Raw genomic sequence first — 72,089 nt, forward strand, 5'->3', positions numbered from 1 at the left:
ACAAAGTCACTTAACTTCTATTTGCCTAATCATCTCAAGAAGGATGTGGCAAATAATTCCAGTATCTTTGCCAAGAAAACCCCATATTGAATAACTAAGAATTTAACATGACAGTAATTGTATCTTAGTTCAGTTGTACAAAAGGAGCTAGAACGCTCAACTGGCATCCAGCCTTCCCCAGCCTTCAGTCTGCCTAAATGCTTCTAGATTATAAATTCAATGAAAACAAGCCATTCTTCTCTAAACTTTGCATCTCCCCAGTGCTCTACACACAGTAAATTCTTTATGAATGTTTGTTCCATTCGGTCAGGACCATAAATCTGAAGCTGAAAAAGTCCTCAGAAGCTACTACTCTGATCCCCTTATTTTATAGAACAAGATAACAGGGCTCAATGATTTATCCAAAGCTACACAAGAGTAGAAGTCAGAGGCAGAATTTGAACCCAAGTTCCCTGGTTTCAGAGTCATTCTTATTTCTCCCATACCTCAAGATACTCCTACTTTCATTATGAATCATTTAAGGCCACGTCTTCAGTCTATCCCTACCCCCATGATCATACTTTCCCCTTTCCAATGAAGCCTAAAATGTTGCTTTTCTTCTAGAAAGAATTTATCCAATATTGAGTGACAGGAACATTTCTTTCTTTTTTTCTAACTTTGTTGTAGGTTTTATATGAGTATAGCAATAAATTCGGCCTGATCTTCTCTGTTGCTCCAGGAATATAGTCATTTGCTTCTTGTTTTGTTGTTTAGTCATTTCAATTGTGTATGACTTTTGGTGATTCCTTTTGTGGTTTTCTTTTTTTATTTTCAAAACATATGCATGGATAATATTTCAATATTAATCCTTGCAAAACCTTGTATTCCAAATTTCCTCCCCTTTTTCCACCCCCTCCCCTAGATGGCAAGTAATCCAATTTATGTTAACATGTTAATATAATATATATTTATGTATGTTAAAACAAAATAATTGTATAAATATGCATGTCTATATTTGATTTACATATATTTTACCATGCTTAACATTTTAAAATATTATTCTTGCTGATGGTTTGAATAAATGCTGCTGATCATTTTAAGGAAAACTACCAAAAATATGTGTTAAATCTAATATACGCATACATATTTATACAATTATCTTGCTGCACAAAAAAAATCAAATCAAACAGGAAAAAATGACAAAGAAAACAAAATTGAAGCAAACAACAACAAAAAGAATGAAAATATTATGTTGTGGTCTACTCTCAGTTCCCATAGTCCTCTCTCTGAGTGCAGATGGCTCTCTTCATCACTGAACGACTGGAACTGGTTTGAATCATCTCATTGTTGAAGAGAGCCAAGTCTATTAGAATTGATCACTGTATATAATCTTCTTGTGGCTGTATATAATGATCTCCTGGTTCTGCTCATTTCACTCAGCATCAGTTCATGTAAGTCTCTCCAGGCCTCTCTGTATTCCTCCTGCTGGTCATTTCTTACAGAACAATAATATTCCATAACATTCATATACCACAATTTACTCAGCCATTCTCCAATTGATGAGCATCCACTCAGTTTCCAGTTCCTTGCCATTATAAACAGGGCTCCCACAAACATTTGTGCACATGTGGGAGGGGCATTTATTTCAAAGAGGGAATGCAAACTCACAAATTTAAGATCTTATATAAGAAGAGCCTTTGAGTCCGTACCAATAGGCAGTGTCAATACCAGGGCAAGTATCCCTTTTAAAAAAATGACCCTTCTCTGACTAATGGTGGGCGGAGCTTCGCTAATGTTCCTTCTGACAAGGGGACCCCAGAAACTAGTGGAAAGCACCAAGGGCAGCAGTTTTGAAACTCAGAGTTGAGAATTTAGGCTTAATTGAGACCAGAGTACAAACAAGATAAATTTGCTTAGGGAATGGGGAAGGAAGAGGATGCCCCCAAGCCACCTGATTGGTCCAGAGCCAAATTTAAGGTTTGTAGGAGCAGGACTAATTAGTTTAGGAAGCATGTGCCTGCTTTCATGACTAAATTGGGAGCATCTAAAGATAAGATGTCTCTGCTTTATAATTTATCAGGTCTCTGAAGTAAAGAAAAATCCCATGACTCTGAATCAGAATACATAGGCTTGGAATTAACTATTTTTTTTTATGTTGGACTGTTTGTTTCAATGCTCTAAACATCAGTTTCCCTATCTGCCAAAAAGAGAAAACAATCCACATTCTAATCCTAATCCAGGGTCATTGTTCCATCTTCCCTCTTTTTCCTCCATGCCTGGAATACACTCACCTTGGTTTCTTAGACCAAAAAAAAGACCAAAGAGGTCTTTTCTTTCCCCACCAACTGAGGGTGCCTCCCATTCCACATCCCCATTGCTTTGTATATATTTTGTTACTTTACTTTGTCTACACTTTATATATAATTAGAAAGCTTCTAATTATTACTTTGTACATATTTTGTATATAATTAGAAGGTTTCTCAGGTATGTTGGGAAATGTTTAACAACTGACTTTCTTAAAGAAAAAATATACGGCGAGCACTTTTAAGTTTAATTGCATTATTAATTTTCTCCATCACTTTCTTAAGTCTAGACAATTGGCAAAACAATAAGTTGAGCCCCAATTTTTTTGTTTTGGTTTTTTTTAAAAACATGTTGAAAATATATGTAAAGCCAATATAGGCATACATATTTATAAAGTATCTTGCTGCATAAGAAAAATCAGATCAAAAAGGGAAAAAATTAGAAAGAAAATAAAATTCAAGCAAACAATAACAAAAGAAGTGAAAATGCTGTTGTGATCCACAGTGAGTTCCCACAGACCATTCTCTGGGTACAGATGTCTCCCATCATTGGAACTGGCCTGAATCACCTCATTGTTGAAAAGAGCCACTTCCATCAGAATTGATTGTTGTATAATCTTTCTGTTGCCAAGTACAATGATCTCCTGGTTCTGCTCATTTCACTCAGCATCAGTTCACGTAAGTCTCTACAGGCCTCTGAAATCATCCTGCTGGTCATTTCTTACAGAAAAATAATATTCCATAACATTCATAAACCATAACTTATTCAGCCATTCTCCAGCTGAGGGGCATTCACTCAGTTTCCAGTTTCTTGCCACTACAAAAAGGGCTGCCACAAACTTGCATATGTGGAGCCCCAATTTTTAATGTTTGCCAATTTCTGAGGTAAAAATGTTCACACTGAAAACTGAACAACCCACTCTTTCTAGATAGACTATCTGGCTCCAAAACTCTGCTTGATATATTGAGGGAAAGAACTGTTTCCTTTTTTAAACTTAGCATCCCTAGGGCTTAGCACATTACCTGATGCAGTCAGATGATGCAAATTTATGCAATCATAAATGCTTGGCAATTGAGAAAAATGCTCTGGGAAGTTTAATATGTTACAGAAATGTGAGCCATTAAGTGATTTTATTTTTACTTCCCCCAAAGTCTTGATAAAATTTTTGTCTCTGGTATGAGAAGAAGAAAAAAGAGAAGGTATTTACTCTAGGATTATATCTGGGAAATCATAAAACTCTTCAAATCAGTTTCATTTTTTGTTTTTTTATTATCTAGACTCAATGGAATGATGGAGAAAATGTTAGTGATAAAAATTAAATTTCTAAGTGTATCTGAATGTGTTTGGTGGAAGGGGGATGGGGATAAAGCAAATTGTTAAATTTATCAGCACAGCCTTGGTATCCACCATTATGACATGATAATCACTAGGAAATTATTTACTCAGAAACCCCAGCAAGAGCTGTGGCAATATGAATAGGCAGCTCAAGTGGGTATGAAATCAGAGAAACTGAGCTCATATATTCTTTTCACTACCAACCAGCTGTATGATCTCAAGTAAAACACTTCCCTTCTCTGAGATACAATCTCCTCCTCTGTAAAATAAGTAGGTTGGACTTTAACGACTCCTAAGACCTAGCTACTCCTTTAAATCTCACAGTAGAACTCCAGAGAGGGTCATGGCCTCAGAAGCTTTGCATGGCAGCCAAGTCGATGTGAAGCAAAGCAAAGAGTTGACAAGGAAGCAAGTTCTAGGTGAGGTTGGGTTTAGCCAGTCCCCTTCCATCCTGGGGACATCACTTTTCTCACACTGAAAGAGCAAAAGAACCAGTGGGTAAATCAAGGTTTTCATTTATTTACCACAGAGGTAAACACACACCTAAATGCAGTTTGACTAGTCAGTCAGCTAAATGCCTATTATATACATACATACATGCATACATATATGCATACATATATGTATGCATATATGTATATATGTGTGTGTATATATATAGTTAGAAGTGGCTCCTCCCCTTTCTTGTTTGATCCCATGGATTTTAAATAAAAAGGTGCAAATTGTTTAATTCTGGGCTCACAAAGAAAGATTAAAGATAATCTTTTCAAGGATCTCATGAGACACAACATGCAAACAACTATATACAAGCAAGAGTAAATTAGAGATAATCAACATAGGGGAAGACCAAGAATTAAAGGAGATTAGGAAAAGTGGGGTTTTAGCTGGGACTTGAAGGAAGCCAAGGACACCAGTAGTAGATAAGAAGGAAGATCATTCCAGTACGGAGGACAGACAGAGAAAATGCTGTAGTAGGAAATTAAGGACAGGTCTTGTGAAAGAACTGCAAGGAGGCCATTATCATTGAATGGGACCTTAGGCAAATGAAGTATCCTATTTGGGTTTTTGTATTTGTCGATTTTTTGTCATTTGGGGACAATGATAATATTTACCTTACTGGAATGGGGATTAAATAAAATAATGGAAGTAAAAAAGCTTTGTCAAGACTAAACATATTCTACAAATGTGAAGGATTAGTGTAATTCTGTAGGGGGAAGAAACTAGCTTTGAGATCTGCCCTGAAGGGAGTTGAGGGACAGTAGAACAGTCCATCTGCACCCCATTGTCTCTTCCCTCAGTGCTAGGCCTTTGTACCCACCCAAACAGCTGCTCTTCTTTTTTCTGCAACCCACGGGTGGGCAAAGGACATCTGAACACAGCTGGAGACCTCCTGTTTCTCTAGTGGGTGGCAAAGCCCACCCTGGTTGTAGAAATGGAAATCACTGGAGTGGCCCAGCCCTGCCTTCCATCTCATGGGCCTTGGGTTGGGTGACTGTCCCTGTAAACATTCCATCTCTGCTCCTGTCTCTGCACATTTCCCCTCAATATCCCTATTGATGGAGGCCCGCAGAACCAAGAGGCTAGGAAGCATTCACAAGTCCAGTAGAATGATCAGAACCAAGGTGATTTCTTATTGCAAGTTAATGTGTTAACAATTACAGTGATGGCCTCTTTCAGAGGCACAGAAAGACATAAAACCCATCCAAGGCCTCCAGGAGCTGGCCCCTAGGGAGATCACTGTGAAATTAGTCCCAAAAGCCTTTCCTTAGTCAATTCCCTATTTCTCAATGCCAATCTTGGAAAAGGAGAGTCTGGTGGGATCAGAACTCCCACATTAGATCCCCAAAGGTAGAGAAAGACAATAGAAAGCTATTCCAGGCTCAGTGGATTTGTATGGTTTTGGGGGGGTGGAGGGAAGGGAGACAACACATTTCCTGCGTCCTTATTGTCACTAGCTCCTCTGAACAATGGTGCCCACCACTAGGGAGAACCTTGAGGAACCGGCCTGGACTGAGAAAGCTTGGGACCTTCCTGCCGTTGATCAGGAAATGAACGGGGGGTGATATTGTGTATTGTTCCCTCTCCTTCAGAATCCTCCATATCCCTGCCCCCTATACACACATACAAGGAACATAGTCATGAACCCAGGAGTTTTTGTCTGGCTTTATATAATATCCCAAGATCGGTCAGAGAGTGGCCTAAAACTCAGGTCTGAGCCACCCTCACCTCAGGGCAGTATTTCTCCATATTAGATATGTCTAATTATGCTTTTGGCCCAGGGATTCTTAATTTTTTGTGTTATGTAGCCCTTTAGAAATCTGGTGAAGCTGAAGGACCCTTTCTCAGAATGTTTTCAAATGCATAAAATAAAATGTAAAGGAAGTCAATTCTATTAAGATAGTTATCACAATTATTTTAAAAACAAATTCATGAACCCCATGTTCACCTCTTTTTGTATCCCCAGTGCTTAGCACAGTGCCTGGCACATAATAAGTGCTAAATAAGTTTGTTGACTGATTTATTGTTAGAAGTGGTTCCTCCCCTTTCTTGTTTGATCCTATGGATTCTTAAATAAAAAGGTGCAAATTGTTTCTGTGATGGAATAATTCTGGGGAATATGGAACAGAGAGGAGGAAGAAGCAGATAAAATTATTGGGATGTTCAGGACTCTGTTTCTTGTAGAAGTCAAACAAAGAAGAAGAATAGGAGTGTTTGAACACTCTCCTCCTTCTATATAGAATCCCTGGTATCCTTCAAGACTCAGCTCAAAAGCTACCTTCTTCAGAAAGATTTTCTCAGTCTCCTTCCACCACCCCAGCTGCTGGGACCTTCCTTTCCAAGATTATCTTCCATGTATAAGGTGGGGCAGCAGATAGATCACTGATCTTGGAGTATGGCTCTGATCCATCGATATATCAATGAATAAATATTTATTAAGTGCCAGTCACTATGAGATATGTGCTAGAGATATAAAAGACAAGCTCTCAAGTTTACAATCTAATACTAAAAATCAATGAGTATTATTTATGGTGGTATAATTAACACTGGGCTTAGAACCACAAAGACACATCTTCATGAGTTCAAAACTAACCTTAGATACTTACTAGGTGTGTGGGTAAGTCACCCAACTCTGTTTGTCTCTGTTTCTTCATCTGTAAGATTAGCTTTAGAAGGAAATGGCAAACTATTCCAATATCTCTGCCAAGGAAAATCCCAAGGCTCTGTGAAAGCACTGGAAAATGGAAAGAAAGGTAAAACAATAATTACTGTTTTCAGGAAACTCATAATCTTAATCGAGGAGATAACATGCAATGATATTTGCAAACAAGATACATACAGGTGTTGAAACTGAGGCTCAGAAACACCAAGTAGTTATCCAGAATTTTATAGACAGTTATTAGCCTTCTGGTTTGCTTCTCCCTACTCCCAAATCTAAGAGGTGGTAGATAATACTACCAATCCTTTGCATTTGTGGCAAAGCATTCCGAGCTCATACTGGTCTGATCAGCCACACTCGGATACACTAAGTTGACTCTAACATAGTGATATCATATTGGTTTTTTTGGAGAACAAAGACAACAATCAACCAACTCTTTATCATCATTTTTTTTTATCCATAATTAGTTTCATTTGACCCTTGAATCCTTCCTGTGAAGTAAATGAGGCAGAAATTATTATTGTCATTTTACAGCTGAGGAAACTGAGGCAGAAGGAGAAGGAAAATGGCATCTGAGATCACACAGAGCTCAGACTAGAATTGGAATCCCCCATCAGCTCCAAACACTCATCGAAAATCTTCATGGGGAAGGGATAGGGTCTTTCTCAGGGAAGCAGCGCTTTTCAGTCTCCTTCCGCCCAGGGGATGGATCTGACTTCAGCCCAGTGAAGTTGTCTTGATTAGCTGCTGTCCAGGGACTGGGGCTTTTGAGATCCTGAGATTCAGCCAGAGGTTATGGGATATGGCTACAGCTGAGAAGAGGAGGAGGGGAGCGTGGGAGGGGTCAGCCTCGGAAACGAAGAAAAATTAGGTAGCGCCCCTCTTTGAGGGAGAAGCCTGTGTCTCACACAGACACGCACCCCAGAAGGGAACCAAGTAGCAGTAAAGCTCCTAAGCCATTGGGGCAGTCTCCCTGTTACACTGATTAGTGGCTGTCCCCACTGGCTGGAGCCGAGGTCTGGGTGACTTCTCAGAAGATGTGGCAGTCTCTTGCCCCGTTCCCAGAGTCCCCAGCCTCCCCCTCATTTTCAGCTCTGTTTCTAATTCCCAATTAAATTAAAAACTGTGGTGGGCTCCAGTCCCAAACTCCAAACTTCAACGGAGCAATTAGCCCGGCTGAATGGGAAACAATGCGGGCTTCTCTCTGGAATGTGGGCATTGTTCCTCTGATTGTATATTTCTTCGTGGCCTCAGGGGATGGGAGGAGAAAGCATGGAGGAGAGATTTGGGGCAAAAGAGTCTAGGGGCCCGGTCTCAGAGGAGGGACAGACATTTGCGGGGGTCAGGAATGCATTTTTGTGCTCTGAGTCTGAAAGGATGTTTAGAGATAACAATTCTCTAGCACGGCCCCTCCTCCCGAAGCTAAAATCATCCTCCCCCACCTTCTCTTGTCTCCATATTCCCAACAAGATTGAGAATCCTAGAGTGCTAAAGTTAAAATCATTTTCCATGGGAGGAAACTGAGGACCAGAGAAGGGTGTTAGTTGCCCACGCTCACAAAGCTCATAACTGGCAAAGCCCGGACTAAAACAAAGCTATCCTGACTCCCATTTCCCCTATCCCCTAGGGCAGTGTTCCTCCCACAGCATCACGTTTCTCTCTCTGCTGCAAGGTTCTATTATTCACTTCCCAGAAACTCTTTTCAATAAATTTGAAGCTATAAAGGACCCTAGAGATCCTCTAGGACAGAGGTTCTTAACCTCTTTTTGTGTGTCATAGACTGCTTTGGAAGTCTGATAAAGTCTTCTCAGAATAAAGTGTCTTCTTAAAAAAAAAAAATCATTGTTTGAAAAAAAGATGCTAAATTTCCTTTCCAGTTAGTTAATGAAAATAAAGATTATTTCCCCATCCAAATTCACCTAAAATCTGTTCATGGATATCTTGTAACTCCATTCAAGAACTGTTTTATTTCAAAATCTTTATTTTACATACAAGGAATTTGAGGCTGATAAGAATAACTATCAAAATAGTGGAAATATGTATAGAAGAACTGCACGTGTTTAACATATATTGGATTACTTGCCTTCTAGGGGAGGGGTGGGGGAAGGGAGGGAAAAATTTTACAACACAAGGTTTTGTAAGGATGAATGCTGAAAATTATCTAGGCATATGTTTTGAAAATAAAAAGCCTTAATTAAAAAAAAAAAAGAATCACTATCAAAAATATAGTAAGAGGCTGAAAGATTTGAATTTGGATCCTTTTATATCAAATCCTGGGCACCTTACCTTTTACAACACTTCTTCCATGAAAATTCCCACTAACACACACTATTGCTGTCCTTCCCTCAGAGTATAATGGATAATTTAAGTGCCTAGATTTAACCCCCAGTACCCTTTCACCAATACCATCATTCCCAAATACTCACCCCCCCACAAACCTATACCCAATTATGTGGGGAGAAATTCATTCATTCATTATTTAATATAGTCAATAAGTAAACAAGTATTTATTGAGCACCTACTATGTGCTGTGGAACATGCTAAATCCTTCTGTACAAAAAAAAAAAGTGAGGACCATGATTTCTGTCCTCAAGGAGATAACCTTGCAATGGGGAAGACAAAATGCAAATACTGATGTACATACAAAATCATATACAATGAAAATGGGGAAAAAATATATATGCTTATAGTATCACTCATTATGTTTAAATCATGAACCATTTCAACCTTATCTTGGTATAGGGTGTTAGGTGTGGGATAATACCTATAATACCTACTTTCTGCCATACTAATTTCCAATTTTCCCAGAAATTTTTGTCAAATAGTAAGCTCTTATCCCAGAAGCTGGAATCTTTGGGTTTAATCAAACACTAGATTATTATAATCATTGACTATTGTGTCTTCTGAACCTAACCTATTCCATTTATCTACTATTCTATTTCTTAACCAGTACCACATGGTTTTGCTGATCATTGCTTTATAAAGTAGTTTTAGGTCTGGTACAGCTAGGCCACCTTCATTTGCATTTTTCATTAATTTCCTTGAAATTCTTGACCTTTTGTTCTTCCAGATGAACTTTATTATTATTTTTTCTAGTGTCTGTAAAATAATTTTTGGGAGTTTGATTGGCATGGCACTGAATAAGTAGATTAATTTAGGTAGAATTGCCATTTTTGTTATATTAGCTCAAGCTACTCATGAGCACTTGATATTCTTCTAATTGATCAAATCTGACTTTATTTGTGTGTAAAGTGTTTTGTAATTGTATCCTGACTGTCTTGACAAGCAGACTCCCAAACATTTTGTATAATCTACAGTTATTTTAAATGGAATTTATTTTTGTATACCTTGCTTCTGGACTTTTATGTGGATTTATTTTGTATCCTACAACTTTGCTAAAGTTGTGAATTGTTTCTAGCAGTTTTTTAGTTGATTCTCTCGGATTCTCTAAGTGTACCATCACATCATCTGCAAAGAGCGATAATTTGGTTTCCTCATTACCTACTCCAATTCCTTTAATTTCTTTTTCTTATTGTTAAAACTAACATTTCTAATATAATATTAAATAATAATGGTGATAGCGTGTCACCTTATTTCACCTCTGATCTTATTGGGAATGATTCTAGTTTATCCCAATTACATATCATGCTTGCTGATGGTTTTAAATAGATGCTGCTGATCATTTTAAATAAAACTTTATTATTCTTATGCTCTCTAGTGTTTTTGATAGAAATGGGTGTTGAGTTTTGTCAAATGCTGGAAACAGTTTTTTTAAAAAAATTGTATACAGTAAGAGCAATATTACACAATGATTGATTTTGATAAACTTAGCTCTTCTCCACAATACAATGATCCAGAACAATTCCAAAACACTCATGATCGAAAATGCTATCCACATCCAGAGAAAAAACTATGGAGTCTAAATGCAAATCAAACCATACTATTTTCACTTTTTTTTCTTATGTTTTTTTTTTCCGTTTGTTCTGATTCTTTTTTTCACAACATGACTAATGTGGAAATATGTTTAATATGATTGCACATGAATAACCTTTATCAGATTGATATCTGAGTTGGGGAGAAGAAAGTGGAGGGAAGGAGAAAGAAAAAAATAGAACAAAATTTTATAATAAATGAATGTTGCAAACTCTCTTTACATGTAATTGTAAAAACAAAACACTATTAAGTGAGGGGGAAGATAAATTGAAACAAATAAACAAGCATTTGTTAAATACCTACCGTGTAAATAGTAGGGTGGTAGAGAGAGGGAGGATACACAAAGACAAAAAGTAAAGTCACCATATCTATAGTGTTGGTGACCTGGTTTAGAAAAACTAGTGTGGTATATTTTAAACGGAAAATGAGATGGGAGTCTGAAGAGACTTGGATTAAAATCACAACCCTGACTTTTACTAGCTGTGTGAGATTCATCTCTGTAAGCCTCAGTTTCCCATATAAAAGAGTGGGGAATAATAATATTTATAATACCTTCTCAGATGAGTTCTTATGAGGGAAATACTTTTTCAAATCTCTTCTGTTGTATAGACATTTTTTTCAGTCATGTTTGATTCTTTGTGACCCTATTTGAGATTTTCTGGAGAAGTCTGCCTTTCCTTCTCTAGCTCATTTGACAGATAAGGAAACTGAGGCAAGCAGAGTTAGATGACTTGCCCAGAATCACACAGCTAAATATAAGTTATTAGAAATAAAAAGGAACCTAAGAGATCATTTAGTCCAACCCTGTTTCCTCCTTATTTTACAGGTAAGGAGGTCCAACAAGAAGTCATTTGTTCAAGAATATATAGGCTATAGCAGAGCCAGTATTTGAATCCAGGTCATCTCATTCCAAATCCAGGGATGTTCCTCTGAACCCCAATGCCCTCCTTTTAAGACAACCGGTGCTAAAGAGTTCAAGGTCAAGGGTTCTATCTGTGTGTGGTCCAACTGACTTTGTCCCATGGCAACAAATCATAACCCTCATCCTATCCAACCATTTTATAAATATATGTCTAGCCTGATTCCACCACTAATTTGCTTTGTGCCTTTAGGCTAATCAGCTTCTCCAGAACTATATTTCCTGGGGAACCAGCATGAGTGGCTCACTGTAACTTTCCCTCACCATTGAAAAAACAACTCAAAAACAGTCCTCCTCCCTACCAAGGTCACTGAGTATCTTGGTAAACGGAGGCTGGGTTGTTAGCCTTGAAATTATTTTTATGGATGGACTTTACAATCCTTTCAAGGCTTATAAGCTCCTTTCTTTTGGCTTAAAGATGTTTCCTCATTGATTCACAAGTGTAGTTTGGACTCCAGTAGCCCTGCTTGCCAGATCACATCAGACCATCTATTCCAAGTAGATTGCTAAGAAAATTCTCCCATAGGGATATGTAGGACAGAGGCAAAAAAAGGTCACCTAATATAATCATATGATCTGAGGGGACACAACCACACCATACTAGCCCCCAAATTCTTCTACCGTCCTGTCTGTTATGCCCTTCCATGGGATTTACACTGTCTTCCAAAGAACCTGTTAAAATGTAATATCTGAAACATATGCATGTATATAAACATCTAGCTGTGTATATGCACAATACTATACACACATATATACATACATGTATTATGTACACACTGTACAGACATACAAACATATCCATACCTATATATCTATATGCATATATGTGTGTGTACATACAAATACAATATATAAATAACATAACCGTATACACATATATCTTTATTTGTGGGTACACACAATACTATATATTATTACACATATAGACATATATGTATTTGTGTGTACATACACATGATATATATATACACATATACCTATATATATGCATATGCACATAAAACTATACATACATATATTTACATATATTTTTATATATGCCTATTTACCTCTCTCTTTCTTTATACATATATATATATACATACATACATACACCTTTATATGTATACATACACATACCTATATGCCTATATATAACATGTATGTGTACACACATATACCATAATACCCATGGTACACACATGTCAATATACACGTAATTATATCTATATTTGTGTACAATAGTGTACACGTATCCCCTCATATGTGTACATACATGTATATGTGTATATACCCATACATAGGGTTTTTATGTGTATGCATATATGTTTATATATATGCACATATATACACTTTAAATGTGTGTATATACTATTCATTTAGTCAAAATTATTGAATGAGTTTGTACCTGTGGATTGACTCATCTTATAAATACCATTCATTACAAATAATGAATCATTACCCTGGGGGAATGTCAGAGGGTAGCTGAGCTCTGGAGGAAAAAAGGTAATCATGTATTTCCACACATACTATGCATTTTGCTAGGGAACTCAAAAACACTAAAACATAATCTCCATTTTCAAGAAGCTTACATTCTATAATGAACAATAGCTCTAAGGAATATATGAGTTTCTCCCTTATCCTAAATGTAGATACAGGCAGGCAAACCATCATTGCTGGCCTTACTTTATATTCTCCTGCTCCCTTTTCCTGCCCTAGATCTCACTCTTCAGAACCAGGCTACATTTCCCAAGGGAACAGTTGGATAATTTGATTTACTATTCTACAATCTATTGACTGAAAGCAAAAAAAAAGCGTTCCTTAGAATCTTCCCTTTAGGTCTTGGGTTTTTTTAGCATTCATTTTTTTAAATAAAATATTGAATTTCGTATTTTCTTTCTCTTCCCCTCCTCTTCCTCTTCCTTAAGAGAAAAAGCAATTTGATATAGGTTACATATGTGCAATCATGAAAAACATAATTCCATATTAGTCATATTATATAAGAAGAAATAGAATAAAAGGAAAAAACAAAATTAAAATAGATGCTTCAATCTGCATTTAAAATCCATCAGTTCTTTCTCTGGAAGTGGACCGCATTTTCCATCTTGAGTCTTGGGTCTTTGTACTGCAGAGAAGATTTAAGTCAGTCACGGTTGATCATTATACAATGTGGCTGTTATTGTATACAATGTTCTATTTTTGCTCACTTCACTTTGCATCAGTTCATATAGTCTTTCCAGTTTTTCTGAAATTTGCCTGTTTGTCAGTTGTTATAGCATGATAGTATTCCGCTACATTCATGAATCACAACTTGTTCAAATGTTCCTCAATTAATGGGCATCCCCTCAATTTTCATTTCTTTGCAGTAGTTATCTTCTGCATAAAGCAATGTAGGAATTGCTGAGGACTGCAAATGAAGTATGGCCTGCATGATTGGAAAACCCAATAACTTCCAAGCTGGCTACTCTTGAAATACTCATCTCAGGAACTCTATTCTATCACTTATGATTAGAAAAAGAAACACAAAACAAGTAGCCAGACAGTTGACTTGCCAAGACTTTGCTGTAGCTGCCACATAAGAGTAATGGTCATTTTTGCTACCCAGTCCTCCAAGAAGAGACTTAAAGCATCCTAACTTACTGGATGGATGGGAGGGGTGAAGAAGGAGGAAGGAAATCTGTCTGACCACCCAGAGTTTGCTCCATCATTCCAAACCACCAATTACTTTAGCATTGAGACAGTTATCCCCATAAATGCTATGGGAACTCTGCAGACTTCCATTAGATGATTATTGCATTTTCAGTTCCAAATATATAGGCCACTCTCCAATATAACCCCTACTACCTCTAAATATCAGGAGAAGTAAAGTAATAGAAGGTTCCCAACATGTTGAGTGCTTCCTTGAGGCAAACTAATGGGAGGACACAGACAAGAATCTATGGGAAGGACGGGCATGGATGAGTTGTAAGCAGCATCATTGGAAGGAATACACATCTCAGTGAGATCACAGATCCAGCAGAGTTTAATGAATAGCAGTTCTCAAAAAATGTTCTAAGTATATGACAAATTTCTCTGCTCCTTTAAGAATATTACGGGTAGGGAAAGAACCAGATAATGGAGCATTACTGAGAAGGTTGTTGGGGAAGATGGAGAGGGAAGCGGTTACCATGGTAACAAGGGGTATTTGAAGATGAGAAAGACTAAAAATATTTACTTTACCATTTTTTTTGCAAACTTCTGTCCCACTTAACCATAGATTCAATACCTGTCTTTGCAGATGCATGAAGAGGATTAATTGGTTAGTAATGGCAAAACAGCTGTTTCAGAGGAAACGATGCTACCCTAGAGATGGAGAGACAAGGTTTGCCATCTAATTCTGACACTAATTCTGTGTATGATTTGAATAGGTTGCTTCCAGTCTGTGAGTCTCAGTTTCCTCATCTATGAATTGGAGAAGTTGGTTTCTAAGGTTCCCTTTGGAAGCTTGCCCACCCAATTGGGTGATTCTTTATTTAGCAGGAGCCATCCCCAGACCCCTCCCCATCACTTCCCTCTCCTCCTTTCCCTTCCTCTGGGCACACTAAATCCAGACCTCAGAACAATGAACTGGAGCAGCCCCAAAACTTGTCCTGGACAAACAGTTTTGGTTCTGAAACTCCCTTTCTTTTTTCTCTCTGTCTCTGCCTGTCTGTATCTATTTCTGTGTCTCTCTGTCTCTGTCTCTCAAATCTGTCTATGCTTTTCTCTGTCTCTCTCTGTCTCTCTGTCTCTCTATGTGTATGTCTCTGTCTCTATGTCTATTTCCCTGTCTCTGTCTCTATCTGTGTGTGTCTGTATTTGACTTTCTGTCTCTCGATCTCTATCTTTTTGTTTCTGTCTCTCTTGTGTGTCTCTCTTTCTCTATGTGTGTCTTTCTGTCTCTCTCTGTCTTTAATTGTCTCTGTCTGTCTGTCTCTCTGTAGGAAACATTCCTAGCCTTATCTCACACACTGCTCCTCATCAGCAAAAATACAAAAAGAAAACAAAAATAAAAACAGAGATGGACATAAAGATCTATATGTACACATATACACCCTAAAAGATACACTTATACAAATAGACATACATATATAGACATAGAGATACAGTTATGGGAATTTGCTTTTACAAACACAAAAATACAGAAACATACATGTATACATAGAAGGATATCCTTCCTACCCGCCCACCCCACATAGACACTCATATGCACACAAGGAGGGGAGTAAGAATTAGAGGATTTTGGCATCCTTGGGAGCAAGTCATAATAATTAGTGTTTATGTACTGCCTTAAAGGTTTATAAAGTACTTTCCCCACAATTCTGTAAGATATAAATACTAACTATTAGCAACCTATTTTGAAGATGAGGAAAATAAGGAATAAGAGAAATAAGGAGCTCATCAACGATCACGAAGCTTTCTGTGTTGCCTCTGCTCCCAGCCTAGATCTTTTTTTTTAACCATTTTGAATAATAGAAACACTTTCCCCTCTCCTTTATACCCCCCCACAAAGATTTCTAGGCTTCTTTTCTGGGCTGAATCAGAGGTCCAATCTCAACCCTGATCCCACACCACAGCCCTTAGGAATGAGGAAAGGGGGGAAGGAAGAGAAGAGGGGAAGCTGCTATCTCACCATCAGCTTGGCATTTCCTGCTGTCTCTTGTGGAGAAGCAGCTCACCAGCACACAGCACCAGAGACATAGAGATGACCTCTCATCCCAGACCTGCTGAGGCTAAAGTGCTGAGGTTTATCCCCTATAAGGAAGATTTATCCTGTCCTTTGCCTTCCAATCTCAGCCTTTCCCCATGGGACTTGTTCTTGATTCCCTGACCTTGAATCCGAGGTTATTTCCCTTCTGACAAGACTGGGCATCCACCTGGGCATTCTGAGGCTACTTATTTTTCAGGCTTAGGAGTTCTGGGAGGGGGATTAGGGCAGGGAATGGTTTTATTGCATCATCAACTCCTAACCTATTCTCCTATTTAAGTAGCATGGATGTCATCTGAGCTATATACATAGTCAGAGACACTGGAATCAATCCCAAATTTGCAGTTTACAATTCTCCATTCTGCTGCTCAGACAAGTCAGTTTTCTTCTCTGGACTACAGTATCCTCTTCCTTAAAAAAAAAAAACAAACCTAGATGCCTTCTAGTTTTAGCACATTTTTCACAGTGATTTAAGATTTGCAATGGCCACTTCTCAGCAACCTGTGAGATAGCGCAAAGTACAATTATAAATAATAAATAATAATTGTTGGACTGACTTTGACTTAGGAACAAAGGATTTTTCCCATCCTACCATGTGTCTACTCCTCCCAGCCCTGATCTTCTTGCAATTCACTGCTCACCTTTGAACCTCACTTTTCCCTTTCCACAAAAGGAGCGAGTTAGATTAGATCAAAGATCTAACCTTTTCTTGTCATGGATGCCTTATCAGAAGAATGTTTTTTAAATATACAAAATAAAATACAGATGATTACAAAGATAACCAAAGGTCAGTAAAAATGAAGATATATTTTCCCCCACATGTGCACAGGCCCCAAATTAAGAATCCTTAAGTCTATGAGCTCCCTGAAGTCCCCTCCAACTCTAATATTAGAATTTTGAACTACTTAAGAAAAATAGTCTCATAAATGGGCATCTGGGAGCCATGAGAAAATAGAACTGCCCACATTTGATTAACCTCTTGGCTTTTCTTCCCATTTTTTCACTTATTCACTAAATTCTTACACTCCAACCTCCTGCTCTCATCTTCTGTCAGCACTCCTTCCTGACAGCCCTCATTCCTCATCCTTCTCTTCCCATCAGGCTAATCTGTAGCCCTCTACAATGGAATGTCAGAACTGGAAAAGGTGCTGGAGATCATCTAGCTCCCTGCTCCACCTTCCATTTTGCAGAAGATAAAACTGAGGCTCAGAGAAGAAATGACTAGCCCAAAGTCATACAGATACCAAGCAGTAGAATGGGAATTTCCAGCTACAGATCCAGGACTCTGATGGTATCAAGTAGCTATACATAGTTAAAAATCCTGACAGATACTATCTGGGATATAGTAGAATCAGTCCCAAATTTGCAGTTTACACTTCTCCATTCTGTTGCTCAGACAAGTCAATTTTCTTTTCTGGGCTACAGTATCCTCTTCCTCAAAACAACTAGATCTTCTAGTTTGGGTACATTTTTTACAGTGATTTAAGATTTGCAGTGACAAATAAAAGATAAAAATAAAACTGAGGCTCAGAGAAGAAATGACTAGCCCAAAGTCACACAGATAGCAAGCAATAAAGGGAATTTCCAACTCCAGATCCAGGATTCCTATGGTATCAAATAGCAATGTCTGTCGGGAACTGAGCTTATAGTGAGGGTGGGGGAGGAAGTGGAGATGTGGCATCTGAATGCCCGGGGTCTGGGGATATGACCAGCCCTTATTCTCTACCTCCCACTCACCTCCCCCCTCCTTTTAAAATTCTTAGACCTCAAGGAGTCACCACGGAATTCCATTCTCCTGACAGCAAAGAAATCAAATCGTTCTCGCCAGAACCCAATTTCCCCACAAGAATGTTTGGTTGGCCTTTGTCATTGCAGAAGGAGCTGGGCTGATCCATTAATGGGTTTAACTCATTTGTTGTCAGGACCCTGCCCTTCCCCACCGCCCACCATCCTCCCAGACTCTGCTGCTGCCACTCAAGCTGTCTCACCCCCTCTCCCATCCCTCCCACTTCCCAAATCTTCACTTCTAAGCCTCCTTGGCCATGGCCTTTTCTAACACACACTCCTCCACTGCTTCTCCAGAGGCAGCTGAGTTTGGAAAGACCGTGGGAGAGAAGAGACCCAGGTTTTACTGATGATAGATCTCTCTGTGGAACCAACCTCTCTGAACCTCAGTCTCTCCATTATGAAAAATGGAGGATAGTCATACATCTTCCAAACAGCCACAAAGGACTGTTTCTGGAAGTTAGTCTTAAAAAGATGTTATGATAACACAGTTACAGAGAGATCTCTACAAAGTACCTTAAAACAACACTGGGGTAATACATTTTTCCCCACAAGAGAGAGTGAACTCAGTTAACATCAGATCATGGTACTGTTGGGTTGGAAGGAATTTTAAGAGCCCATCTAGTCCAGCCTTTTTATATCATGAACGCTTCCTCTTATTAGTCGGTTCCTCTGTTTTAAAGAAAATGATCAGTCTATTAATATTCTCTCCTTTATTTCTTTCTGAGCTCTGCATTTAAGTCTCCAGCACTCTCTCTCCAACTGGTCCACAAAGGTACATTTTCCCCATCTCACTCTTTGACATTCAGCTCCCTTTATAAGTTGTCATCTCCCACTAGAATGTATGCTTCTAAACAGGGTCTGTCTTAGTGCTTGTATAATGTCCTGACACATAAGAAGCATTTAATAAATGCTCGTTAACTGCATGCAGTAGTTGCTTAATAAAAGGTTTGTTGATGGATTGACTAGAGAGACATTATTCTTTTCTTTATTAGCACATCATAACATGGGTCAAAAGAAAGAACACTTTGTGGGAACCTGGCTTCTAATAGAATTCTGTCACTAACTTCCTGTTGAGAACTTCAGCAAGTCATTTCATTCTTTTCCACAGTTTCCTTTCTTATAAGACAAAGATATTAATAATACTTGTAGTTCTCAAGGTCATTATGAGGAAAGTACTTTGTAAATGCTTGAAGCAGCTAACAAACATGAGTTATTATTGTCAACTGCCTAGCTTCAAAAGACCTTGGATATGTCACTTTATTTCTGGCCTCTATTTCTTCATCTGTGAAATGGGAAAAATAAATAATAATAATAATATCTTCCCTGCTGTCTCTCAGGGTAAGGATCTGACATAATGGATTCATTCACTCAGCAAGCACTTATTAAATACTTATTATACTAGTGCTGAAGGGAAAACAAAATTTAGGCAAAACACAATTCATGCCTTCATGAAGACTGTAGACTGATATAAGAGGGATATGACATAAAATATAAATAATTATAATGTACATCTTTTGTTATGATTGTTTAGTTGCTTTTTCAGCTGTGTCTGACTCTTTTGTGACCCCATTAGGAGTTTTCTTGGCAAAGATACCTGGGTAGTTTGCTATTTCCTTCTCCAGTTCATTTTCCAGAGAAGGAAACTGAGGTAAACAGGATCACACAGCTAATATGTGTCTTGAGGTCATATTTGACCTGGCACTCTATCCACTGTTCTATCTACCTCTTAAGTATATTAGATTGGTATAAATAAAGTGAGGAGTATTCCTGACTAGGAGTATAAGGGAAGGCTTCATGAAGGAGGAAATATTGTGACTTGGGCTTCAAAGGACAACAGGTGAAGAGAGAGAAGAATGACATCCTTGGCAGAGGGAATGCCATGAACACAGGCATGGAGGTGGGAAGGCTCATATTTGAAGGGTAAAAAGTACCATTTGTTGGAGTATATGGAGGACAGCAGCATGAACAAAGTCTTCATGTCTGGAAAAGAAAGGCAGGGCCATGCTGTGGAGGACATTTTGTGGACATATCATTTGTGGACTTTAATTAGGAGTAATAGGGATCCATGGAATACTTTTGAGCAGAGGAACAACATAACCAAGTCCCATAAATAGAAAAGAATATTCTAAGTGACAACTTGAAAAATGATCTCAAAGAGGAAGAAAGTAGAGACTTGTTAGGGAGCTATTATAATAATAGCTAGCATTTACATATATTTGCTATGTGCCACGCATGTGCTGAGTGCTTTACTTTTATTATTTGATTATCTTATTTGATCCTCATATCAACCCTGAGAGGAAGATGTTATTATTATCCCTACTTTACACAGAAGGAAACTGAGGTTAAAGGACAAGTCCAAATTTACTCAGTTAAGTATCTGAGGCAAAATTTGAACTTTGGTCTTCCTGTCTAGATCTAAAACTTTATTTACTGAGCTGGCTAATTGCTATTAAGTCCTAAATAGTGGCAGTGGTGTTTGTGAGGAACTGTTAGCTTTAGTGTCATACAATGGACAAAATATTTCATTTGTCCTGGACTTTGGTTTCCTGGCTGCCATCAGTAAAATGATGGGGTTAGTCTCTGAGGTTGATTTCAGCTCTAGATTCTGTGACAGCAGTGGCTCTGAACTTGAAATTTGCCAGATGTGAGTCTTGGGTCTATTAGTACGAGGGTGAGGATGTTGGCTGGGGTGGAGGGGGTGATACTGCAAAATCAACACCTAGCTTGTTCCCAGGATGGCTTTTCCTCTCCCCACTCCTCCTTACTTCTTCTCATCTCTGCTGCCTGCCTCTGATTTCTTCTTCTGTGCCTGCAGGTTGCTGGGAGTTGAGTTCAGAAAGAAATAGGAACACAACATCAGTAAGGTCTTGTCCCTTTTATCAGCAGTCTTCCGATGAATTTTGAGGGTGGTTGACATATCTGGTTCCAGTGTGGCTGGGAAATTAGCTATGGTTTTGAGTTACTCAGACTGCTCCAAGTCTGCCTATAATGGGGACGATACTGAAAGAAGCCAGCCCCAGTAAAGAAAAGTGGAGGCGGATTTATTGCAGGAGGTGAGGTCATGAGAGATTTCTCACTTTGGTTCTGAGGATAGGACCATATGCTCTGTGATCCTCCTGCCTGGTGCTGGGGAGACCCCTTGCCTGCAATTAACTCTCAGTAATCCACATGCAATTATCTACTGCAGGAGAGGAGCCAAGGAATGGCCTTTAAAAAAAAACATTTAAGTGATCTCTATACTTTATATCCTCTTTTCCCAGAGAGTGAATTGACTACCCAGCTGATCCAAGGTCCAAAGTCTGATCTAAGGAATAGTTAGCTTCTTATAGAATTCAGGTTTGCAAAGTATTTTACATCATTTGATCCTCAAAACAGTCCAGTCCAGTGCCATTTCCATATGACAGATGAGGAAACTTAGGCTGAAGGCATTAAGTTACTTGCCCAGGGTCTCAATAAATTACTGAGGCAGGTTTGGAACTCTGGCTCCAAATTCTATATTCTCTCCACTTCACCAAAACCTTGACTATTTAAGCAAAAGGAATTAACTTCCTATCATTAAGCTGATTCTCACTATTGAGCAGCCCTCTCTTCTCCTCTTCAGGACTGTTATACTTTTTTGGCTGTGGGGTAAGCATAGGCTTAAGTGAATTCTTTTCCCAGACTAAACCAGCCTAGCCCATCCTGCTGTCCTGGGAAACCCCCAAATACCTACTCATTATTTCTGATGCTTCTCCTTATAGAAAGCACCTGGGGCTGAGAGTTTTTTCCCTTCACAAAGTTCTGAGTAAAAAGATAAGAACTTTTAGAAGTGAAACCTCTAATTCACATACACACACACCTGTGGGAAGGGTCAGTCACCAGCCCTGGGGCCTTGACCCCTCATCTGCTCACAAGTCTCTGGGCGTTGCTGAGTAGACAACTTGACTTGTTTCCTCTGATGCAGTGTGATGGGAAGCTGAACAAGTCTTTTTTTCTCCACTAGTCTCTTCTGGGACTCAGGAGGAAATGGCCTCAGATGCACCCTCTATTGGTATCTCCCTTCTGCCCATAAAGTTTCACTTTCCTCCTATGCTAGCATCTGAAAGAGATAGAGGAAATATGGGAATCTTTTAGATGAATTACTTCACTCATTTTCTCTAAGACACTGTGCTGAGCACCAGACAGGCAGACAGGATGATCTGGTGCTGGCAAACTGGTATCATAGGGAATTCTAGAATACGTTGCCCTCCCCTTCAGAGAATTTCTGGTCAATATATAAATATAAATATAAACCAAGCATACATGGAAACATGAAAAATGCTTAGAAAATATTATTTAACCAAATACAATTAAATATAATTGTTTTTTTCAATCACTAAGCATTATGTTTTTCTCCTACCTTTCCCCTATTCCCAGGAAGAGAAAAGGAGGAGGAGGAGGAGGAGGAGATAGGAAGAAGCAGAGGGGAAAGAAGGAGAGAGACAGAGAGGGAGAAACAAATGAAATTCAGGAAGCATGTATTAAATGTTTATTTGGTACCAAACATTATGCTAAGCATTGGGAATATGAATATAAACAAAAAGAAAGTCAGTCCCTGCCCTCAATATGCTTATATTCTAATTGAGGAAGATACACATGATAAAAAGAAACTGAGCAGGGAAGTGGGCAAGGAGAAGGTGACTTCATAGCATTATGATGAAAAGAAGTTCACCGAGGCGGACAAAGACCAGAGAAATAAAGGAGTGAATGTGGTCTTGGGTCTGTTCCAATAAAGAGGAAGAGTCCCAAAGAGAAAGAAGGCAAGTAACTTAGGGTGGCTTTGGCATTTTGCCTTTAAGGAGAAAGAAAAATAAAAATTTTAAAACAAATATTTATGGCCAAGCAAAGCAAATCCCCCTATTTGCTATGTCTCATTCAATGCAATTAAATATAAAGCCAACCAGATCCATGAGTATGAGTAATTGAGGGATCAAAAACAGGTGGGAGTAGATCTGGGAAAAACTTCCTGGAGTTTAAGGCCAGATTTTATAATAAGGCAAGTGGCCAAATGATGTCAGAAAAATGATTAAACTTAAGTGAGGAGACCTGGTTTTGAATCCTGGCTCTGATCAAGGACTTTGAAATCAAGGACAAATTTTTAATTTCTCATTTTCCTCTGTTAGAAGATTGGATAATGAGGTTTAGAAACTCTATCTCTCGGCGTTATTGGCAAGTGCTTTGTAAACATTCAGTGCTACCACATATATGTGAAGTTATTATTCTAGGTAGGGAGAACCATGGATTTGGTGACCAAAAAGAGGGCATCCAAAATCTGTACAGTTGATAAGAAGCGCCTACTCCTACCTAGTTCAACTCTCAGGGCCACTTAATCTCTCTGAGTGATTTCATGCTTTGCTGCCTCCCTGAATTCCCTGGATTCAGTATGATTCTATTCTGAATCATAGAATTACTGAGCTGGAAAGTACCCAAGAGCTCTCTCCTCCAATCTCCGAATTTTTCAGGTGAGGAAACTGAAGCCTGAATAGGGGAAGTGACTTTAGGAGACTGCATGAACTTGGAGTTACAACCACTGAATTAAAATCCACAGTGTGATGCTTAACCATTTTTGTTGTCTTGGATAACAATGTCTGTGAGTCTCTGTTTCCTTATCTGTAAAACGAAGATACTATTTGTAGGACTTAACACAGGGTTACTATAAAGAAATTATACATGTATGTTATAGGATCATGGAATGGACCTTAAAAGCCAACCCCATCATTTTAGAGAGGAGGGAAATGAATCCCAAGAGCCACTGACTGGGCAGAGAGATTAGCTGGAAAGTACCCAAAAGCTCTCTCCTCCAACCCCGCATTTTGATTAGCTTAGCTGAAGTCACCCCAGAAGAGCAACAGGATTCAGCAGTACAAGGTAAATCAAACAATTACCACCACTTTAATTACCTATCAATAGCACAGAATCTTGAACTCAAGAGCCCCAGGAATAGCAGCCCATTCCTGTACATTCATGGATCAAGGGAGCAATTACTGGGGAGTCACAACCAAGCAACTTCCTCCGTAGGTGCTACAGCAGCACTCCCCTCTCCATCCCTTTAGCAGCCATAGTTACCAAGGACATGGAAAATAATCCCATCTGCAGCTATACTTTGTAAATGACTTGCACTGAAATATGTGTGTCCTCCTCCCTTAGAACATGAGTTTTTGTTTGTACCCCCATTACTGCCCAGAGTACTCAATAAATTCATTCAAATTATAAGATCACAGATCTATAGCTGGAAGAAACCTCAGAGACCATCTCTTTCAAACTACCTCATTTTACAGATGAGAAAACTGAGACTTGGACAGATTCAAGTGAATAGTAGACAACATATCAGGAATTTTAAGTCCACATTCAGCTTACTTTTCCATTCTTAGAGGAGCTCCTCCTTCCCCAACCCACTGCTGTATCCACTAAATGAAGCACACTTTTTCTCTCCCATAAATTCCTGTCATAAAATCTTCACTATAAAATCTGACACTTCTTCCTATATAGTGCCTTCTGTTCTTCTCTAATTATTACCTCTGCATTATTCCTTTCCAAATGTACTATAAAATTTTAAAGGGCAGTGGTTGTCTTTTGTTTGCCTTGTTCTTCCCATAATTCTATTATAGTGTTCGGTATACTGCCATGAGGACTTAGTTGTCAAGGAAGGCTTCATGAAGGAGGAAGGACTTCAGCTGCACTGGGAAGGATGGGGAGATATTCCCAATGGCACCAGCTGAGTGGTCTAGGCTTATGGAGTTCTGTCTTGCACACAGCTATCTTCTTGTTCTCAGAATCCATCCATTCATCATGTCCCAGACCTTCAAGAAACAGAACTTTAGAACTTGAGAGCTGGTTTCCTGGGCTGGTGAGTTCTGGGCTAGAAATTTGCTTGCCCCTTTAATACATATTATGGACTCCACAGGACACACACTTGCCACATCATTGCTTCAGGTCTTGGCACAGGGAAGAGAATGCTAGGTGGACGAAACCTGGCCCCGTCAGCCACCCAGCACAACCCACTACTCCTCTCCATCTATCTACCTCTCAATTATTTTCAAGACTTAGTGAGAATATAGGCAATGGAGGGCCATACTATCCACAAGCAAAATCTGTGGGCTCTTCTTGCAAAGGGGCTCTCTCTTCTTGAACACATTGAAAGGCAGGCTGAGAGAAGGAAAAAAAAAGAAAGAAAGAAGGCACTGCTGATGGACTCTGGCAGGAGAGTGGAGAAACCCCAAGAGGCAAATGTCCCCTCCATCCTTGGGCCATTTGGGGGCAGCCTGAGTAGTTTTACTCAGTTTGGTTTCAATAAGGCCCCTTTTGTTTCCCACCCTCTGAGCAGACAGCAAACCCTAAATGCCTGCCCTTGCTCTCCCCCATCCAGCTGTTTTCCACACATTCCTATCAGAGGCACACTCTCAGAGCTAGCCTGTCAGACTTCTCACCCAAGCTTACCCTGGCCAGCCCCCTCCTCAGTCCCAGCACCTTTGGGGCCCTATATCAAAGCTCCATTTTGCCTGCCCTGGCCCCATCTAGGACAAATGTCCCCCACACCAAGAAGTGGGAAAGGGAAAATGGGAGGTGGGGCACACTTCACAGCAGGGGGAATTCATTCTGTGTTCTGACACCAAGTTGAGAGGAGGGGCTGAGGATTACTGTTCCTCAGCATCTGGCCCCACAGCTGCCACACATCAGGAAGAAAAAGAGCAAAGCTAATGGGGGGAGGAGAGAAGGGTCATTTAACGTGAGAGCCACTAATATTACTGTATTATCATTACTAATACTATTGATTATTGTCATAACAATGATAATGATAGCATAGGATACAAATGTCTTCTGTCTGATAGAATAAGTAGGTCCCAAGGATTTCAAGAACTTAAAAGTGTCTTATTGTCAGCATTCCATTATTTAGTGGAAAGAGTCTAAATCTTCACTCCAGTCCTGATCTACCAATGACTAACTGGGTGATTTTAAGAAAACAGTCAACTAATCAATCAACAAGAATTTACTGAGTTAGGTGCAAGGGAAAGGAGAAGGAGGAGGAGGAGAAGAAGGAGGAGGAAAAGGAGGAGGAGGAGAAAAAAAGAAAAAAAAAGCTGAAGGAAGCTAGAAATTCTAAGACGCAAAGGGGAAGAAAGATTACATTACAGAAATAGGAGAGAGTCTGTGCAGACATGGAAATAGAAGAGGGTCTAATTTGGTTGGAAAATAGAGTTCATGAAGATAATATTATACAATGAATCTAGGCAGGTAGATTGGAGTCAGATTGTGAAGGGCTTTAAACATCAAATAGAAAAGTTTGTATTTGATCCTAGAGACAATAATGAGGCAGAAACTATGGAATAAAAGCTCTAGCAACAGCAGCATTCCTGAATGCAGCCCCAAACTAGATTAAAATGTAATTGGGAAATATTTGACAAAAAATAAAAATACAGTAAAACATAAAGTCAATATGTGGTAGGAGGATGAGATTGACACTACTGCTCTAGAGGACCCCAGAATCCCTTAATTTTGCACGAGAAAACTGAGGCCCAAGAAAATAAAGCTACTTGTTTAAGATCAAATGAGCAAGAGAGAAGCAAGAGTGACACAGGTGAATCTATGCTTTAGGAATTTCGCTTGGGCAGTTGTGTAGAGCATGGGTCGGAGAGATGAGAACCAATTTTTTTTTCCTCTGGATGTCAATTTTTTCATCTGTTAAATGAGAGTGATAATCCTTTCTTGCCAACTACAAATAATAGTTATGAGGAAAGAGATATATAGATGTGTGTTGTGATTATTACTGATATTTTAACTTAGGTGGGAAAGGTTAGGAAATTAGCAAAGGTTCTGTGCTTTCTAACTACTCAGCTCTCTTAGGTCTAAAGCAATTATATTTTGCAAATCAGGCCACATGACCAAAAAAAAAAAAAAAAAAAGCAAATACATTTTCCTGTTGCAAAGCCCCGTTAAAAGTACAAGCATGGAATTGTGAGTCTAGATTTTAGCCGAGGTGAAAAGATGAAATCTGAAGAATACTTCTCTAGTCACCTGAAGAGGAAGGAGAGAGAGCTCAACTTTAAGAGCTCTCCGAAGAACAGGACTGGAAAAGGAGCTGGAAAATTCACCAGAATAGTAAGACCGGAGGCTGGAGTTGTATTGTGTAGCTGTTCTGCTCAACCACTTCCCCTATGGCATTCTATTCTTCCTTGTGTCTCTATATTTCCTATCTACTTTATGTACATATGTTGTTTTCCCCATAGAATCTAGTCTCCCTGAAAGCAAAGAGTATTTCTAATTTTTGTTGTCTTGGAAAGCCAACGCCAGCGCAGGCTAGTGTACGCACCTAGTAAGCACGAAGAAGGAAGGGCTCCTTCGTTAATTCGCAAAATGGATTGGAGAAGTGTCTCTGCTAGAGCTCGAGAAGTCAGCCAACCTAAGGTACTTTTCGCCTGTAAAGGTCGCCTCCTCCTCCCTCAGTCCTTGCCCGCGACCCAGCAGCTTGGGGCAGCTGTGAGGGTAAGAGTACCACAGTTAAAGTCAGAAGCCCCGGCTTCCACGTCCTGCCTCTTCTTTCCAACTGTGTTACCTTTTTGAGCCACAATTTCGTCCTCTGTGAGGTGATGACACTAATATTTCTGGTATCGTGTCATCTCTCACATGGGGATCACATAAGATCAGTGTGGAATGCCAGCGCTTTATGAATGCGGATTCTTGTCCCATTTCCCCATCTAATCTGAGAACCTCCGGAGTGGAAGGGATTCCAGACCGGGTTGTTTTGCCCAGTCTGCGCCGGATCTCCTCTACACCCCTAGGGACGTAAATGGGGGCAGAAAGGAGAAGCTTAGCGTGCGCTCCAGCTAGGGAAAGGGCGATGGCGCAGAAAACCCAGTCTGTCCACTTCCCAATTCTGTCTCCCGTAACGAGTAGAGAAGGAGCCTCTTACTTTCCGAGAGGCAGAAGACAGAGGTGGGAAGGGGGAGGAGAGAGAGGGGAAGGAGGAACAGTGGGAGGGGAAGAAAAGAGGAGGAAAAAAAAGTGTGTGTGTGAAAGAGCGTGCGTGTGTGTATGGTGTGCAAAGGGGGCGGGAGGCACAGGGGGCCACACAGCTGCTCCGGCCGCTTCTCCCAGCCCCCCGCTGAGGACCCACGTGGGACTGGAGGGGACAAGGGAGGGAACGAGCTAGACCTGGAGGCGGAGCCCCAGCAGTGCGCCCCACACACTCCAGCAGACCCAGAGCCGGCTTTACTGGAAAAGAGGCGGGACCCAGACCATAGACCACCACCCCTGAGAGGCGGAGCCAAAGAAAGGAAGCATTAAATAAGGGGGTTCTGCCTGCGGCTGGCGGCTAAAAGCTGCAGCAGAAGAAGCCGGAGGGTCAGAGGCAGTTAGGGCTAGGGGCTGGCCAGGGAAGCTAAGGTAGGGAGCCTAGAGTTGGAGGACGGGCATTCCAGGAGTCTCGGAGAGGTTTCCCGCGCTGCCATCTCCCCGTCCCTTCCTTCGGCTGCCTCTGCCAAGCGACAAGGGTGACTGGGAGCTGGATCGCCCTCGGGGTGCCCCTCCAGTTGTGTGTGCACATTGGGCCAGCTGTGCTCTGAGACTAGGCGGCTGGAAGATGCTCAAGGGCTGCGGCCGCCGCTTGCTCCTGTCCTTGGTTGGAGCCCTGCTCGCTTGCCTCTTGGTGCTGACGGTGGATCAGAGGCAGCAGCTGCGGCAGCGGTTGCCGCAGCCGCCGGCGGCGGAGGAGCTCCCGGGGGGCGAGGTAGGACGTCGAGTCCTGCAGAGTCTGGCTGGTCCCAGCGAACCCCAGGGGCAGGGGCCACCGCCCCCGCCGCAACCTCAGGAGGAGCCCGCTGCCTCGCTGGCTGGGGCGTCTGGTCCCTCCCGCGATGTCCGCAGCTTCTCGGAGTATTTCGGTCAGCTGAGTCGGGCTAGAAGGGACGTGGGGCCCCTGCCTGGGGTAGCCCCGGCACGCGACAGCGTCCCCAGGCCCCAGATGGAGCAGCTCTTTCCTAGAGACGTCTTCATTGCAGTAAAGACCACCAAGAAGTTTCACAGATCCCGCCTGGACCTGCTTATGGACACCTGGATCTCCAGGAATAAAGAAATGGTGAGTTGGACAAGAGATTCCGGCACTTTCCTTGGACCCCAAAACATTTGGATAAGGGCATCACATACACCCCTCCTCGAAAAAAAAAATCTGGAAGAAGAGCACCATGCTCTCTTCATTCCTTAAAATATAGGAAATGGGGAAATAAAACGCCTTGTGCAAAGCGAGGGGGAAATCTTGCCTCCTTCAAATCCCTAACTATCTAAGGGAAGCAATTTCATTCCCTTTTTCTTCTTATTTTCTCTTCCGACCTCTCCCTCCCCCCCCCAAAAAAAAAGACCTAGAAGGGAATATTCACCCCATCCCTATCGCCCCGCTCAAATTCTGTAGCCCGGGGGGTGTTGTTTCAAATCTCCCTTCCACATCACCTATCTTAGGCATGAAGGACAATCTGGGGCCCCAGAGGCATAAGGCCTGGCCTTCTGCCTGGCAAAAGTAAGCGGGCCTCGGTGCCAAACTATGCCAGGGATGCGCCGAGTCAAGTGCCGGGCCCTGTTGACGAGTGGCGGCCCGCCCGCCCGCGGGGCCCGTCTCCTCCACTCTCCCCCCCAGACACCCCCCTTTTCCAACCAGCCACACTTCAAGCCTCTGCCGCCCGCCCCCGCCGTTGCTGCACCGGGGCTGGTGTGTCTCCCTAATTCCTCAGGGGGCGGGGAGGGAGTCTTTGAGTTAACGCTGCTGAGGGGTTTGAATGAGATACAATCTCCAGAGCACGACTTCTCGCTTGGTAGAGGGGGATGTTGGCTCCGAGGGATGGGTCTCACCTCAAGCGACCGCCCACACACGTATGAGATAGTACTTTTATCGCAGGTGGCTTTTTAGATACCAGCTTCTCTCCTATCCGCCACTTGGATGAAAAAACAGGTCCTTCCCGAGGACCCCAGCTAATAGGCTTGAAGGAAAATCTGATCCCCCACCCTGGCAACTTAGCCTTCCCTCAACTCTGCCTCCCCTCAGGGTGGCCTTAGTGACCTGAGGAGGGTCAACTTAGTCCCCAGACTTGGAAACTGCCGGCAGGCAGCCAAGGCAACAGAATGAATGAAGATCTGGGAGACCTCAGCCTCTTTCTAACTGGCTTCAGTCCTCCCTTCCCACCCCCTAGAGGCAGCCTAAGAGAGGGAAAAACAAAAGCCCCAGCGAACCCTTTTCCTTTGGTTGCCTAGGGGCACCGCGGGCGTGGATGCGGAGTCTTAGTTGGGCAGACTGATTATAGCCTGGATTTAGATTCCTGTTAACCGCTTCCCACATCCCTAAGAGTGTACGTGCGTTTCCTAATGTGTTTCTTTTTGTGTTTGGGGAAATGGGTACTGCGTGAGTTTAAAGATTCACCCCCCCCAAAAAAAATTATATTTTTCATGCATTTAAAGTAAAGCCTCAAACCCATAACTTAACTTGAAAGCTGTAAAGAACAGTTGGAAATTAGGGAGGGTTTGTCATGACTGGCTTGAGAGGTTTGGAGGAGCGAAGCAGGTTAGTACTGAACTGGAATTTGGAAAACATGGCTTTAGAACTGCCCTCTGCACTTACCAGTCTGTAACCAAGGTTGTCTATTCCTCCAAGGCTCAATTTCCTCCACTGTAAAATGGTGAGAATAGTTGCAGTTCCTACTTCTCCGGCTTGTTTGAATGGATCCACTCAGCTGTTAGTGGAGGTTTGAAATGCTAGTGTTATGTAAATGTTAGCTATTGTTGGTACTCCCTGCTGGATAATACCTGTAACTTTCAACTGTTTCTCTTGGTACTCTATCTTAGCTGGAGGGCTTTGAATTGTGTTCTGAAAGGCTCCAGGAACTCTATCTTTTCCTGGTGTATGGAGAGAGGCTTTCATCCTTAAGCTTTCAGGTGACCCCAGGACAGACTCCTTAGTGAAATGACAATTCACCAAAGCCAGGAGCGGAGACAGGCCCTGGTGATAATATCATCCACCTAACTGCTGCTGCTTCAGAGCCATTAATTAAGCTTCGTGATCTAGGCTTCTATCTTCATCTATAATATAATTCCTTAACTCTAGCCACAACCTGGTGTGGGGTGAGGGATTTAGGAATCTGGTCCCGAGTGTGATCCTCTCATTTTTCGATGAGCAAAGCAGGACCAAAGAATGGAACTGACTTAACTTCCTATCTTATAAGTAGGCTGCAGTGTCAAGATTTGAATCCAGGTCCACTGATTCCTACATGTTGTGCTCTTTCCATGATACTCTCTTGTATTTTGGAGAGAAATGAATCAAGAAAGTAAAGAACTAGTGAATGGGGAAAATCATAGAATTACAGAAGTTAACAGATGAAAGGAGTTACAATGACCATCTGGTGTTGCCTTCTATAACACAACCAAATGGCTTTCGTGTCCTTGCTTAGAGACCCTCAAAGAGAGGGAATTCCCTCCACTCCCTCTCCTCCCCCTCTTCTTTGGGATGCAGATCTTGAATGGTCTGACTTCATCCTTTCTTATAGCCCCAAGACTGTCATTTTCCCACCAGTTTGTTTTGGGAAGTGGATTAGTCCAGAGTCAGAAGTCCCGGCTCTCCACATCAGAAGAGCAAACTGCTACCACTCCCCTTCCACTTTCTCCTAATCTAAAGGAAACTGGCAGCTGGGAATCATGGCACAGAACAGGGCCTTGAAGAAAGTATAATCTGTGTCACCTAGCAAATAGTAGGAAGACTGGAGGGAGGGTGAGAAAGGTTTAACTCTGATTTTGTGTGTGTATTTTTAAACATGCATATTATTTCTGAACCATCCCTCATCTCCTATTGCTTGGTTCCCCCAGAATGGGCTTTAGGGTGAGGAGGAGGAGGGAAGGGTTTGTGAACTCAGCCTTCAATCCTGTGGGCACTTTAGTGCCTAGTCTTTGGTTATCCTTAGAATGCCTTGGTCCCTTTTCTCAAGAGCTGAAGCTTTCTTGAGGGGTGGGTATATGAGTGGGGGGGGAGGGAGGCAGGGAGAATGCAGTTTTTTTGTTTCCTCTGTCCTAGCTGTTTGGATTCCCAGAGTCCCCAGGCTCAGCTCTCACGCTGTCCCCCCTGGGCAAGTTAACAAAGCCTCTTTCTCTGGGCGCAGAGAAAAGGCGTCGGGCCTTCTTGTGTGCCGCTTGCCATGGGAACCCGGGAGCTCCGAGCCCCAGTGTCCCGGTCAGGTTGCCTAGAGATAAGGGGGCCTGGCAGGCCTGGGAGGGGGGCTATTGGCGTTCCCAGCATCCCCGCTGGGCCCCACTGAGTGACAACCCTTGTGAGACCACTTGAACTTGAGGGACAGGCGTTTGGGGGAGAGTTGAAGCTGTCAGAATCCCCCAGGCTGGCTTGAGAGGAGAGCGTGGGCCAGAGGGTGGGAATCATCCTGGCTTTCCACACTGACCTGGCCTTCAAGCCAAGAAAGTGACCTAGGGAGAGGGGGGAAGATGGCAGTGGAGGGGGGGCGATTAGGGAGGAAGGAGGGGTTCCAGGAAAGGGCTGACAGGCTGCTTTTGTTCCCCTAGCTTCTCAAAGAAGGGACAGCAGGCGTCCTCTCTCAGCCTGGGAAATGGGGATCCCTCAGCTCAAAGGGAAGGGCTGAGGGGGCTGGGCTGTAGATGTGTGGATACTGCCCTCTCACACGTCCTCAATAGCCTCTCCCTTTCAAGTCAGCACATGGAGTCATTTACCTACCCTATCCAGCCAACTGGCCAAGTGTTAGAGATTCTAATCAAGTCATCCCTTCATTCTGAAATCTTCAATGGTTTTCCATTGCCTACTAAATAAACAGAGACTTCTGATGCTTTTAGTGCTTCACAAACTAACTCCAGCCTCCTTTTCCAACCTTAAAGCATCATATAAACTCAAGACACTACTCTTCCCTGCTCCTTCTTATTGCCCTGCCTGCCTGCCTGTTCATGTTGGTCTCACACTTGCTTATCCCTTGCACAAATACCCATCTACACCTCATCAAGCCCTTTCTAAATCTCTTCCTTTCCCATCCTCCCACTGTCCTACCTAGAATTTATCCTTTGCCAGGGTGTCTACTTTGCATTTTTTGATTTCCCTTACAGCACAGTTCTTTATATGAGTGCTGGATTCCCATCTGCAGCCAATGCTACTACTCACCATAAAACTGTAAGCAATTTGAGAGCAGGTCTATACCTTAACCTAATTTTATAATCATGACCTAGTTCACAGTCTTGCCACATAGCAACTAAGGTCTCTTGGCACATGATAGGCACTTGTGTCCCAGTGATATTAATTAGCTGGCCCAAAGTCACAGAGTAGCTCATTTTTCATCCTGGAGGATGAATCAGTCCTAGTATTATTTTGGGTAAGGGGCTTTTCCTGGGGGTGACATGGGTAGCTCTGAGAGGCACAAAAGCATCCAAGTTGGAGAGGAAGTGGGTAGACCCAAGCAAGCATCATCAGTTTTGCTTTCTGCATGATTCTATCACGGAAGCATAAGTTAGCTTCCTCATCATCTTTCCTCTTCCTGTTCTGTTCTTAGAGTTTTGACCATGCTTTAGGTAACAGTCAATCCTTTAAATGATGATGATCCATGTGTGTGTGTGTGTGTGTGTGTGTGTGTGTGTGTGTGTGTGAGAGAGAGAGAGAGAGAGAGATTAACTATTTTTAGGAATGTGCTGTGCCCTCTCACCACTTCCCCCCAAATCTACCCACTGGGAAATCTGCCAGATGGGCTTACATCCTGGGGATTTGTCTGGTTGACACGAAGGAGGTAGTATCCTGTCCTCATGTACCATTCAGACAGACAGAGAAGGAAGAAAGTTTCTCTCTCTATCCTGGGATCGGGGCTCGAACAAAAGGGAGGATGTAAGCCATTTCAGTAGAAGAGCAAGGATAAATATAGACTGTAGGAAAGAAAGGTGAATGAATTCCAGGTGTACTGGACTACATTTTTTAAAAATAGCTCCAGACTTAAGTCACTGCAGAATCAATAATCTTTTGGGAGAGTACACGGAGAGCAGCTGTGTCCTTGCTTTGGGGAACAACAAGATCAAGGGTAGTGGACAACAAGTTACTGATGAGAACCCGAAGGCAAGATGCCAACATCCCAGAATTGTCCAGGGCCAATAATTGGCTGATTTACCATGGAGAAGTCAATCACCCTCTCTGTGTCATACCCGATTCCCCACTCCACCCCCAAATCTCTCTGAAGTAAAGGTCAGGATTTTTGCCTTTGAAGATCATCAGATGAAAGCCTTATTGGCTTCCCCAGAACAGAAAAAGATGACTTTCCCTGCTGGTTAGAGGGAAAGGACCATGACTGGCTGGCCAGCCTTCCTTCCGGAGCACACACTTCACTTCCCCAACCAGCCTGGCAAACCTTTGGCCTTGGCTCCTGGCCCCATCCTGAGGGCTAACGACTTGGCTTGACTTAGCTTAGTTTAGCCAGAATCCCCCAGTGCCCATTTGGCAATGACCCCACCTCTTCCTCAGTAGGGCTAGGCTACTGTGTGCCCAGCAAACTGGAGTGAGCTTGCAGCTCTGGATCTTCCAAAGTTAGGTAGGGGCTGCCTGAGCCAATATCTGGGCTGTTGAGATACTGTTGCCTTGAGAAAACATGATACATGATGGGGAGGGGGGAGCAGGGTGACCCCTAGCTCTTCAATAATTCCCTATCTTCCACCCCTTTAAGTAGAGGTAACTATCCTAACTGGGTACGTTTAAGTAGCACTCTTCAAAAGATAGAAGTAGATGGATTGGTTTTAGGGAGCTCTGGAATAACTAGTATTTGCATACAGCAAAATTCTTTAGGTTTGCAAAATTCTTTGTAAATTTTCATTTGATTCACACAATAATCCTGGCAAGTAGTTTCTTTTATTGTCCCATTTTATAGATAAAGAAACTGAGGCTGAGAAGTTAAGTGCCTTGACCAACCTGTGTCACATAGCTAATGTTATAAGTTCAAACTCAGGTGTTCTTAACTGCAAGTCTAATATAGTCTATCCACTTCACTACTTTACTGCTCCTAGGAGATATCAGCTGATGGGACCTTCAGTAGGAAGCCTAGGGATGTTGCTAAAGGCCAACTCAGCAGAAATGGTGATAAGAGTCAGCATACAGCCAACAGGAAGTAAAAACGATTCTTGGGTTACGCAAGTTGCTGGTAGTCTCCCTAGAGGGATAATTAAAGTAATCGAGTTGGGAAATTACGAAGGACCCTGACTGTTCTGAATGATAGTCAGTTAGGGGAATCATGACCCATAATGGGGTGGGGTGGAGAGAGATGCTCCTTAGCCTTGGCAGGCAGAATGTTATATGGTGAGGAGGTGCTTGGCAGCTGAGAATTGTTTCCTCTCCCTCTCTGAAGCCACATGTTCATAAGTGGCTTTTTCAGGGACCAAGGATGGGAGGGGGGGAGAGTAGAGAATACTGTCATTTCCTGATGAGCAATCTGCTTGACATTTGGTTATGCTTTTCCCTTAGATCGAAGAATGGTGGAGGGCAGTATAAGTGAGAGTGAATGAATAGGTGTTCTCTGAATCTAGAAAGGAATTCAGACAGCTTGTTCTCCTGAGGGCAAAGCCAGAAAACATATTTGTAAAATCTATCTTACAAACCATTAGCAAGAACTTCCCAGTCTAAGCACTAGGACAGGTCTCATAAAGTGGTTAAGGATCAATAAACTGTACCTGGTTTGTCCAATGCATGGAAGGTGTGGGGGGGGGAAGCATCATCTGGACCATAGGAAAACATGAATTTTGAATCCTGATGCTTGCTACTTAACTACTCTTGTGACCATTTGCAAGTACTGGTTCAAGCACCTTGCAAGTTGCTTTAAAATAGGAATGATATCTGTAAGGGGCACTTGAAGTCAGAAAGAATTGAGTTCAAATATTGCCTTCTGACACATACAGGCCCTGTGTCCCTGTGTCATTTACTCTCTTGGTTTTTGTTTTCTCATACATGAAATAACAGGGGATAGACAAGATGATTTGTAGCCTGTGGAGTTTTGGGACCTGGGTTCAAATCATGCCTCTGAGACTTTTATTATTTGTCAGATTTTAGGAAAATCACTTACCTTCCTTAGGCACCAGTTGCTTCATCTGTAAAAATTAAGAGATTGGAGGAAGTGACCTCTGTAGTCCCAGCTCTTAAACAGGCCTAGGATTTCTCTCACCTTTGTAATTCAAACTTTCCCATCTTGGATCTTTTTCTGACTGACCCCTTTAGAAGATTTCCAAAGAGCCAGGGTTCTTTTCTCACTCTCAGTCCTGTAAGATGTCGAAAGGCTTTTCCAGCTATCTTAGACACAAGGATCTCCAGATGACCTCTGCTTTTAAGATGACTGGAAGCAGAGATGGAAGAAAGACCCTGACTCTTATTCTACAGAGAGGTTAAATTGTTTGTCCAAAGTCATGCCATAGGAAATAGCAGTCAGGATCCTAAATCATCTTCTGGTTCTAAACAAACAAATAAACAATGGTTTACTGATCATTAGATAAAACCTTTAGAGTTTTCTTATAGATGAGGATCCAGTCTTATGAAAGTTAAGTGACTCAAGTAGTAAATGGGAAGGCAAGACTTTGAACCCTAATTACAAATCTATTTCCTTCAGAATACAGTTATGGAGCAAAGTGAGAGAGGCAGTCCCCCAGGATACCCCATGTACATTAAATCCCTGAGAGCTCTCATTAAATCAGTGACAGCAAGGGTCAGGAGTTGCTTCCTGTTAGTCCAAGCTAATTCATCAGTAGCACCTGCCCTTGGACCAGACCACTACTTGAATCAAAGACCCTAGGGACATCTTGACAGAAAAGAGAAAGCCGGGTAAACCCCTATCTACCACACAGAGTGACAAACTTCCTCTTCCTGTCTTCGGAACCACCCAGCTAAAGACTTAACAGCCATCCTCAGAGGCTAAGGGATACAGCTAGGATTGCACAGGGGATGTGATCTCCATCATAAATTACCATAGAAGTAAGAATAGGATGGAGATTCAATATTCTTTCTTTAATCAGAATGGAACTATATTTAGGGACAAGGATGATCTCTTTGAATGTGAGGCTGAAAAGATGGATTAAAAATATTAGGCCTTTTCAGGTAGGGAACTGACGGTATCAAATCCCTTAGGTGAACACAGACTCCATCAATAAATTCTGGTTACTCTGAATTTTTCCCTGGGATCTTCAAGAATCAAATATTCAGCACAAATGAAAAAAGAATCCTAGAGCAGTGTGGGCCAGTGTAAAGGTATCAGAAGACCTGATTCTTTCACTAATCTGTTGTGTTGTTGATATAAACTCCTCCTCCTCCTCCTCCTCCTCCTCCCTTCTCCTTTTCCTCTTTCTTCTTCTTCTCCTCCTCCTCTTCTTTTTCTCTTTCTCTTCCTTCTCCTCTTTCTCCTTCTCTTTCTCCTTCCTCTTCTCCTTCTTTTTCTCCCCTCCCTTCACTTTATAATGAAGCTAGATTAGATAATCAACAGCTTTATTAAGCTTCTACTGTATGTCAGACTCTGTGCACAAAAATGCTAAAGATTTTTTAAATTGATTCAGAGAATATCCTTTCTAGTTCTCCATCAGAATTCTTTTTTTTTTTTTTTTGACCAAAGAAAAAATAATTCTGATTGTCCTTAGCCTGAAAAAAGCTTAGGTTATTATTACCCGCTATTAATTATAGCCATCAAGTATCCAGTATCCTCTTCTTCTCCCTCCTCCATCCCCAAGCTTTCAATGAAAAAGACAATTCTTCCCTAGCTAATAGAAGTGGGGGACCAGGACTTATCCCTGGGATTTGGAGGAGAAGGCTCTATTTATTTTCTCTTGTTAAACCAGGATATACAAAGGCCAAGCCATTGGCTGGTATTTCCCCCTCCCCACTCCTCCACCTCACTCTGGCAACCCAAATCTAGAGGGAGCCTGCCACCATGGGGGCCTCCTTCACCGAGGCTACAATTGTTCCAAGCCAGAATTTGGCATCCTGTGTTTCTTTCAATTGCAGCTTGTCGAACAATGCTGTTTCCTGTGTGTCTCCCCCACCCCCACCCCCAACAGACAATACAACCAGGCAAGGCTGCCAGAAGTCCCCCGGGGTCCTGCTCTTTTCAGGGACTGGTTACTCAGTGGTCCATTCAAAAAACTTGGAATGAAAGGGGTGGGCCGGGAAGGAAGTGTAGCAGGTAAGCTTAAGCGGGGCCCATCCCAACCCCTCAATGTAGGAGTCATTGCTTCTCTGAGTGGGGAGAGGATAAAGCTGGAAAGTCAGATAAAACCTATTTTCTGTAAGGATGAAAGGTACATCTCTGGAATGGGACCAGGGGGGAAGATTTGACTAATATTAACCAGGTTAGGCTCCATGGGACAGGAAAACGGGGAGGTGATGAAGTTAAAGGGCTCAGGGGAGCTGAAAGGTGAGGGCCTCACTACCACTGTATCAGGTATTATCCCCATTTTGCAGATAAGGAAACCGGAGAAAAGAGATTAAGGGATTTGTCTATTATTATGTAACTAATGAATGGTAGAGCCTAACTCCCAGGCTGGGCAGCTAGGTATGGATGGAACACTGGGTCTGAAGTCAGAAAGATTCATCTTCCTGAATTCAAATCTGCTCTTAAACACTAGCTTTGTGGCTGGGCAAGTCACTTTACCCCATTTCCCTCAGTTTCTTCATCTGTAAAATGAGTTGGAGAAAGAAATAGCAAACACGCCAGCATCTTTGCCAAAAAAAAACCCAAAATGGGGTCATGAAGAATCAGACATAACTGAAAAGGACTTAACTAGACTTCCCCCTCCCCCCCCCCAAAGGCCTCTGGTCTTCCAATTTAATATTCTTTCCACTTCTTCCCAGATCCATCTTGAATTATTTTAGAGGTTTCTAGAACAAAGAAGAATCTGCTTTTCTCAAAGGCCCTCTTGAAATCTTATATTAGATTTGGAGTACAAAAACCTGGTTTCAAAACCAAACCCTGCCATTTTCCTGTGTGATTCTGAGAAATTTCTTTATTTATTATTCATCTATAAATTTTTTCTAGATATCTATATTCCATATGACAATTACCCATCTGCAAGAAGTGTATGGACTTCCCTGATAATAATTTTACCCACAGTCTTTTGCTTTTGATTAATTTTTTAAAATTGAGGCTATTTCTATCATTGTTATTTCCCAGTCAAAATGAATTCCCACCCAAATGAATTCTTCTGTCTAATAAAATTAAGAAAAACAAAAGCAAAACAAAACCTTGAAATTAAAGGGATAAGACAGAGATAATTTTTAGCCTTATTTATCGATGAGATAGTTTACTTAGAATATTCTAAGGCATTAACAAGTATGTTTAATTGAAATCATTTAGCTTTAGCAAAAGTGTAGGCTACAAAATAAACCCATAAATCCAAGAGATAATTATAGAAAGGGAAATCCCATTAAAAAAAAAAAAAAAAACATTTTGACCATCTATGTTTGGCACATATCTGGTTCCTCATTTTTCACTTCTACTGACAGGAAGGAGGTGTGTGTGTGTGTGTGTGTGTGTGTGTGTGTGTGTGTGTGTGTGTGTGTGTGTGTGTGGTTTTTCAGTACTCCAGAATCAAGACTGCCTTTGTTAGAAATCTGGGTTCTGGTGTCTTACAGCATAATTCACATAGGCCAACTCATTTAATCTTGAAGACAACCTCTTTAATGTAGGTACTGAAAGTATTATCCCCATTTTATACATGAGGAAACTGAGACTTCCACAATCTAAGTGACTTGCTCACAGTGACGTAATTTGCCGGGCAGCTAGGTGGCTCAATGGGCAGTACGCCAGGGCTGGGGTCAGATAGATTTGAGTTCAAATACAAATTCAGACACTAACTGTTTAACTCTGTACAAGCCATTTGCCTCAGTTTCCTCATCTGTAAAATGAGCTGGAAAAGGAAAGGGCAAATGACTTCATGATCTTTTTAAAGAAAATTCCAAATGGGGTTACTGAAAAGTCAGTCACAACTTTAACAACTGAGCAAGAACATAATTAGCAACAGAGATTTCCCACCTCCTTGGGATATTCCATGTAGTGGCCAGGGCAATTTTGCCTACAATGTCTATGTTTTCCCATTTTCCCCACTGTACACAAGCTGAAAAGGTAGGTTTAAGGAAGGCTGGGGAGAATTTATTCAGCAGAAGAGCTACTGCCTATTGTAGTAGAATCAAAGGCTTTAGCCACAGGACCTGAGTTTGAATCCTTCCTCCCCTCCCAATTTATTGATGTAACCCCAGGCAAGGCATTTAATTACCCTGAGCTGGACTGGCCACCTCAGTTCTAAATCCTATGATGCTATGCAATGTGAGCCAATAAATCATTAAAAAAAAAAAAAAAGAAAAAGAAAAGAAACAAAAGTGGAGGAGAGGGGCCTAAATGGTTTGGACTTGAATTGCTTCTCTTGGCTGGCTTCCTACTGCCCAGAGCCCGGAAAGAACTGGGGGGTGGAGAGGAGGGGAGTCAGTGGGGTTGGTGAGGAACCTGCAGGCCCAAGATAGGCCCAGAAAGGTGACACCCAGGGCTCTGGACCGACGGTACCCTTCCTGCCCTGAGCTGTAGGAGACAGGCGGGCAGGCTACAACTTTCCGGAGTTTCTTTTCAGGCGGGTCGTGTGGCCCTTTCCTGTTGGGAGGTTGGGGTGGGGAGGGGGGAGTGGTGGTGTGGTGAAACTATCTGTTTAGAGTGGTGGGGGCCCAGACAGGCTGGTGAGCGCCAGAGTGGCTGGACTGAGTGGTTGTGGTGTGCTGTGTGCATGTGTGTGTGTGCACTTGTGCATTGTTAAAATAAAGGTGACTTTCATCTCTTAGATAGCTGAAAGGATTCTTTCTTTCTTTCTTTCTTTCTTTCTTTCTTTCTTTCTTTCTTTCTTTCTTTCTTTCTTTCTTTCTTTCTTTCTTTTTCCTTTTTTCTTTCTTTCCTAAACCTCTTGGTCTAATTTAGAAAAGAATTTTTCTTTCTTTCTTTTTTTAAATTATACTATGTCTTGATGGGACTCATCCCCTTTTGTTGCTCTCCCACTCAAATTCCTCAGTGTATAAGAGATGGTTTGATAACGTGCATACATGCTTGGGGAAAAAGGCAGGATACCAAGGGGGTGGGGGGAGAAGACTGCCTCCTACCTACTTCTAAAAAGGGGTGATTTCCCAGACTCCTAGGGAGCAGCCTAGATTTTTGTACTCAAGTTCCCCATCTCCCCAAAAACCTGGACTCCACTTTGTCCTGAGTGTGATATTGGAGGGAGGGCAGGGAGGTTTAGGAAGGGGACCAGATAACAACAGAATAGGGATTTTTCAAAAGCTGACGGGTGGAGTGCAGGGGTCTTACCTTAGCTTGAGGAAGAGATGAGGAGCAAAAGAGTAGGCGCCTACTGTTACTTACGTAGCCCAGTCCAGCACTTGGCCTCTGAAGGGCACAAGAACTACATAAGAACAGAAGGAACATTCCATTCTGGTGAGCTACACATCCCCTACGGCAGGAGACTTGCTTCTCTTAATCTCTACTTGACTAGAACGGGGGTTCCATGAAAAGCTCAGCTTTTGTTGACACAAAACGATCCTACAAGGCAGTTCCTTCTTGCCATCCTGTCTGTGTTGGGGAGGAGCCCTGAGGAGGGAACACTGTCAACAAGAAGCTGGGCTTTGATTCTTTTATCTTAGACCTTAGATTTTAGGGTTTTGTGAATCTTGGGACAACTAGGGCAGCAAATAGGTAGTATTGGACTTGGAATCAGTTTAAATCCTGTCTCTAATACTAGCTGTATCACTCCTAAAGAGGTCACTTAACCTCTGCCTGCCTCAGTTTCCTCATCTGCAAAATGGGAATAATAATAGCAGTTACCTTCCAAGGTTGTTGTGAAGATCAAATGAGAACATCATTAAAGTCCTTTGTAAAACTTAAAGGGCTTTATAAACACTAACTTAGTCATTCTCTCATTTAGCAGATGAGAAAACTGAGGCCTGAAATTGGGCACTGACATGTTACCAAGGTTATTCAGGTAAATAAACGTGTATTCAATCTCCTACTCCTGGTGCTAAGCACCAGGTTAAACACTTCCTGATAAATAATAGTATAGTAAGGTAATAAAGCTAAGATAATAGCAGTGGATAGAGCATCAGTCCTTGAGTGGGGAAGAGGACCAGAATTCAGAGGCTTGACCCTGAGCAAGTCACTTAACCCTGTTTACCTCAGTTTCCTCATCTATAGAATGAACTGGAGAAGGAAATGGCAAACCACTCCAGTATCTTTGCCAAGAAAATCCCAAATGGGGTCACAGAGAATGGGGTCATGACTTTAAAAAGACTGAACAACAGTAAGCAATAGCATCAGGATTGAAATCCAAGGACCCAGGCTTTACACTGCATTCTCTGGAAGCAAATAGGGCATTTGTGTGGCCTGGGTATGATTTGAAAATTGCTGTGATTCCCCACCCCCCAATGCAAATTGCCCCTGCTGTCAACTGTGGGAGATTGCTTTTATCTCCCTAACTGAAGTAATTAATCAATAAACATTTACTAAGTATTATTAGCGTTGTGCTATGAAGGTACTAAGCTGGGTGTTATGTAAGCCTTAAAGCAGTATAGAACCATATCTTTAACAAGATCGATACCTCAGTGATCATCATTTTGGGCATTAGGAATATGTACATTTATTTATATTTAGAAGCACTATTCTTTGCGCTGCTTCAGCACAGGCATGTGCCTGCCTTGCCTACCGATAATCTCGGCCCTGCCTCTTCCTGGGTGCCCTGCCTCTCTGGGGCCCAAGGGCCTCTTTGTCCTGCCTCTGCCCACCTGGAAAATAGCTCCTCTCCTCTTTCCTCCCCTGCCTTCAGGTTGCTTCCCGCTTCCCACTCCCCACCCCACCCCCCCAAAAAACCCGTTGTTTTCCTTCCAAACCAGCTCTGCCTCCAGCCTGCCGGGCTTCCCCTTCCTCCCTCCAGGATGGCTATTTATCTCCCAGAAAAGCCTCTATCGGCCTCCCCAGGGACCTAAGCAAACAATTTTAGCCTTTCTCTCTGCCCCCTTTCTTCCAGTTAACCAATCCAGCTGTATGCTAATTGTGTAGCAAACTATTGCTACTTAACTCTCCTGGACTGAGTAAAAGTTGGGGTGGGGGTGTGATGAACCCTGGTACATTGTTACAGCCCTCTCCCCTCCCTCTTGCTTGCATAGCACCCCCTCACCCTCTGGACAAAGCACAGCCCTGAACAATAGCCTGCTTCCAGTTAGTTCGCTTGTAATTCATCGCTCTAAGAATCTCTGCACAGCCCCGTTCTCCTTTGTCTGGTTGTTGTTGTTGTTTTTTTTTTTCTTTCTTTCTTTCTTTTTTTTTTTTTTCTTCTTCATCTCTGCCCCCATTGTCCCAAGTTGGGTTTTTTGCTGGGGCTTGGCAGCTGACCAGGGACGCTTTTCTCCTCTACGAGGCTTTTGTCCAGCTTCTAATTGAGATTTTTTTTTCTTCCCACAACTAAAGCCTCCCTGCCTCCCCGCCCCCTCCTCGAAGCATCGCCCCCTACTCCTCTAAGAAGGGGAGCCCCACCCGGGACAACCACCAGATGCTGGGAATTAGCTATGTAAATAAGGGAGTGCTGGCAAGGCAGGTGGCGCAGGTACCCAGTGGGGGCAGGCAAGGGCCTCTGGCTGCGCTCCAAGCTGCCGGGGCTGCGGATGGCTTAGAGAGTTACCTGGCCGGGGGTGGGAGGGAGCAGGCCGTGTGTCTGTGCGTGTGTGCACAGGTGCAGGCGGGCCGGCCAGGTTGGGCTCGTGCCGGAGAGGGAGCAGCTGCCAGGCGTGACCTTCGGTTGTTCAGCAGATGGGTGAGGCTCACATGGGTGTGGGGACGGGGCTCTGAGGCCCTCTCTTCCTAGGGGAGGGAAGCGGGGAGTCACCAGATCTCACTGCCACCAGTGAAGAAAGAGTCCTCCTCTCCAAAGGACAGAAAGGGCAGAAAGTTGGTGCCTTTATTACAGACGTAAAAAGTTTGGAGCCAAAACTCAAAAAAAAAAAAAAAAAAAAAAAAAAAAAAAAAATCAGGTGAAATTATTTGAACGAAGAATACTCAGTTTCTTTGAACACTATCAGGTTAGAAACCCTAACCGTTCCTACTTCTGAACGCTCATTATGACAACCAGAAAACACTTTCTCTTCTAGTTCAAACGTGGACAACAGCCCCAAACCACCCATTTTTTTCTGGAGGGGTTTCCGACTTAAAGTCAAGATTCTTTCAGTTAAACCTTCCTGCTCCTATTTCAACAAATATTTATTTAGTACTCTCAAGATACTAAGTGGAGGAAGGAGATTGGGAGGAAGAAGATCATAATAGACAGAAAATCTGGGATTTAATTTCAGCTCCGACACAGGTTTCTTCATCTACAAAATGGGGTTAAATTCCTTTCAGTATTATTGAGGATCAAGGAAGATAATTATGTAAAGCCTTTTGCAAATTTGAATAGGATAGGGATTGGGAGGGAGGAAAGCAATGATACTTTCGTTGGTTTGCTACTACTTTTGGTTTTTGAGAATTACCTAAAAAGAAAAAAAGTCCCATTACTAGCCAGGGGCCACACAGCCCATCCGTCAAAGTTAAGATTTGATTCCAGCCTTTTTTTTTTTTTTTTTTTTTTTTTTTTTTTACTCTTAGGCTCTGCTCTCTATCCATTAAGTCTAGCTGCTTCTGCTCAAATCCAAAGCTTATCTAAATGTGAGCTTTTGTTTTTATGAAGTACTTTGTAGTTTGTTTACACCCACCCCTATTGTGGAGGTGGTAGAGGTGTAGTCCCTGCCCTCCAGGTAAGCAGTTAGGGAGATAAGAAACAGTTGGAGAAGATGTCTATTCTAGACTTCAGAGAAGAGGGAGATTAATGCCCGTAGGGGTGGTCAAGAAAGGCTCCCTGGAGGAGGTGGTAAACTGAACCTTAAAGGGTAGGTAGGGTTTAGATGGGGCAGCTTGGTGGTGCAATGGATACAGTATCAGAATCAGGAAGATCTGAGGAAAAAAATCCAGCCTCAGACATTTAGTAGCTTGGTGATTCTGGACCCCTATTTGCCTCGGTTCCTTTTCGATAAAATGGGGACACATTGGAGAAAGAAATGACAAACCCTTTTGCCAACCCCTTTCTCAACTTCTTGGGCTTCCATGGGGTCACAGAGTCTTGTCACTGAACAATAACTTTGGACAGGTGGGAGGCTTTAATTCTTATACCCTTGTAAGAGTTTCTATGAGCCCCTAATAATAGCGCTTCCTCTAACTTTCCTAAGACTGAGAAGAGCTGTTCCTCTGATTTTTAGCATTTTCATGCCTCAAAGCCCTTAAGAAGAAGAGCTGAGATCTGAGTGGGGCATACCTAAATAAGTAGTGGCTTAAAAAAAAAATCTCAAAATAGAGATTTGGGAACCAGGTGTGTGGCTCATAGAGATGTTTTCTTTTTTCTTTCAGACTTTCATCTTTACGGATGGGGAGGATGAAGTGCTGAATCAACACACAGGTAAATCTCCCAGTCACTGAACATTTATTTTCCTTTTGGGGGAAAAGAACATTGAACCTCCCAGTTCACTTTCTGCTCAAGTACCAAGGATGGTCCTTGCTCATCCTCTGAAGAAAGAGTAGGGAAAAGGGTTTTAACAAGTTGTATTAGGAGTGCAGCAAAGGAGGGAATCAGTCTGGGAGTAGAATGTTTGGGGAGGGAGGGAGAATTCTGGCCTTATTACTTAGAGGAGGAGGTAACCATTGGTCTCAGGAGGAGCATACACCTTCTTTCTTTAGTCTCCCTTGTTCCAAGAACCTGCCATAGTCAGTCTAATGTTCCCTCCCCGCAAAGGAGAGAGATTCTCTACCGGAGGGGGTAGGGGTGGCTGGGTAGATGGGAAGAGGTTTACTCATTGAGTGTTTATTCAGCAGTCCCGCCTCTCCAGTCTGGGTCAGGTCTCCCCATTTTTCTCATGTAAATGATTCCCTTTCAGGCCTTGAATTAATTCCCTTTGAGAGGGCCCAGCAAGTAACAGGTGGCTAGTGCTGGGAAAATGCAGGCTGAATAGGGGAGGGCTGGGCTCTGGCTCCCACAGCCCTCCTGGAGCCTCCTGGCCTTCTCTCCCCTTTCCCTGGGAACAGTCCTCCACAGCGCCCTCTCTCTTGGGGGCTGGGGTCCCCTGGTTCTCCCTTCTCTCCTAATCTCCAACTAGTTAACTACCTGAACAGAGTATGTGAGAAAGGGGATCTAGGGCTGTGATTGGCCCAAGTTAGCTAAGTGGTTCAAATCAAACCAAGTGTGTAGCCTCAGTTTTCTCAATGTAAAATGGGAATCATAATAGCATCTCCCTCCATACCCATGGTTGTGAGGATCAAATGAGATAATATTTGTAAGAAGCACTTAAAACAGTGTTTAGCACATAGTAGGTACTTTTAAAATGTTTATTCTTTCTATTGGCTGTTTATGTAGTCGAATTATTTCAGTCATGATGTCTTCATGATCTGTTTGGGGTTTTCTTGGCAAAAATATTGGATTTTTTTGCCATTTCTTTCCATTTTCTATTGGCTTTATCTGCCAATTTTTGACTATTATATTGGAGATTGGAGAACTATAAAATGTTGCAGCTGAAAGGGGCCTTAAAAAATCGTCTAATTGCCCACTCTCATCCCCACTTCTACCCCTTGAATTTCTGAGACACTAATTATTTTCCTTTCCTTCTCTCTTTCATCCCATACCAACAAATCTTTAACATCTTGCCTAGGTTGGCTATGTAGTCTTCAAGATTACTGGTTCTTGATATGGTGTGGTAGAAATATCCCAGGGCAGGAGGTTCAGAAAACTTGTAATCCGGTCTTGAACCCATTTTAATTTGCTGTGTGTTTTTAAGCAAATCTTATCCTTTCTGAGCCTCAATCTCCCCATCTGCAAAAAGCAGATATTCCCTTTCTCAGTAAGGTATTGCTTTTAAATATATTAAGGATGCCTCAAAGCCCTCAGGAGTCATTACTCACAGATGTCTTCTCCCTCCACAGGCAATGTCATCAATACCAACTGTTCTGCGGCCCATAGCCGCCAGGCTTTATCCTGCAAGATGGCTGTGGAATATGACAAGTTCATTGAGTCGGGAAGGAAGTAAGTAACATTTGAGAACTCCTGGAATTCCAGTTCTTCCTATTCCTTTCATTTCTTGTTACCTTAATCTTCTTTTTCCTCTCCCCTGCAAGTGCCATCATCCCCATTTTATAGAAGAGAAAATTGAGACCCAATGTGTATAGCCATTTGTTCAATATTATTAAACCAGTAAATAAGAAAATTAGAAATGGATTTTAGGTCTCTTCTCTCATACCTACTGACTTCGAGTACTTTCCTCTTTAAAACATAATCCCTTTGTGACAAGGGCAACCAAATACAAGATTGAGGATTAACTACTTCAATTCAATTGCTAGAATATATCCCTTTTCTCTGAGAGATGGGGAATGTCTTTCATATATTATACAGAAGGGAAGAAGGAGATAGTTTTCTGGGGTTGCCCTAAGGATATTTGGTTTCCTTCTCCCTACCCCCCCAGCATTCCCACCAGAATCTCTGTAACCACCTCTCCTCCTATATTTCCTTCAGATGGTTCTGCCACGTGGATGATGATAATTATGTCAACGTTCCAATGCTTGTCAAACTGCTATCCAGCTACCCTCACACTCAAGATGTCTATATTGGCAAGCCCAGTTTGGACCGGCCCATCCAGGCCACGGAGAGGATCAGTGAGAACAAGATGGTAAGCAAACGGAGACTTAGAGGTGAAGCTGAGATCATAGCCTTAGAATCATAGAAAACCTCGGACCACTTGGTAAAATTGAGGGGCAACTAGATGGAGTAGTGGATAGAACATCAGCCCTGGAGTCAGGAGGACCTGAGTTCAAATCCAGCCTCAGACACTTAATACCTAGTAAGTGTGTGAACCTAGGCAAGTCACTTAATCCCAATTGCTCACCACCCCCCAAAAAAAGGTGGTGAAATTGAGGTCCAGACCTAAGAGTTAAGTAATAAGCGCCAAAGGTGGTAACTTGCCCAAGATCCCATGGCCAAACCATAGGTTAGAACCTAGTTTTTGTTATTGTTTGTTCTTTTAAATCATCCTGGAACTGACACATCCCTTTCTGGAACATATTAGGAGGACAAAAGGTCTCCATTGCCCCTAGTTTAGAAGGACCACCCTTAGATAGCTTTACACAGAAATGACATTGATGTGTCTTCCTTACAGCGTCCCGTTCACTTCTGGTTCGCAACTGGTGGGGCTGGTTTCTGCATCAGCCGTGGACTGGCCTTGAAGATGAGTCCCTGGGCAAGGTAAGAGGGTTTCAGAAATTTCATTTTTCTTCATTAGCACTCAGAATGCTCTGGGGATGGCAGGAGGGTCTTGCTCTTCTTCTTCCATTTGTTCTTTCTCTGTCTCTATCTCCTGTTACATATTCCTGAGACATTCAGCTTAAAAAAGAGGTCCAAGAACAAAGCTAAGGAAATAGTTTTTTCCTTTTTTTTTTTTTTTTTTTTTAAACATACCTCAGTGAATTAGAGAGAGATGCTGATGAAACCTAAGGCATACCCTTGAAACTCTGTTTTAGTGGTGACAGTATTAATAATTTTAATGAACAAATTATACAATTTGTATTTTATAATTAAATTTTATACTTTATAAATTTTACTATAGTGTATATATAGCATATATACTATATGCTTTATAATTTTATGCTATATGAAATATATAACAATATGTATGAATATACTATGTATAGTATAGTAATCCTTCCCAATTTACCTTTTATATAATTTAAATTTTAACATAGTCATTTTATTTAAAATGAATTATGCTCATGCCAAAAAAAATTCTGAGAGCTGTTATGGTTGTTGGGGTGGACTCTAAGAGAGCATTCAGTCCAAGCCCCTCTTCAAAAATAAGGGAAACTGAAGCAAAGAAAAGGGAGCACTTGATCAAGGTCATATAGCTAGCAAATGGAGGAGCCTGGATTTGAGCCCAGGATAATAGTGATTTCAATATATTATCCTACATGTCCTTCTGAGAAGCAAGTCAGTAGCTATTGCCCATTTATACAAAGGAATGACGTATCATTTCCATTGGGTAATGAGACATTTGCATTAGTCCAATACTTTGGCTAAGTGGGACTTAGACTGCATAGAACCATAAAGATTAGAACCTATGTAGTGAATGAAGTCCCATGATAGTATACTTTATACATAGTCACCTATGGGATTATCATTTTTAATGAATGAAATATAATGATTTTCTGGATATGGATCCTCCCAGTACTGATGTATATGCCAGACCTCCTGATCTCATGAGCAATTGTGGCCCCCCAAAATTAATTTCTGAGTGGCCAGCTTTCAGGGGAGAAGCCTTTTCATACTAGCTTAGTCTTTAGGAGATAGTCACAGGATTTATCATTGGGCACTAGATGGCATAGTGGATAGAACTCTGGATTACCTGAAGTCGTATTTGTCCTCGGACAAAGGCTAGTTACCTAATCTCTCTCAACCTCAATTTCCGATTCTATAAAATGGGGATAATAATAGCACTTAACTCAGGAGATTGTTGTACAGATCTGATAAAATATTTATAAAGTGCTTTGCAAATTGTAAAGTCCTGTATAAATTATTATATTACTATATAATACTGTATAAATTATCACTACTGTTACCACTATGACCATTACTATCATCACTACTACCACCACTACTATTACCTCTCCCTCCTCAATGAATTGCTCTAATGTCTCACAGTAGTCCTATCTCATCTATCCATAGCTGTTCCCTTGTTCCTTTTTCACTACAATCCTAGGAGGAGAGCTAGTCAAATTGTTGTTCCCATTTTACATTTAAGGAAAATAAGGATCAGACTGGCTAAGAGACTTGTCCAGGTGCTCATGTTCTACTAAAAATGTCAAGAATTAAGATTCGAACCCAGTTCCTCATTTACAAGTCCTAACCTTTATTTCTACTCTATTATACTGCCTCTGAGAACTTCAGGGCTATTTAAAAAATTTCTCCTCACTGGAGCTTTTCTATTAGTTTTGAGTTTTGGATAAGTTTGTTATAATTTATTTAAGCTTTTATTTGATAGGGTTATCTAGGCCATATCCATAGAAGTTACTTAATTCTTCCAACCTCTTCTCTTATCTCTCCCTTGGCTGTTTCTCAGATAAACAATGGTGCCCTGGAGTATAAATTCGTGAGGATCCAGTAGGCTATAACATTTGTGAAACACTGTATAAATGTCAGCCACTGTTGCCACTAATGTGGTGTGAATGATGTATCATTTTCCTGGACTTTGCTTTCCCCTGGGATGGGTAAAAGGAAAAGTCATGGGTATACTCACTCTCCAGCCAATTATATTCTTTTCACCATTCTAAGAACAGTCAGTTGGTTACATTCATCTTGCTCTGACTTCTCTGGGGCTCCTCAGTCTCTGGGAATTCAAAGTGGGGGTTAAAAAAGGGAGAAGACCCTCCACATTCATCTCATCTCTTCTTTCCTCAGTGGGGGCCACTTCATGAACACAGCAGAGAAGATCCGACTGCCTGACGATTGTACCATAGGCTATATCATTGAATCTGTGTTGGGTGTGAGGCTCATTCGAAGCAACCTGTTCCATTCCCACCTGGAGAATCTTCAACAGGTGCCCAAGTCAGAGCTCCATAAACAGGTATTTAATCCATAGTTCTCAACTTTTAACTAACTCTTAAAGGCCATGGGAGGGTCAGAAATCAGCCCACCAATTGTAGGCTAATAGATTTATTTATAGGCAATTATCAGAAATTAATTGTATGCCAAGCATTAAGGATCTAAGTACCAATTACCTACCATGTAGGGGAGGGGGTGGGGGGAAGGAGGGGTGGAACAGAAGGGTCAATGTGAAAAATTACCCATGCATATATCTTGTAAATAAACTATAATAAAAAAAATTTTTTAAAAAGGATCCAAGTACTAAAATTGTCTAGATAGTCACTACCCTCAAGGAGCTTACATTCTGTGGGCATCATCCTTAACCCTAAAACTGTTGATCCAGGTATTGATTGTTCCTTTCATTTCTGGTCATTAGGTGACACTGAGTTATGGAATGTTTGAAAATAAGAGGAATTCCATTCATATGAAAGGTGCATTCTCTGTGGAGGCTGATCCATCCAGGTAAGATTCAATTCCCCAAACTAAGCCCTCCTTCCATCCCAGCTGCTAAAATGCAGATTTTGAGATCAATCTACATACAGTCCTGCCAGAGTCATAAACATGGGTCAAGCTTTTACCATTTGGACTAGGTGATATCAGGCTCAAAATAAAGGAAGATTTTCCAAGATTTACTATATAACTTACCTAAAGAGAAATTTAGTGGTGAATTCCTATTATTGGAAGTCTTTTACGTGGTAGTTTAAGTAAGTTGGTCGGGTAGCTACTTCCAGAAAATCATAAAGGCAATTCTTGTTTACATTAGAAACTGGCACCAGATGGCCTTTGAGGTTCCATTAAAATTTTTAAATCTCAGCATCTTACTCTTTGGGTTTAAAAATATACATATTGACATTGTCTGTTGCTAGCTCTGAAAGCATTTTCTTTTGAGGCTTTTGTTTCAGAGAGAGGGTACAAGGAAAAGAGACATTCCTTAATCCAAGATGAGTTCATATACCAGCCAATAAAGGCATCGCCATGCTTTTGCTCCTAAACACATTCCACACACAAATTTTTCATTATAAAACCTCTAATTTCTTCAGGATAAGTCCAGGTTTGTTGTTTTTTATTCACGGGAAAAATACAATTTAATTAAATTTTTAAAAAATTATTTATCATCTAAAAGAGTTGCCCAGGGTTCTGAGAGTGTGTCAGTCAATCAAAACAATTTATTAAGTACTTACTGTGTATTAAATAGTGAGGGTTTTCAGAGAAAGGCAAAAACAGTCTCTACCTTCAAAGAATTCACATTGGAATGGAGGAGATAGCATGTAAACAACTGTGTTCATGAAATAGATACAAAGTAGATAGAAGGTACTAGTCAGGTAGGGGAAGAGACTGGGGAAGGCTGTGTTTCTGGTGTTATGTCAGAGGTGGCCTGGAACTCAGTCCTTTTTGACTGAGAGCTAGGTCTCACTCATGATGCCATATGGCCTTGCCATGGCTTCCAAGTTCCTGGGTCTGTGCTCTTCTGATGGAGAAGCAGAAAAAGACATATAAACCGCCCCTTCGTGGTAGCCACATTATGATCTCATAATCTATGAGACCTATGTTCTCAAAAATCACCCTGCTTTTCTCTTTTGTTCCACAGGTTCCGCTCTATCCACTGCTTGCTGTACCCGGATACTCCGTGGTGTCCTCGTAATGTGGTCTACTAGGAGACTTCTCGTCTGTCCTGTAACCCTCGTCCCTGAGTTCCCCTGGTATCCAAAGGGCTCAAGGGACCTGCGTCCTGTTCTTGTCCTTGCTGTGCCCATTATGCACAGTGTGTGGGTGTGTGTGTTTGTATAATAGGCTGCTGTGTGGCCCATGGTTACTGAGCTGGAGTGGAGAGGGAGGCAAGGAGACAAGAGCTGTCTCTCTGGACTCTGTCTACACTGTGTCTTCTCGTGCTGGAGGAAGAGGAGACCCTAAAACCTGGATGAAAACAAAGAAGAATTAGGGAGGGGAGGTCTTGCCATCAATGAACTTGGAACGCTTCCCGATGGCAGTGCTGGAACTTGTCCCAGGATGGTCCTGAAGCTGTGCGCTCTGGCTCCTGTATCAGCTGTTTTCTCTCCAATGGGACCAATTTTTCTCTGGTGCTGCTGTCTTTAAGTCACTCCTGGGTGACTTTGCTAAGTCTTGACTATTCCTGTGACCATCTGAATCATCTCTTCCTCTCCTCCTTTTTCTTGTGTTGTACTCCAGGCTCTGGTTCCTATCCAGATGAAGGTTTTTATTTGTAAGAGGTCAATTGGGGTGGGAGGGGCAATATGAGTGGGAGAGAGGAGGGCTAGAAACTGAGGGAAAAAGATCTCTGTATGTCTTTCCTGGTTTGAAAGGATGGGGTGGTATATTGCTAGATGCTGCTGAAAGTGAGGAGAGAAGCAGATCTCTTTTGCCTAAGATCCTAAATCTCTTGGGAAATGACATAGAGGAAAGAGAAAGAGAGAAAGTGTGAATGAGTTAATGTGTATGTATGTGTGTGTATGAGTGTGGGAGCTGTGGCCTCCTCTCAGCACCCCAAGTTCACTGAAGGGGAAAAAGGGCTGAAGGGAGACAAGGCCTGGGGCAGAGAGAGGAGAGCCCAGAATCATTTGCTCCAACCATTGGGGCTTACTATTATTGACTGAACTATTTTCAGTCCCAGATAGCTATGCAGTATTTATATGCAATTAACCATCAACGGTTAATTGAAGAGAAATAGAGAAATGTATAATGGTATTTTGTTATTGTTCTAAGGGGTGTTAGGGTTAGGGTAGAGAGAGACAGATAGACATATGCCAGGATGCATGTCAGTCATTCTGTCTTGGGGTTCAGTATCTTCCTCCAGGACCAGGAGTCTACCCAGTTACACCTTTGGGAAATTTTTCTTACTGGGAAGGGGATAGAAATGCCCTGTAACTTCCCTGTCACTTTTATCAGTTCAAGGTGAGCTGAGAAGTGCTTAGGCCCAAGGAAAGGACAAGGTCAGCAGTCCAGAACGAGAGCCCTCTTGGGCTGTGGACTCAGTCTTGCCACCATCCCAAGCTGTGAGGAGCTACTGGGACCTTCTGCTGTTCCAAGGCACCTGACCACATCCTGGGGCTGGGGATAAGCCAGGTCTTGCTACTTCTAAGGTAGCTCCTGAGGTGAGGACCTTCCTCTTTGATCCTGCATTTGGGGTCCTCAGGCTAATAATATCTGAGTATTCCTGGGTAACTGATCCCAGAATCTTTGCTTTGTCTCCTTCCAATAACTGGGCAGAGTCAGAGCTGAATATTCCCTATCTGAGGTTGAGTGAATTGGCCCATACTGGGTGCGTCTGTAAATATTGTACTTGAACAGTATTTTTGTTACTGTTATCTTTTAAAAGAGGAGGAAAAAAAAAGAAAAAGAAAAGTAGGGTTTTTTTTTGTTATTGTTATGTGTATTTTACCTTTTCTGTGGATCGGAAAAACAAAAACCAAACTTCTGATAATCTTGTTTTTAAAATGAAATTGGAATATCTTATAACTCTCTACTTATTTATATGTTCCAGTATCTGGAATCTATCTGTTCTTTTTCCTACTTAGTCCCTTTCCTGTTTATATGTTTTGTTTTTGTTGGATTTTATTGTTTATTGTTTTGTTTTTTTTAATAAAAACATAGATAGGAAAAAACAAGGGAAAAAAGTTCTCAGGGAATTAAACCTTATTGTTACTACCATGGTCACCCTGTGGTACCCAGCATTCTTTGCTTTCAATAAAGCAGCTTTATTTGCTGATAACAAATATGTGAGGTGTCTTATTTGCCTGTGCTTACTCACTTGTTCATATTCCTAAAGATTCTTTCATGATCATCCTTTGAGGTAGGCTGTGAAAACACTATCATTTCCATTATACAGGTAAGAATACTTCAGATTCATGAAAACTGCAATTTGTCACAGGTCCTTTAACTAATACATGGCACCTGAGACTTAACCCCTAGTCTTATTGATTAATCATATGTACACTAGACCATAATCCTACATCTATATATGCAACTGAGGCTTTGTACTATTCAGTTACCTCATCTTAGTTTCTGTGTAGCAATAAAATCTGAATTGAAAGAACATCAATAGCCATTTACATCCAAACATAACCAGAAGAAAGATCTCTTCTATAACACAATCTGACAAGGGGTCATATAGGCTCTTTTGGAAGACCTTCAAGGATAGAGATCCCACTATATCTCAAGGTAGTTGGACATTCTGCTTTTGAACACCTTTGGTTGACAGGATGGTGGTAGTGTCTTCCCCAGTAGCCAAAATGACCTTTTTTTCCCCGCAACTTTTACTCATTGCTCTTGGTTCTACTTTCTGAAATCAAGCAAAACAAGTTTAATGACCCTTATTTGTTGACAACCCTTCAAATATTTGAAAATTACTGTTATGTCCACTCTGAGACTCCTCTTCAAGTTAAATATCCCTTTTCCTTTTAGTGGTCTTGATATGACATAAAGGGCATATATGAAATGCCTCAAAACTGAGCACTCACTGTTTAGACTCCATGCACTTTCCATATGAGAAAGTCCTTGCATCTTGGAAACTGGATGGTAGAAATCTGCTTGTGACCTGACCTCAGTGGCTGGCAATTGCATGGAGAAATCCTGCAATACTAGTTCTGTGACAGGGATAAATTAAAACATCTCCTGTACCAGGAAGTAGGGTGGCAAGAGAGTCCTGTGGAAAGCTGAATAATGAACTGCATTTCCTAATGCACACATGAGTGTAAGATCTGATTACATACAACAGGTTTGAGAAAAATATGGCACCATCAAACAAATTTAACCAGTGTTACCTAGTCTGTTTCAGTATTATAGCATTGAAAGTTAGGAATTACAACTTGTGTTTGCACAGAGGATAAGAGAGCATGGAACAGGGGAAAGAACTGAATCTCTAAGAAGGGAGAGGCATTTCATGCTTTCTCTTTATCAGGCAGCATGGTGAATGGGTAGGATTTGAGGATTTTTAAAAATATTTTCATTTTTTGAGAATAGTATTTGAGAAAGTAGATTTTTTTTCTCAGTTGAGTAAGGAATGATATAGTATATAGTCAGTGGAACGGAAGATTCCTGCCCTAGAGGGGATCTTTGATCAATTTGGGAGACAAATAGGAAGAAAAAATCTTTAAAAGCAATTTTCAGCTCTTCCTCCAACTCCCATAGTTGGAGGGCTTTGTTCACAATATACATGATGAGGAAGGAGGAGGTAGATACTACCTTTACCCCTTCCCACCTCCATGTACACAGAAAGGCTGGTCTGAAAAGTTCTATTCTTCCCCAAGGATTAGTGGCTACGGCAAAGTCTAACAACTTCAGGGTGATCCATGTTCTCATATTCTCTGACTCTCCAACACCCCACCACCTCTTAACTAAGAGTGCCTCAGATGCTTGAATTCCATTTTTTTTCCTGAGTCTTATACTCCAAACTTTTTCCCCTGACTACTTATAGCAGTCATATCCTAAGGAATAAATAATCTGCAAAACTAAAGACACTTGTGTAGAAGTGAGTTTGCCTCTAAAATTCAATAAAATTCATGACTTGCCATAAGGGACCTTAGAAATAATATGATCCACTTTCCTTCTCTATATAAGGGAATTCCAGATATCTGGATACCCTAAGTATTTCCTCTTGCTTTGTTATTTTGTTGCTGATCCAAAAGAGTAGTTAGAAAATATGAGGTGTGTTTTGCCTATTTTAATTGGGGGGAAGAAGAGAATGTTTGTGGAGGAAGAGGAGAACAATTGATAGTAATACCCAAAAGAAAAGGAAAAAGAAGATCAAAGCACTTTTTAAAAATACCAAATATTGGGGCAGCTAGGTGGCGCAATGGATAGAGCACCAGCCCTGAAGTCAGGACCACCTGAGTTTAACTTTGATCTCAGACAGTTAATATGTCCTAGCTATGTGATCCTGGGCAAGTCACTTAATCCCAATTGCCTCAGCAAAATTAATAATAATAATAATAAATTTAAAAAATAAAATAGAAAATATTTTTCCAAATACATGCAAAGATAATTTTCAACATTCACCTTTACAAAATCTTGGATTCCAAATTTTTCTCCCTCTCTACTTTCTCTCTTCTCCCAGAGACAGCAAGTATTCCAATATAGGTTAAACATGTGCAATTCTTCTAATTTACAATACCAAATTTTCCATATTCAACATGCTGCACAAGAAAAATCAGATCAAAAGAGGGGAAAAACATGAAAAAGAAAAAAAAATAAGCAAACAACAACCACACAAAAAAGCGAACTTTGATCCACATTCAGTATCCATAGTTCTCTCTCTGAATGTTGGCACTCTATTGGAAATACCTTGAATCACCTCATTGTTGAAAGGAGCCAAATCCATCACAGTTGATCATCATATAATCTTGTTATTATGTATGATGTTCTTTTGGTTCTGATCATTTCACTCAGCATCAGTTCATATAAGTCTCTCCAAGACTCTCTGAAATCATTCTACTGATTGTTTCTCATAGAACAATAATATTCCATAACATTCATGTACCATAACTTATTCAGCCACTCCCCAACTGATTGCCATCCACTCAGTTTCTAGTTCCTTGACATTACAAAAAGGGCTGCTATTATAGCATGTTTCTAAATGCAGAGAATAAGAGACATTGTGCTAATCACTGAGACTACAAATACAAACCAAAAAAAAAAAACCGTTCCTGTCCTCAAGAAGCTTACATTCCTTTTTTCTTTTTTTTTTTTTATAAAGCTTTTTATTTTCAAAACACAAGCATAGAGAGTTTTCAACATTCAGCCTTGCAAAATCTTGTATTCCAAATTTTCTTTTGCCTCTCTTCTCCTCACCTCCTCCCTTGGATGGCAAGTAATCCAATATATGTTAAAAATGCAATTCTTCTATACATATTTCCACAGTTATCATGCTGCACAAGAAAAATCAGATCAAAAAGGAAAAAAAATGAGAAAGAAAACAAAATGCAAGCAATCAACAACAACAAAGGTGAAAAACTATGTTGTGATTCATACTCAGTTCCCACAATCCTCTCTCTGGGTGCAGATGGCTCTCTCCATCACAAGCCTATTGGATTTGCCCTGAATCATTGCATTCTTGAAAAAAGCCATGCCCATCAGAATTGTTCATCACGTAGTCTTGTTGTTGCCATGTACAATGTTCTCTTGATTCTACTCCACTTAGCATCAGTACATGTAAGTCTCTCCAGGCCTTTCATCTTGCTCATCGTTTCTAATAGAACAATAATATGCCATTACACTTATGTGCCATAATTTATAAAGCCATTCTCCAATTGATAGGCATCCATTCAGTTTCCAGTTTCTTGCCTAATATATTACAAAAAGGGCTGCTACAAACATTTTTGCACATGAGTCCTTTCCCCCTTTTTGTGATCTCTTTGGGATATAAGTCCAGTAGGGACACTGCTGGATCAAAGGGTATGCCCGGTTTGATAGCCCTTTGGGCTTAGTAAGGAGCTTACATTTTTAATGGGTTAAGATACATATAATGTGAAGGTAAAAAACTAGATGGGAGTTAGGAAGAAGGCATGGTAGTTTTGGGAGAAACAGCATGTACACAGAGAAAAGTTAATAGAAAATATAGAGAGTAATACTGAAAAATGGGAGAGGGAATCAGTAAAAACCTTGCATATGAGATAGCATTTGGACTGAACCAGGATTTTAAGAGAAATAAGGATGAGGGGAAAAACTATAAGGGAAGACTGTGAGCTGAGACTGGCCACAAACTATATAGTTGAGCAGATAAGAAGCTGTTACTTTTATTTGTTTGTTTTACTTTATTTCAAAAGGATATCTGCCTCTCCATTCAATTTCCCCTGCAACTCCCCCCACCATCCTCTCCACACACAAGGACAGAATTTATAATGAGAACAAATATTATAGATATGAAAGCCTCTTAATGATTCCCAGTAAGTCCAATCCTGTGAATATATTAAACATGAAAATAATACACTAAGTAAATAAGGTTAAATTTCTCAACCAAACAAGTTATATGTTCCATAACTTGATTTAGTTCAGAGCCGTTAGTCTTTAGAAGTTCTGAGAAACTCCCAGTCTACCCAACAGTCCATCCATCCCATCTTCCTCTCCAGAGTTGAGAGAGAAAGGGCTGACAGTTTAGCTAATTCTATTTCCAGGAGGTGAAGGTCATTAACATGGTCAATCCGACAATAAAGCCGCCAATTTAGGGTTTGTGAAAACGTCCTGGCCTAAAGTTTACTTTTGATTAGAAAAATGCTTCTTTTTAGTAATTAGAAGTGTGAAGAAAGGGAAAACTGATCTAGGCCTAGGGGCATCTGTTTTCAGAAAACTCATTGATATGCTAATTATGCATCCTGGAAACACTGTCTCCCTAAGGAATCAAAAACCTTGAATTATAGGCCTGATTTTTCCAGTAAAGACCATTTTCACCAGAGGCAAACAATTCACCGGTTTGGTCTCAGATTCCCTTTCTAAAAAGAAAAAATTATGGGATTCAATGATATACTTTATCAAGACAGAGCTATAAGAATTTCTATAGACAATAAAAAAAGACCAAAACACTTTTTATTTTCAAAATCTATGAATGATAGTTTTCAACCATTACCCTTGCAAAACTTTGTGTTCCAAATTTTTCTCTGCCTCCCTTCCCCCCACTCCCTTCCTTAGATGTCGAGTAATCCAATATATATTAAAAATGTGGAATTCTCTATACATATTTCCACAATTATCATGTTGCACAAGAAAAATCAGATTGAAAAGAAAAAATGAGAAAGAAAACAAAATGCAAGCAAACAACAACAAAAAGTGAAAATGCTATGTTGTGATCCACATTCAGTCCCCACTCTCTTCTCTCTGGATGTAGATGGTTCTTTCCATCACAAGACCATTGGAACTGGCCTGAATCATCTCATTGTTGAAAAGAGCCGCGCCCATCAAATTGATCATTAAATAATCTTCTTGTTGCTGTGACTATGTTCTCTTGGTTCTACTCACTTCAATTACCAACAGTAGAGATTCTATATTACAAATCCCAACTTACAGGAAAGGAAACTGAGGTTTAGAAAATTTTAAGGATTAAACCTAGAGAAGGCTCTAAGCTTCTTGCTGATATGAACACACAAGTGATTGCAATTTTCCTTTTTTTTCCTTTAAAAAACAACAACATTGCTAAATTTTGATTTTTTTGTCATTTTCATTTCCTAGTGAAAGGATAGCCATCCTGTATCCCTACGTAGAGAAAGCATTCTTTATACCAGAGACAGAGTGGCAGAGAAAGGGAGTGGAAAAGGAGAGAGAGAGAGAGAGAGAGAGAGAGAGAGAGAGAGAGAGAGAGAGAGAGAGAGAGAGAGAGAGAGAGAGAGAGAGAGAGAGAGAGAGAGAGAAAGAGAGAGAGAGAAAAGGAGGGAAGGAAGGAGGAAGACACAGAGACAGAATAGAGAGAGAGAGAGAGAGAGAGAGAGAGAGAGAGAGAGAGAGAGAGAGAGAGAGAGAGAGAGAGAGAGAAACAGACACAGAGATAGAAACAGAGACAGCAGAGACACAGAGAGAAAGACAGAGAAACAGAACCGAGATAGGGAGACAGAAAAACAGAAAATGACAGAGACAGAGAGACAGACACAGAAACAGACAGACAGACAGAAAAAGACACAGAAACAGAGAGAACAGAATAAGACAGAGACAGAGACAAAGACAGAGAAAGACAGAGTCAGATAGAGACACATACAAAGAGACAGAGAGAAACAGAAAGACAGAGAGACAGAGATAGAGAAACAGAGAAGCAAACAGAGAGAGGGAGACAGAGAAGAAGAGAGAGACAGAGACAGAGAGACAGAAACAGAGAGGGAAATAAAGAGGCACAGAAACAGACACACATTGAGAGAAAATGAAGAAGGGAAAGAGACAGAAAGAGATGGAGAGAGGAGAGAGGGAAATGAAGAGAAAGATTCAGAGAGAAAGAGAAGGGAGGGAGGTAAAACACATCAACACTTCAACATAGAGTTAATGTAAACTCCAACAGCTCTCCTCTGTGACCTCAGCAAAGAAAAGCTGAAGAAGGGAGGACAATTTTCAAACCTTACACATAAATGCCCTGCCCCAGTCTTGAAGGGTCCTTTGTCTACATTTGGATAAATCCAAATACCACAAACACCAGTTTGAATAGTTGGATTTAAGAGGAGTTACAGATCTTTTTTAAAAAACGACAGCTCACCTCTATTTTCTGTTTAGAGGCTTTCATTGAGTTGATACTACTGGGAAATGAGTTCTATTCCTTACAGGGCTTGACAGGGACCCTGGAAGGGAAAGATGGAAGAAAGAGCTTAGGGTCAGGAGATCTGGGTTCAAGCCTTTCCTGTGCTACTCACTAACTCTCTGACTTGGGCTGGTGACCTTCCTGTATTGGGTTTCTGTCAAATGAAAGGAATGGGATCTCTAGGAGATCTTCTCTAAGGTCCCTTCCAACTCCGACACTCCAGAGAAATATGGAAAGGAAACAATGGAAAAAGTATCACATATCATCATCATTTTACTCAGAAAATAATTTTCTATTTCTCAGAATGAAATGCTGTTAGACAAAAGGATAAAAACTAAATTGCTTCTAGACGATGTTGTAATTAAAACTTTCCACAGATCTTGTCCCCTTCCTTTGACCTCTGAACTTTCCCCACTTCCTATTACTGGAGGAGCAGACTCCCCCCATCCTCTGCTTGGGCCATGGAGAGAATCAAACATCTCCCTGCAGCAAACACACGCCCACACACTCAAATTCCCATGAAAAGCCAAACCGAGGGGACTGGAGGAAGAGAGAAAGAGAGAGACAGAGAAACAGAGACAGAGGGGAAAGATAAGAAGAGAGAGAAACAGAGAAACAGATTCACTGAGATAAAGGTGATTGAGACAGAGAGACACAGAAAGAGAAAGAGAAATAGTGACACAGAGTGGTTGAGACAGAGAGAAACAAAGGCAGAGAAAGAACAAGGGACAGAAAGACACAGAGAGATAGAGGCAGAGAGATTGAGAAAAAGGAGATAAAGACACAAAGAAATAGACAGGGACAGGGACAGAGACAGAAAGAGACACACAGAGAGAAACAGAGAAGGAGAGAGAGAAAGAGATAGGGAAGGAGAGAGAAAGAAAGAGACAGAGACAGAGTGGGGGATAGAGGGAGGAAGGGAGGGAGAGAGACAGAGACAGAGGCAGAGATATTGAGAAAAAGGAGATAAAGACACAAAGAAATAGACAGGGACAGGGACAGAGACAGAAAGAGACACACAGAGAGAAACAGAGAAGGAGAGAGAGAAAGAGATAGGGAAGGGGAGAGAAAGAAAGAGACAGAGACAGAGTGGGGGATAGAGGGAGGAAGGGAGGGAGAGAGACAGAGACAGAGGCAGAGATATTGAGAAAAAGGAGATAAAGACACAAAGAAATAGACAGGGACAGGGACAGAGACAGAAAGAGACACACAGAGAGAAACAGAGAAGGAGAGAGAGAAAGAGATAGGGAAGGGGAGAGAAAGAAAGAGACAGAGACAGAGTGGGGGATAGAGGGAGGAAGGGAGGGAGAGAGACAGAGACAGAGGCAGAGATATTGAGAAAAAGGAGATAAAGACACAAAGAAATAGACAGGGACAGGGACAGAGACAGAAAGAGACACACAGAGAGAAACAGAGAAGGAGAGAGAGAAAGAGATAGGGAAGGGGAGAGAAAGAAAGAGACAGAGACAGAGTGGGGGATAGAGGGAGGAAGGGAGGGAGAGAGACAGAGACAGAGGCAGAGATATTGAGAAAAAGGAGATAAAGACACAAAGAAATAGACAGGGACAGGGACAGAGACAGAAAGAGACACACAGAGAGAAACAGAGAAGGAGAGAGAGAAAGAGATAGGGAAGGGGAGAGAAAGAAAGAGACAGAGACAGAATGGGGGATAGAGGGAGGAAGGGAGGGAGAGAGACAGAGACAGAAGCAAAGAAATTGAGAAGAGGGAGATAGAGACACAGAAAGAGATAGACAAGGATAGAGAAAGAGAGAGACAGAGAGAAGGGGAGAAAAAGAAAGAGGAGGGGAGAGAAAGAAAGAAACAGAGACGGGGTGGAGAGAGGGAGGGAAGGAGAGACAGAGAGAGACAGAGAGACGGAGAGGCAGGCAGAGACAGAGACAGAGAGAAGGAGAGATTATTACCTTAATTTTAGACCCACCACCCAATTTCTTTTAGATTTCAGTTGTGTGGACAGTATTTTTTCTCTCAAAGTCACCCATACCTCCCACCTTTCCAGAATCATAGAAGCTACAGTTGAAAGGGGATTTACATGGCCCTCTAGTACAGCTCATGCACAAAAGAAACTCCCACTATAAAATGGCATCCAATCTTTACTTGAAGACCTCCAAGGAGGGGGACCTCACCTGGCAAACCATTTTGGACAGCTCTAATTGTTAGGAAGTTTTTCCTGACATCAAGCCAAAATTAATCTCTTTACCCCTGCCACCTATGACCTTCTAGACTAGATGATAATGTTTGTTATTTGTTACTTCCTCTCCTCTAAATCTCCCCCTGAGCTTAGTGCAATGTGAATTTGGTTTTTGGATTTTTTTTTTTAACCCATTTCCCATTTCAGGCAACCACATGCACGCTCGGACATTCTCCCCCACATCCCCTTCTTACTCTCTTCTCTGACCTTTTCATGTCCCACTCCTCCAAAGGCTTGGCTCTAAGGTGGGGCATTTAATCCTCAGCCCTGGACAGATCAATTAACTCTATTTGCCTCACTTTACATAATTGTAAAATTGAAATAATAACAACACCTACTTAGCAGGATTGGGAGGAACAAATGAGATAATATTTATAAAAAAGACTTAGCAGAGTGCCTGAGATGTGTAGGTACTGTATAAATGCTTATTTCCTCCCTCTTCCCCTTTTGAGACCAGACAGAACAAGACCTCCTTTTTCTAAATGGTAACCCTTCAATCCCTTCGCCATCCTGGTTACCCTCCTTCTGACACTCTCCTGATAATCAACATCTTTTTTCTTTTTCTTTTTTTTAATAATAGCTTTTTGTTTTCAAAATACATGCAAAAATAGTCTTCAATATTCACCCTTGCAAAACCTTGTGTTCCAAGTTTTTTCTCCTCCCCTAAACAGCAAGCATCCAATATAGATCAATATCTTTTTGAAACAATGATGTCCTGAGCTGAATACAATACTATAGAGGTAAAGAGATCATAAAGCAGTGGGGTCATCGCTTCCCTTTTCTTGGAAGCTGTACCCTTTTGAATGCAGTCTCAAGATGATTATATTAACTTTTGGGACTACTACATCATGGTGGATTCAATGAGCTTGCAATCCATGAAAGCCTTTGGGATAACTGTTGTCTAACCATTTTGTACCCAAGCAAATGTCTGATTTATAGACTTCTATTAGATTCAGCCCAGTGCTTTAAACCATCAAAATCAGATCCCAAATCATCTTTCTATCCAGTTCTTGCCTTTACTCTGCCTTTGGCTCTGTCTCTTCTCTGCCTAGTTCTTTACCAATAATGGTCCAGAGGGTTGGTCTCCTGATAGAGAAGTATACCTCAGGGACTAAGAGAAGGAGCAAAGGGCAAGAACTTGCAGGAAAAATGATCTAATTCTTCAAAAAATGAAAATAAAAAATAAAAAGATGGGGGAGCATCCGAGTTGGCAATGGATAGAGCCTCCAAATCCAAATTCAGCCCTATTAGCTGTATGATACTAAGCAAGTCACTTAACTCAGATTGCCTCTCCATGTCTCCCATAAAAGCCTATCCAGAATTTGGCCTAAGATACATCAAACTAGATCCTTTAGATTCATGCTTTGGTGACTGGCACCTATGTTGTGATATAATTAACCTTCACTGCCTGGTGTAGAATAAATGAATGAAAAAAATAGATGAATTAATGAATTTATTTTTAAAAATTTAAGTTCCTACTCTATGCCAAACTCTGGGTGCTAGGGATACAATTACCAAAGGGAGATTCTTTTGGGGGGACATAATAAATCTAGGGAGTGGTACCCAGGGAAGGGGGTTTGGATTGATATTCCTCTACAACATAAATGGAGTCATCTCGAATTCTGACAAGTGATCTTCAACCTCAGACAGTCTGGATTCAGACTACCACATGCTTTCTGGCCATGGGCATCCATCTACCTTCTTCCTTTCCATGCTAACTTTTCTTTTTCGAAGGTAACTTCATTAAAGACAAGGATTGTCTTTCTTGCTCATATTTACACATTGTGAATGCACAGTGCCTCATTTAATACTTTTATTTATTTCAATTTTCTTAGGGTTGTATAATAAATAAATGCAAAATAAAGTCATCAAATACAAATACAAGGAGGAAAAGGAGAACCAGAATCACTTGGGGATGCGTGGGTGAGAGTATCAGAAAGCCTTAGGAAACATTGGAGTTGATCCTTGAAGGAAGTTAGGAATTCCAAGAGGAGAAAATAAGGCAGGGGAACATTCCAGGCATGGGAACAGGCTGCTTACAAAGCTCTTTGTTCAGAAGAGAGCTTATAGATAATAAGGACCTAATGAAAGTTTGTTGAATTTACATAAATTAGGAACATATGAGCATAAATTTAAAACTACCAGGGACCTTAGAAGTTACTGACAATCCCAAACTGCTTGTTTTACAGAGGAGAATCCTGAGGCTGGTGCAGTTAACAGCAGTCTGAATATATAAACCCAATCCTTCTGACATCAAATGCCTTTGTATGAATTGCCTCTGATTTACAGAGAAGAAACCAGATTGTAATTTATCTATGGTTATTCATGCAGCTAATCAATGATAGAATACAAATTTCAAACTAGATTTTCTGGCTCTAACAACAACATTTTTCTATCTTTTTAGAACCTTAAAATAACTCTGGGAGGGCAAGTATTCTATTTTATAAATAAACAAATTGAGGCCGACAGGTGATACATTGGATGTCAGAGAAACAGAATCTGAACTTTGATCTCTCATTTCCAAGTTTTGGCCCTCTATTCACTTTGCAACCTTACTTCCACCTTCCTCAAGTATTTGAAGGGTTGTCAAGTGGAGAAAGGATTAGATTTCTTTTATCTGACCCTGGAGGGCCCAAGCTAGGACAATGGGTAGGAGCAGCAAAGGCTTGAAATCAGGGAAATTTTAGAACTATCCTAAAATGGTATGGATTGCCTTGAGATGTTTACTCCTGACAAAATTATGTGATGATAACTGTGATGGAATTGGCTCTTTTCAACAATGATGTGATTCAAGGAAATTCCAATAGTGAAATGGTGGAAAGGGTCATCCGCATCCAGAGAAAGAAATATCAAGACTGAATGTGGATCAAAGTCTAGAATTTTCACCTTTTTGTTGTTGCTTTTTGTTTACTTATTTTTTTTTCTTTCTCATTTTTTCCCTTTTGATCTGATTTTTCTTGTATAGCATAACAAATGTGCAAATGTGTTTAGAAGAATTACACATGCTCAATTTATATCAGATTGCTTGCTGTCTTGGAGAAAGTGAGAGAGGGAGACAAATTTGGAACACAAAGTTTTACAAAGGTGAATGTTGAAAAATATCTTTTCATCTATTTGGAAAACTAAAAAGCTATTATTTAAAAGAAAAGAAAAAGAATGTTGCTCCTTCATGGTGGTCCTCAAGCAGAATATGGACAATCATTTGTGGGCTTTGCTGAAGTGAGGATTCCTTTCATGTAGAGGGTAGACTATATGGCTGCTAAGTTCTCTTCCAACTCTCAAATTCTGTGATTCTTTGCCCATTCTATTTCACCACGCAGCCTTATAAATTCAGCCTTCCCACCCACCCTCCAGCCCCCCTCATCAAAAGCACAAGTGTAGGCTTGTCCTTTGCCAGCTTTGCTCCTGTACTCCTCCCCTTTCCCCAACTCCCCAGGCTACCCTAGTCTGACTTCTCTTGGGAATGAGAGCCAAGTCAGGAGTCAGGAGACCTGTGCTCAATGATGACTAACTATATGGCCCTGGGCAAGGACCACAACCTCACTGACCCTCAGTTTTATCATCTAGAAAATGGGGCTAATAACTGAACTACATTCCTCACAGAGTTGTAAGGAAAGTACTTTGTAAACCTTAAAGTCAACATAGCCATGAATTGTCATTAAATCTGTATCCAAGGTATGCTGGTTTAATAAATGGATCTCAGGAGGACCTGAGTTCCAATCTGACCTCAGACACTTACACTTCCTAGCTGTGTGACCCTGGGCAAGTCACTTAACCCCAAATTGCCTCAACAAGAAAAAAAAAAGAAAAGAAAGAAAGGAATTGTTTCCTCTGACCTTATCATTTTAGAATTATTAGATTCAGAAGTGGAAGGGATCTTAGCAGTCAACTTGCCCAACTCCCTAATCTTACAAAAGAGTAAACTGAGGTAGAGATAGAGAAAGCTAACTCACCAAATTCCTGTCATTTTAGTAGAAAAGATTGAACTCATGATCTCCTACTTGTTTTAATCCAAACTCTGCCCCTTGGCAATACAGGATTTAAAGCTGAATGAGATCTTGGAAAAAGCAAAGTGGAGTACAGGGAAGATCTTTGGTTCCAAAGTCTATTGCTCTGAGTTCAAATCACATGTGAACTTGGGCAAGCCGAGTAGTATTTGCTAAGCACCTACTGTGTGCTGGGTACTGTGGTATAGTAGAGCCAGATGTCTGGTCACAAGGGACAAATAGGGGCTGATGATAAAAGGGCTCTTGAGTGTAGGTTTGATATGCTAATTAGGCAATCTTAACTTGTCAGGAAAGAATTCAGCTATGAAAAGAATGAGTTATATTGGACACCCCAGAGTAGTTGGGCTATAAACCCTGTTAATTCAAAGAACAATAAAAATAATTCCTATCCTCAGGAAGTTTGTAATCTAATAGGAGAGACAACAATCAAACAACAACTATGTACAAACAAGATACAAACAGAATAAACTGGGGATCTTCTTAGAGATAAGGCATGAATATTAAGGGGGAGCTGGAAAAGTTTCTTGCAGAAGTATTTCCCTTCATCGAATCTCAGTTTCCTTATTTGCAGAGAATCGATAGTATCACAGATTTAGAATTAAGAAGAGACCTCAGAATGAATGGCTGAATGAATTGTACTATGTGATTAATATGAAATAATATTGTGTTTTAAGAAATTATGAACAGGATGCTCTGAGAAAAACCTGAAAAGACTTCCATGAGCTCACACAAAGTGAAATGTACTGTGTACAAAGTAATAGCAATGTTGTAGGATGATCATCGGTGAATGACTTTGCTGTTCTCAGTAACACAATGATCTAAGACTACTCAGAAGGATTTAGGAAGTAAAATGCTATCCATAACCAGAGAAAGAACTGATGGTGTCTGAATGCAGATTGAAGTATACTTTTACAAATTTTTATTTTTCTATGTTTTATTCATGGAATATGTTTTGCACGACCACACATGTATAACCTATATTGAATTCTCAATGAGGGGGGCAGTTGGGAAGAGAGGAAAGAAGAGAATCTGGAATTCAAAGTTTTAAAAACAAATGTTCAAAATCGTTTTTGCATATAATTTGGGACAAATAAAATACCAAATTAAAAAGAGAGAGACCTCAGAAACAACCTCATTCAGTTTCATTGTTTTTTAATTTTATTTTTCTTTCAACCACTTATTTCCCTCTCACTGACTCTCTAATAGAACTTAAAAGAAAAAATGCCTGTACAGTAAAACATTGAGTCCAGCAAAACAAGTTGCCACATAGACCATGTCCAAATATGCATTTCTCACTCTGGATTTTAAATCCATTACTTCTTTGACAAGAGTGGGTAGTGTGATTCATCTTCAGTCCTCTCTCTCCATCAGTTATCATTGTGTCAATCAGAGATCTATGGTAATTCAAAAGTTGTTTTTCTCTATAATTTTATCATTATCAATTGTTTTCAGTTCTACTCATTTCACTCTGCATCAGATCATAGAGATTGTCTCAGTTTTCTCTGAAATTTCCTTTTTTGTCATTTCTTATGGTACAATAATGTTTCATTACATTTAAGTATCATAATTTGTGTAGCCACTTCTCAATAAGTCACCCCTTTTTGGGGCTATAATGAAAAAAGCTGCAGTAATTTTTTTTTTGCTGAGGCAGTTGAGGGTGTCTGAGATCAGTCAGTTCCACAGATGAGACAACTGAGGTCTAGAGGGGTTAAATAACTTTATTCAATGTCATGTGTGAATAAACATTATTGAACCTCCAAACATGAGACTTTAGAACTAATACTCTTTCCTCTGTGCCATTTTGTTTTCTTTAATAGTTCATTTTATCTTTAAAGCCTTTAAACCTATAATTCACTCTTTTGTTGTTGTTGTTGTTGGCTTATTGTAACTTTTCATTTTTAAAAAATAATATTTTTATTTTCCCAGTTATATGTAAAGACAATTTTAACATTCATTTTAAAAATTGCATTCCAAATTTTCTCTCTTCCTCCCTTACCTTACCAAATAAGCAATTTTATATAGGTTATACATGTTCAATCATCATGCAAAATATATTGTCATCCCATGATGCGCTCTTTTTTTAATAATAGCTTTTTATTTTTCAAAATACATGCAGAGATAGCTTTCATCAGCTTTCATCATTCACTCTTGCAAAATCTTGCATTCCAAAATTTTTCCCTCCCTCCCCACTTCCCCTTCAGTATAGGTTAAACATAGAATATCATGCTACACAAGAAAAATCAGATCAAAAGGAGGAAAAAAAGAGAGAGGGGGGAAAAACAGAACAACAACAAAAAGGTGAAAATACTATGTTGTGATCCACATTCACTCTCCATCACAAGTCTATTGGAATTGGCCTGAATCATCTCATTGTTAAAAAGAGCAAAGTCCATCAGAATTGATCATTGTATAATTTTGTTGTTGCCTTGTACAATGTTGTCTTGGTTCTACTCACTTCACTTAAGCATCTGCTCATGTAAGTCTCTCCAGGCCTTTCTAAAATCATTCTGCTAATCATTTCTTATAGAACAGTAATATTCCATTGCATTCACATACCATAACTTATTCAGCCATTCTCCAATTGATGGGCATCCACTCAGTTTCCAGTTTCTAGCCACTATAAAAAGGGCTGCCACAAACATTTTTGCACATGTGGGTCCTTTTCCCCTTTTTATGATTTCTTTGGGATATAGAGCAATAGAGACACTGCTGGATCAAAAGATATGCACAGTTTCATAGCCCTTTGGGCATAATTCCAAATTGCTATCTATAATGATAAGATCAGTTCACAACTCCACTAGCAATGCATTAGTGTCCCAGTTTTCCCACATCTCCTGCAGCATTTACCTATGATGCTGTCTTGAACATTGTGTCCCTAGTCTTCTAGAGACACTTCTAGAGACTTCTGTTAAGTCACTCAATGTATATTTATTAAGTGCTTACGGTATTCTAGATACTTCCTGTCTTCAAGGAACTTACAGTCTATTGGGGGAATACAAAATGCAAACAATTGCACACAAACAAGGTATGTGCAGGATAAATTTGGAATAATTAACAGATTGAGTGTACTAGAATTAAAAGGGCTTGAGAAAAGCTACCTGTAGAAGATGAAGTTTTATTTTTTTATTGAAGCTTTTTATTTTCAAAATATATGTATGCAAGGATAATTTTTCAACATTAACCCTTGCAAAATCTTGTGTTCTGTTTTTGCCTTCCTTTCCCCCACCCCCTCCCCTATATGGCAAGTAACCGAATATATGTTAAACATGGTAAAATATATGTAAATCGAATACATACATATTTATACAATTATCTTGCTGCACAAGAAAAATCTGACCAAAAACAAAAAATGAGAAAGAAAATAAAATTCAAGCAAACAACAACAAAAGAAGTGAAAAGCTCTGTTATGTGGATCATAATATAAATCATAATTATGATTCACACTCAGTCCCCACAGTCCTTTCTCTGAGAGTATAGGGCTCTCTTCATTACTGAACAATTGGAACTGGCCCCAATTATCTCATTGTTGGAAAGAGTCATGTCCATTAGAATTGATTATTGTATAGTCTTATTGTTTTTTTTTTTTTTTTAGAATTTTTTTCTCACATTATATATGCATAAGTAAATTTTTTAATAATATTATCCCTTGTATTCATTTTTCCAAATTATCCTCCCCTCCCTCCACTCCCTCCCCCCGATGACAGGCAATCCCATACATTTTACATGTGTTACAATATAACCTAGATACAATATATGTGTGTAAATACCATTTTCTTGTTGCACATTAAGTATTAGATTCTGAAGGTACAAGTAACCTGGGTAGATAGACAGTAGTGCTAACAATTTACATTCACTTCCCAGTGTTCCTTCTCTGGGTGTAGTTGTTTCTGTCCATCATTGATCAACTGGAAGTGAGTGGATCTTCTTTATGTTGAAAATATCCACTTCCATCAGATGTATAGTCTTATTGTTGAAGTGTACAATGATCTCCTGGTTCTGCTCATTTCACTCAGCATCAGTTCATGTCTCTCCAGGCCTCTCTGTATTTATCCTGCTGGTTCTTTATTACAGAAAGTTAATATTCCATAACATTCATAGATCATAATTTATTCAGCCATTTTACAGCTGATAGGCATGAAGATGAGATTTCACCTGGGACCTGAAGGCAATCAGGGAGAGATTTTTCCACCAACTGGGAACAGTCAGGTTATGTCCCCGATAAGGAGACTTTATGACAGAAACGGCAAGGAGGCCAGTGTCACTATCACTAGATAGATGTGGAGTTACAAGATCTAAGAAGACTGGACAGGTGTGGGATGAGGTACAAGTACAGAGGGCTTTGAACTCCAAACAGAGGATTTTATATTTGGTCCAGGAGGTGATAGGAAATCCCTGGAGTTTAGAGACTGGAAGTTCAGCTGATCACTTCAGACACTGCACTAAAACCTTGTTTGGATTCGATTTAGACCTTCTGTCCCTGCCTTAGCCCTGGCCGGATCATGCTGGATGCACGGTCAAGGTCCCTGTAAAAGGCTGCTGCTTGAAAGCCGGAAGCAAAGACCCAGTGTGCCCCTCCCTTTGCTCCCTCCTCTTGTGGGTGATAAAGCAGGGTGCCAGGGGCGGTTGCTTGCAGGGTTTCCGTTGGAGGAAGAGAATGCTTTAGAACATCTAGTCCTGCTGAAGATGTGGCCCCAGATAAGGCTATTGGTGGTGCCCAATGACCTTTTCCCCTGCTATGCGCGTGGGGGGGAGGAAGTGGGAGGCGGGAGGGAGGGGAAAAGGGGGCGCTAGCTGCTGGTGATGACTGTGCCA

The 72,089-nt window shown here is 40.9% G+C and overlaps 1 protein-coding gene across 1 annotated transcript; it reads left to right on the forward strand.

Moving 5' to 3' along the window:
* The first annotated feature begins 28,436 nt into the window (after positions 1-28,436).
* On the forward strand, positions 28,437-54,569 carry LFNG (LFNG O-fucosylpeptide 3-beta-N-acetylglucosaminyltransferase). Its single transcript, XM_074281174.1, has 8 exons — positions 28,437-29,209; positions 45,573-45,621; positions 47,136-47,235; positions 47,722-47,875; positions 48,362-48,447; positions 50,653-50,818; positions 51,215-51,300; positions 52,427-54,569. Exons 1-8 carry the CDS (start codon positions 28,715-28,717, stop codon positions 52,491-52,493), a joined length of 1,203 nt encoding a protein of 400 aa, XP_074137275.1. The 5' UTR covers positions 28,437-28,714; the 3' UTR covers positions 52,494-54,569.
* The last annotated feature ends 17,520 nt before the right edge of the window (positions 54,570-72,089 follow it).

This window comes from Sminthopsis crassicaudata, chromosome 1 (assembly GCF_048593235.1).
Source record: "Sminthopsis crassicaudata isolate SCR6 chromosome 1, ASM4859323v1, whole genome shotgun sequence".
Lineage (NCBI taxonomy): Eukaryota > Metazoa > Chordata > Mammalia > Dasyuromorphia > Dasyuridae > Sminthopsis > Sminthopsis crassicaudata.

Bases quoted from the DNA above. Each gene is read 5' to 3' on its own strand.
- LFNG (XM_074281174.1), top strand. From the start codon at position 28,715: ATGCTCAAGGGCTGCGGCCGCCGCTTGCTCCTGTCCTTGGTTGGAGCC. The intron at 47,236-47,721 runs GTAAGTAACATT...TATTTCCTTCAG, and splicing joins TTCATTGAGTCGGGAAGGAA to ATGGTTCTGCCACGTGGATG. The intron at 48,448-50,652 runs GTAAGAGGGTTT...TTCTTTCCTCAG, and splicing joins AAGATGAGTCCCTGGGCAAG to TGGGGGCCACTTCATGAACA.